The 72089-nt window shown below is 42.9% G+C and overlaps 1 protein-coding gene and 1 long non-coding RNA gene across 3 annotated transcripts; one reads left to right on the plus strand and one right to left on the minus strand.

Annotated features, from left to right (window-relative positions):
* Positions 1 to 8550: 8550 nt before the first annotated feature.
* On the plus strand, positions 8551 to 27623 carry LOC137151470 (uncharacterized). 2 transcript variants are annotated; one of them, XR_010919277.1, is made up of 3 exons: positions 8551 to 8671; positions 15881 to 16453; positions 27524 to 27623. It is a non-coding gene; the product is annotated as an uncharacterized lncRNA (long non-coding RNA). The 2 variants fall into 2 exon arrangements; XR_010919276.1 differs by lacking the exon at positions 27524 to 27623 and adding an exon at positions 21288 to 21371.
* On the minus strand, positions 13424 to 14660 carry LOC137151469 (P2Y purinoceptor 8-like). The gene has a single exon (XM_067545738.1). The coding sequence runs from the start codon at positions 14658 to 14660 to the stop codon at positions 13581 to 13583; it is 1080 nt and encodes a 359-aa protein (XP_067401839.1). The 3' UTR covers positions 13424 to 13580.
* Positions 27624 to 72089: the final 44466 nt, after the last annotated feature.

Consider the following 72089-nt stretch of genomic DNA (forward strand, 5'->3'; position numbering starts at 1 on the left):
CTTTCCTACAGAACAGTCATGTTGTAAGGATAAATACAGTAGGGACTGTGAAATGCTTAGATACTATGGTAATGGGGGCCATGGATAGGTACCTAAATATGGATTTAGGCCTAGCTTCTTGAGGACATTTAGGTGCCTAAATCCCACTGAGATCAGTGGGAGTTAAGTGCTTAAATATCTTTGAAGGTCTGGCTCTAAAAGCCTAACTTTAGCCACCCACATATGACTTTTTTTACCTAAGACTTTGTAATAGGCAAGTTTCAAAAACAGGGTTTAGAATCTCATACTACAATGGATGGGCCCATCATTCCTTTAATAGCCTAAAATCTGTTTCCCAGATAGTCAAGGAAATCATTGCATATGAACTTACAGCCTGCAGAGTTGTAGGCCCCTTCTTCTTGGATTTCCCTGCTCAGTACTCCCAAAAGGCTCTGGGTGACTCTCTGTGAATGATCTGATAGACCTAGGGAGCTGAATAGTCCACTATCAGTCATTTAACCATGCAGCTGAACTGCTGAGGTTCTGCAGCAGAATGGATCTGTTCACAAAAGGTAACATAGTCAACCTCTTTTAACGATCTTTTAAGCACTGGGTTGGCCTTTGAAGACAAATTCTATTTTGACAAGGCCATGGGCCTGGGTTGTTCAGTCTCCTTTACAGCAAAGCAACCATTTGGGGAATCTATGTACAGCTTCTGAATTCTGTTTGACATGGTAGGAGGCTCTTTATATGTATCTGTGTCAGATTGCCGACTCCATTCTGAATGAGGGGTTTCTTACCTTCTCTGTTGTCCTTTTATCTCCAAGGAGTGGTGGTACAGGTCTAACAACAGAGAGTCATTAAACCTTGATGCTGCCAATGTTGCCAACTCTCATGTTTTTTTCGCGAGTGACAGGATTTTCACCGTGACACGAGAAGGTCCAGCCCTCTAGTGAATTTGAGCACTACCTGGGGGAAAAACTCCTCTGGTTGGCTGTGTGCTCCACTTGTCCACCTCCTGGGGCAGAATAACCAATCAGAGCTGCTACAAAAAGCGCTCTCTCCCTGCCCTCAGCAACCTGAAGCCATTCTTACAGGAGGAGGAAGGAACTAAAGAGCCCAGCAGTTCAGGACAGCTCTGTTCCTGCCTTTCTCCTGCCCTCCTGTGAGCAATGGAGATGGTCCTTCTCCTCACCCCTGCAGCACTCAGCCTGGGAAGGGTTAGATGAAGCTTGGGCAGGAGAAGGGCATTGACTGCAGAGGTCAGAGTGAGAGAGACACTCTATGATTCAGAGGAGAAGCCCCATACAGGAGGGGCAGCCAGACTCCTCAAAGGACTCTACCCTAAGTCCAAAGAAGATGAGGAATCTGAGGCAGAAAAATGTGTACAGGTGTGTTTATTATGTGGTCTAGATCAGAGGTCCTCAACCTTTTTCTTTCTGAGGCCCACCCAGCATGTTATAAAAACTCCATGACCCACCTGTGCCACAACAACTGTTTTTCTACATATCCAGTAGATTAAGAACTGTATTCAGTTGATAGTTATACAGTTAAACGCCCACATATATATAATAGAAAAAAGAAAAGGATAATATAGGTACAAAAATATTTTTGTTTTACTCAGTGTGAAACTTGTTGCTGGTGCTGATGGACAATTCTCTGAAGATGTGAAGGTATATTCGACAAGCACACACATGTCATGGTCATGTTCACTCTGGCTCGGCTTCAGCCCCGGGCGGTGGGGCTCAGGCTTGGGCTTCATTCCTGGGCCGCAGGGCTTGGGTTCTGATGTTCTCCCAACATCTCTTTGATAGTCACACTCAGAACTTGCCTTCACTATCTTGTTAGCTTGAATTATATACTAACTCATCGTTACCCCAACCTGATGCCTGTGCACACACAAAATCTCTAGCTTGTGTTAAGTGACCCTTTAAACTCGAACTAACTGGCTCATCATTTAACCCATTTGTATGAGTTAAAGCTTGAAGGGTGTTGATATTGGCGCTAGTATTGCAGTGATGATGAAGCTATTCTGTGCTGCTAATCCAGTCACTCTGTGTAGTGCAAGTGCTTTGCAGTGTGACTGCTCTCACTCAAGCTAGGCTACGTTAACTCAAAGGTTGCTCATGCAGTTAATTCTGCAGTGAAGATAAGCCCTCACTCTCATACTAGTTCCTACAGTGTTTCAATCATGTTATGGTTCTAGTGTGAGACAGACCAAATACATTTTATTTGAAGGACCAGTTAATATTTTGGCTAGCCATAGAAATACAGTAATGTAAGGAGAAAATAGCATCGTGAGTGGCAGCTAAGCTAATGGATCTACACTTGCTGTTTGCCCTGTTAATGTTATAAAATGTACTCAGAAGTGCTTCAGATGGTCATTTTGCATTGTGCCTGAGAATGTAAACTGCGAACAAAAAGAATGTTAAAAATGGGGGTATTTTTAGCGCTGGAGGGTTTTTTTATGAAACTACAAAGCAGTTTGTTTGTGACATTTGTAACCACAAATGTTGTAATACTCTTACTGTACTTGCAGAGTTTCACTGATTTCTGTAAACAAAAAACCCCCAAACCAGAAAACCAAACCAAAAACAACCACCTTTTAATTCCGCAAACATTAGGAAAATAAGCCAAATACTTTTTCTCCGCAACCACACTGAAGTTAATGGGGTTACACAGATAAAAGTAAGAGCAGAAACTAGACCAAAGTTTTAAAATATATTTCTTGTTTTAGTGACTCATCCTTCTAGACTTCAAGGACAAAGAAATGCAGAATTAGTCACTAAAATATTGTAAACATTAAAACAAAATGACTCATTTTTTAAAATTCTAATCACATTAATTGTTATAAATGTAATTGTCTTTTCCAGAAAAAAAACCCCATGACCTGTGAGAAAAAAATACAGCTTCTACTCAGAAACATAAGTTAATAATTCATAAGTTCATAATTTGGCAAAATCAAACTATTGTTTGTCTGTACGACCAATGAAACAAACTTTTACGTTTTACATTTGCACAGAGTTCATAAAATGATTAAGATTTGGTATTTTGTAAAACAAATAAATTATTTAACTTTTAAAAGTCTCTGATCCACAAAGACTTTTACTTTGTGCACTGTGATGGTGTAATGGGGTCTATAAACCCCATTCAGGACTTAGGCAAGAGGTAAGGAAGGGAGCTTTCCCTACCTGCAAACAAACAGACCTGCCACACCCAAGCACAGCTTCAAGAGCTGCCAATCGTGGAGGCAGACACCCACAGCTGAACCTCATGAAGGAGGAAAACCCAGTATAAATGAGGGAGAACAACAAAGGAGGAGGAAGCAGAGAAGCCTAAGACAGCAGAGCAGCAACAGCTCTGTGTCAGGCAGCCGCCACAAGTCCCTTGAAAGGCAGCAATATGCCAACAAACTCAAGGGAAACAACAACACAAACTGCCCTGATCAGGGAGGGCACAAACAGGGCACCCAAGGGACCCAGCAAGGGGCCCAACACAGACCCTGACAGGAGCCTGTAAACGAGGGTCATAGGGAAAAAAAATAGTGTAATTCCAGTAAAGGTCTTCTACAAAGGATATTGGTGATGAAACATTTGTCAGTTTAGTCAAAATATTAGCTCTACTGTAAAATGAGGTATTAGCCCTAGCTAAGTCTCCTACACTTGTGCACACCAACAATATGTACTTTTGGTTTTCCTAAATATCTGCTTATCAATTAGCCACAGGATGGCAGTATATTACTTCAGTTTTCTCTATATCCCCCAAGCTGCTTCTCTTTCAAATACAATGGTAACATAACTATAATTTTTCTTGTTTATTTCTGCATGAAGTTTAAGGCCACAGTCTTGTAAACATTTATACATATGCTTGGCTTTGAGTTGTGAAAAGTTAAACATGTAAGTCTTTGAAGGACAAAAAACATAAGGAGGCATAGTTAATAGCTTCAGAGTTAGGCTGTGTTGAGATTTGTAGTTGTAACAAGGATTAAGGACCTGATAAAGCAAAGTACTTAAGCATGTGCATAACTTTAAATATCTGAGTAGTCCCATATCAAGGCCTAAATCCCTTTGTTAGATATGAAGATTAAAGTGTATCTTCACAAAACTTAACACCAAGTACTCTTAGTGCACTTAAGACTTAATCTTCTGGAAAGGTGGTAGTAAATCTGTTCAGTATTTTATGGATGTGAAGAAGGTAAAAATTCCTTTTTTTAAAAACTGTCACCTGCTGTCCAACATTTTATTTCTGTAGCCCTCTAGTATACAAATGGCTTGGTTTTGACATTGGAAACTTTATCATTTATCTCCCCCACAAAACCTCATGCATACTGTTATTCAAGGTGAAAATATACACAAATTGCATTATTCATCAATAATGTTTAACTCTCTGTTTATGCAAAGGAAGCCAATGCATAAAGCACTGAAACATCAAAATATAAGTGCTTCACTATCTGCATTATAAACAAGTCCCAGCAACTCCATCTAGCTCCTCAACCCCAGGCAGCCTCCACTGTCCATGTCCAGCTCCTCAGCTGATCCCAGCTCCCTGCCTCCACCACTCCACAACCTGCCCCATTCACGGCTCCAGCCAATCACCTTGGATCCCTTCATACCTCCCTCAAGTGCATTGCCTGTGTCTTCTCCTTCCACAATCCTGCTAATGGGCACTGGAGGAGAATGCCAGGCTGATCAGGCCTCCCAAATAGTTTTATGACATCCACTAACCATGGCCTGCCTCTTTTCCTACCTCCTCATTCATCCATGATCCAGCAATAGCAATTAGGGACCAGGAAAAAACCTTGAGGCAAAATTTACCTTGGCAGTGGAACTCCAAGCATCACTGAGCAGTCAACTTCTGCAACAGGCAAAGCTGGAAGGCTGGAGACCTTGTCTGGCAGTGGCAGTGGGAAGTGGCAGTGGACTGAGGCACTTATTCAGAAATTGGGATGATGTGCTGACTGAAGGCTGGCTGGGAATCAGGGATGGAGACTGACAGAGTGGCTGGAGTGCCAGGGAGACGGGACAGGAGTAGGTATAAAGGAAACTAGGATGATTGAAATAAGACACAGCACTTCCACAATGTGTCCCTCTTTTCACTGAAAACTTCAAAGTCTGACATTCTGAACCAGCTGCAAAAACCAGAAAACTTGTCTAGTTCTTTTTGTGAAAAGCACATTCCCTTGTTTAGCTGAAGAACTTTGAAGTTCAAAATTTTTGGACCAGATTTACTCATCATACTTTGTATTTTAGATGGGTGTAAGAGACAAAGTCTTTTCAGCAGTGTAACGGGGATGCTTAGAGGGCAGTCAGCCTAGTGGTTGGAGTACCTGGCTTCCTGCCCCTGCTTCTGTGGTTGAGGTGCCTCAGTCTTTAAGGCAGAGGGGTAGGGGGATCCAGGCCCTTCCACTCCACCAGGCATAGTTTGGAGGGGGGCCAGAGGGGCATTGCCCCACCAAACTGCAAGCATCAGGCAGGCATGGAATTTGCCCCCCATACAGTTGGCTTGACTGGAGCTGCCCCTCCAAATATAGAAGTCAAACTACACCTATCATCCCAGCCCAGGACCTTGTGTAAGGCAGCCCTGAATAGGGAATCACCCAGCAGGGAGTCTACATTCACTTCCCAAGGCTATTTCCTACTATTGCCCCAGTAGTTTGGGGCATGTCCCCTATGGTCCAAGTTCCTGTGATGGCTTGTCTCTTAGTAGTGCCCCTTCATAGACCCTGGATGGCATCCTGCTGCGGTGCCAGGTTCCTCCAGGCAGGGCCGCAATAAATTTTGTGGGGTCAGAACCCCCACAAGGTCTCCACACTTCTGTCACCCAGGTTCCTCTCAGGCCAGGTGCTCCTAGGCCTCTTTCTCCATGTCTTTTGGCCAGGAAGACAGTGTTTTATCCCAGGCCTGGCACTGGCTGCAGGTATAATAGGGTGGGGCTAGCTGGGCCCAAAAGCTCTCCTTAATCCCTTCTGTGCTGGTGGGTGGTTCCTCTGCTCCACCACAAATGGTTTGTTTCTAGCTATGATGTGACAACCAAACACAATTGCCAGCAGCTCCTTATGAACCTGTGTGTAATTTTCTTTCCCCAAATTTAGAAATACAATCTTAATACTAATGGCTGGCCAGGCAAACTTTGAACAGTTTTAACTAGATGAGCCAAAGGGAAGATTTCTTTGGCTCACCTATGGGAACTACTTGTGGACCGTGAAGGTCCCATTTTGAGTCCCAGCTATGGTAATGTACAGGCCTTACCGATAAGAGCCGCCAACCCAAAATGTTCAAAAATCATGAGATTGTTTGAAATAATAAATGCTGGGCTCTTTTTCTTTGCCTTCTGATTTTTCATCCTTTGCATTGCACTTACTTCACATATTCAAGGTTTTCTCTTCAACTAGAATTGCTCAAAACAACTTTTTAAAATGAAGGTGTAAGATTTTCATATACTAACATAATTCCTGCATAATTCTGGGGCTTTAAGAAAAGCACTACAAATAAAAAATAAATCACAAAATTTGGCAACGTTATGTGAAGGATACCAGATAGGGGATTCTGCTAATAATTAAGTCTGCTTTAGTGTTTGCTCACTTGAGGTCAGCCACAATACAAAGTGAAGCTATATTTACTCCTCAAGTATTCACTGAATTGATGTATAGCTTAAAGACTTGTTCGTTAGGTTTGACAACAGAGTTTGACAGCATTTGGGAAGGCGAAGTTCAAAATCCACTTTGTCACTTTGTGAGTACATGGAAGTGTACAGTATGGGTCACTTTCTGCTCTTGGTTATATTGGCATAAATCCAGACCCACTTAAAATATTAACCCATATCTCTGCTTTCTAAGGTGCCAAGTTAAACAAATGGGAACTTTGTGGCCATATTCATTGTGACAAGTTAACATTAAATCTGATTTCAGAAAACTTTCTGAGTGTTGCATAAGCTTAGCTTTCCTGACTGTTATAAAGATGACATCATATTTAATATATGGTCACAAAGTTACTGCATGGGGCTATCATCGGTTTTGATTTGGTTTTTGTGAGGGATTTTTTTGGGGTTGGGATGGGTTTTGGACAAAGTTGTTTAGCAAGTATGAGAACCTAAAAATGCTTGGTCTATCTTTTGACATCAGTTATCAAAGGCTTTCTGTAACTGTTTGGGGGCTATGTGTGTCCAGCTATGAATGCCATTTGGTTTCATGAACACTAGCTGTAGTTGTGACAGCCACTGTGGATTAGAACTTCTATTTGAGGGCAGAACACAGATTATGGAATTGTTTACACTTGAAAGAGTTTGCCAACAAATCTTCCTTGTGGAGATTTAATTTATACTGGCTAAAAAGTTATTTTATACCAGTTCCCCAGACAGAATGAGCAATACCAGCAAAATAACTTTTTTGATGGTATGCCTGCATCTACAATAAGGCTTTTGCTGGCATTAGTATGTCAGTCAGAGGTGGGAAAAACCACACCCCTGACCAACATAGTGACGCTAGCAAAGAGTATGTGTAGACCAGGCTGATATCTGAGAAGCTGAAAGAGGGCCATTTATCTTGAATAGCTTTATCAGAGGGACAATGAGAGCTACCAGCAGAACCATTAATGGTTAGCAATCTTTATGCCCAGCAGCCCAGATGGAGAAGGGGTTGGAGAATGGAAACTCCCAGCAGACCAAGAGAAGCAGAAAAAGGTGCCAGAAATTGCTTTTAAAAGTGAAGCAAAGGGAGCCACTGCTGTATGTGACAAAAAGGAGTCTCCCCTAGCTAGAATATGGACAGATCTTTGACTAAGCGGAGGGATGAGATCAATCTGGTGGGGAATTGCATCCAGGTGTTTGTTGTTTTGCCTAGATCTATAATGCTCTTTGTGCTGTCTAAGAGTAAGAGGTGTGTTTCAGAAGTTATTTTGCTAAACCTGTGTTCCTTACTTTGCCTGCCATGTGGTCCCTGAACAGAGTAACTTGAGAAACTAGAGATCACCCAGCTAAGTGAACTCCAGGGGGCACATGTCTAAGTAACTGAAGAAAGAGGAATAGGTAGGCTGTAGCACTGGTTTCATGGTCTAAGTGGCTGAGTCAGCAGGGTCCTACTACCAAGAGGGGTCAGACATGGAGTCTGCACTGGGGTGTGCACCTGTGTGACCCAGAGCTAGGAAGAGTGGCCAATCATTTCCCAGACCCGGAGGTCTTAGGGATTGAATGGTTCCACTCACAAGATTGGTGTTGGTTCAGAGGATGGAACTAGAACAGGTTGCAATAGTGTCATCTATAAAGCCTTTTTGCATCTGATACATTGAACAATGTACACAATATAAGTCAATACATATAGCTGAATGTATTATTTATGGCTATTTACCACTAAGGAACACCAAACACTGACAGATACTGAGAATTAATATTTATTAGCAAACTGTAATGATATGAAGCAAAAATATACTTCCATGAGTAGCTTCCATTCAGGTGAGGAAAATGTGAACATAGGTTTGTGAAGCAGAGTGTCCTTTAAGGAACATAGCTGGGGTAGCCTGGGGTGTAATCAAGGAAGCCTGAGCTACATAAATAGGCAGAGGAAGCCAAGCTAAGGAGGAGAGAGTATAAGTTATGCAGGCTGTAAAGTATGGTGGTGTATCTCAGGCTCTAGGAAAGCAGATGCAGAGATTTGGTGTTGTGGATGTTAAGTTTGGGAGTTCTGAATCACAGTCCTGAGGTGAGAACCTTATGAATTGTTTAATAGCTCCTGTCCTGAAGTCTTATTTAAAAGGGGATGTGCTAATTGTTAGTGTGCATTGATTCCTCCTTGCCCCAATCTGTTAAAGTGAATGCATTATTGCCAATAGGGGAAATTAAGGTGGGGCACCCCTGTAGGACCACACTGAGAGTGTGCAGGGATTGCCTGTGCTTTTACAAAGCTAAAGTCTTGTTTTGTGGTATTTTAAAATTTGCTTTTCAAATTTGATTGAGGAAAGTGTGTATGTTAATTCTGGCCCTGGTTTGTATAAGGAAATAACAAGTGAACAGAAATGCAAATACTCAGCCTCCAAGGTGCTTAGGAAAACAGAGGAGGCTTTAAAAGACAAAATAACCAGAAGACATAATAGAAATGGAAAACAAACACCAGTTTCTTCATACTTAGCTACCTTGCCCTGGCCTGTTACAAGTTTGGGAGTAACTCATACACTGTAAAAACACACAAAGGAAACACTCTTAAAATGTCTTTTTATGTTTATTTTATTAACTACACACAAAAAATTGCTCCAGCCATCTTCACAGCAATCATATCACAGCAAAAATATCACAGCAATCATAGCAAAACCAAGCAGAAGCATATACAATCATCCCAAAATTGAACCAACCACCCAAACTGCTGAGAAACAAAAGTTTCAACTTGCTCAGAAGTGTACATTTCCCCAGAGTGAAGGCACTGTATACAAAGGCTGCATCTACATTTCAAGTGGCAGGGGTCATTTTGAGCTTGTGTAGTACACACACTAGCCGTGATTGAGCTAGCATGCTAAAAAATATCAGTGTTGCTAAGGTGGGATGGCTAGTCTCCAAGAGTACATAGCTGGGGTCTCAGGTGGGATGGTACTTAGCATGGCTAACGTATCTTGCTGCCCTTACCACCACAGCTATGCTTAAAGCTAGCATGTGCACGTCTACCTGAGCTGGAAATTACACCTCTAGCTCAAACTGTAGATGTATCCCAGAGCTCCTCACGAACCTTCTAACATGAAGGGTGACAAGATAAAATTTTGAGGCATCCTACAAGAGAATGTTTTCAATGGTTCAAAGAACAACTCCCTAGACTGCTCTTTATGAAAACAGGAATACATTTCATAGCAAAATTACCTTCACAACACTCACTTCTGAATCCTAAAGACTATGTACATAGGGCCAGATGCTATGTTCTTCACTCAGGCAACAGCCCCATTGCCTTTAATGGGAGTTTTGCCTGAGTAAGGACTCCAAGATCTAGCCCATAGTGGTTATTTAATAGATAATGTGGTGAACAATCAACTTTCCTGGCACCTGAGTGAGACATCCTTCTGATTTATTGTCCGGTGACAGTAGAAGAAGGATGGAATGGTTTGAAGGGCTGCATGGGGACGAGGGAAACGCCATTTCCAGTCACTTGGGACGGACTTTTCTTTATTACAGAAAGACCATTTCAGCATTTCTGAAACCATAAATCTCTAAGGGTCTAATCCTGCAAAGTGTCTGCATCTTCAGACTCCCTTTGAAGTCAGTGACGGTTGAGAGCATTCAGTCCCTGGCAAGATTGGGCCCTAACTAAAGCACATCAAAAATCTGCACTAGAACTGGGAGAAATTACCAATTTTTAATTAATCAATATTTGCATGTTAAAACCCCCCTGTATATTTAAGTATGTCATCCAGTGCACAATTGTTGCCATACTGAAGTGTAGAACACAGGTTTGGTAGGAAGAATGCTGGAATTCTTGAAAGCTGATGGCTGAATGGCTCAAATAGCAAAGTGAAACCATGCGCTGCTAAACCTACAAGAATGTTTGCAAGAAATAAATAAACTCACTGAATTTCTAGTTGATGAATGTGGGATGGGTTAAAAAGAATATGCTCTGTGTCTTCTTAGACGCTGTAAGTAAATTTAAGTATATATCCATATGCTTCAAGTTGATATGTGTCTTCCCCTCTTTTGAGTATTTTTTTTTTTTTTTTTTTTTTTTTAAGTATTGTGCTTTCAGTGTGAAAATTAGTACTTTTTCTTTTCTTTTCTTTTTTCTTGTGGTGGGTGACATACCAGATAATTTCCCATATGCTTAAAGAAAGTCAATGTGCAATGTATTATTTAAAGATAAGGAGAGTTTCCATGGACTGCTTAAAAATATCACTGAGAAGTGACATAAAACACTTCAGGTGATTTTAGAACTATAGTAAATTACTAATACACATTGCTTTTCATCTTGGTTGTAATCTCTACCAGTACTTGATTATTTGACAGGGGAGGACAATAGATCAACAAAGAAAAGTGCAGAGTCCTCCACTTAGGAAGAAAGAATCCCATGCACAGCTATAGACTGGGGACCGACGAGCTGGGCAGCAGCTCTGCAGAAAAGGACCTGGGGGTAACAGTGGATAAAAAGCTGGATATGAGTCAGCAGTGTGCCCTGGTTGGCAAGAAGGCCAATGGCATATTGGGCTGCATTAGGAGGGGCATTGCTAGCAGGTCACGGGAAGTGATTATTCCCCTCTATTCGGCATTGGTGAGGCCGCATTTAGAATATTGTGTCCAGTTTTGGGCCCCCCAATACAAAAAGGATGTGGACAAGTTGGAGAGAGTCCAGCGGAGGGCAACAAAAATGATTAGGGGGCTGGAGCACAGGACTTATGAGGAGAGGCTGAGGGAACTGGGCTTGTTTAGTCTGCAAAAGAGAAGAGTGAGGGGGATTTGATAGCGGCCTTTAACTACCTGAAAGGGGGTTCTAGGGAGGATGGGGCTAGGCTGTTCTCGGTGGTGGCAGATGACAGAACAAGGAGCAACGGTCTCAAGTTGCAGGGAGGGAGGTCTAGGTTGGACATTAGGAAAAAGTTTTTTACTAGGAGGGTGGTGAAGCACTGGAATGGGTTACCTAGGGAGGTGGTGGAATCTCCATCCTTAGAGGTTTTTAAGCTGCGGCTTGACAAAGCCCTGGTTGGGATGATATAGCAGAGGTTAGTCCTGCTTTGAGCAGGGGGTTGGACTAGATGACCTCCTGAGGTCCCTTCCAACTCTAATATTCTATGATTCTATGATAGGAAAAAAACCTTATAAACACTAAAACAAGTTTTTTGGTTATCCAGTGACTATAAAAAATACAGGCTTTAGAGGACAGGTGATGCATAAGGCTAATGTATAGAACTCTTAACATTTGGATTGCTGAGTTTGAATCACACCTTAGATGAAAACGCAGATACATTTTAGTGGTCTAATTTATTACCTTTTAAATATTTTTGTCCATGTTACAAAACTACCACACAGTTCAGCATAACTGACAGTCACTGCTCAAGCCTGGCCAAATACTTGAGGCCTGATCCGATGTTCATCAATGTCAATGGTAAATTACCCGCTGAACTCACTGAGAGTTAGATCAAGACCTAGGAGATTAGCAGTGTAGCTGAGTTGGCCCCATGGTGAAGGAAAGCCTGCTTGGCTCTAACAAATGGCATTAGTGCCTCATTTTCATCAGTGTTGGAATTATGCACAATTTCAAATTTAAAAAGTAGGAAAAAAGTCTTTTGAGATTAAAAAGAAAAACTTAGATGCTGTTTTATTGTATTTCTAAGCAAGCATTCAATTACTGAGATATGAGGAGAAGCATGGTATGATGTGATATATTGGAATAGGATACTGAGAGTCTGAGCATGCCACTGCATTAATAATACATGAGTTAGCTCCAGGAAGATTGGTAAATTTCAACTATCCAGTGTCTTTCTTTCTATCTGTCTGTAAAACTTACAGTCCAGACATGTAAACTATCAAAAGCAAATGAGGTAATGCCAAGATTTAGGAGACAAATACTCAGCTTATTTATGTTGGTGTAATGCAATTGAGATCAATGGGATTACTCCTATTTACACCAGATGAGAATCTGGACCATCATCTGTACTACTTTTTCGAGGAAAGTAAATATATTGTCCATAAACTACATAAAGCAATACTCCCACTGACTGCAATGGGAGTTCTATTCAATAGAGGACCATAGAATTTGGCCCATTGTAAAACAAACAAATAAACTAAGGTAAGTGGCTGCTAGCTCAGCAATATTAGTGTAGTGGGTCATTGTGAGAAAATTGCTATGTAAGCCATTTGCACTTCACTTCCCACCTTAGAAATGTCTAGCTTTAACAATGATGCAACCCGCTCAGCAGATGGAACATTGATGTGGTTTAGGGTACTGATGTTGGTCTTTCTTTTTTACTTCATTTTATGAGATATTTTGATATATGAAATTGAAATAAATAACTATTAACCAAGCTAACCTCTTTGAAGGTTAATGTGGTTAGGTTAGGAGGTGTATAAATCAAGCGAGTGATACATAAGTATTGTGATGAGTTCACAGAGGCTACACATAAAATGGCAAGATATTGTTCACTCTTTTTCTGCAACAACACAAGAAAGAAACTGATAGCTCTGTAAACAAGTAACATATTATTTACAAAGCCAGCTTCCTGCTCCCAAGCCCACTTTAACATGATTTTCCTTTAGTCTAATAAGTGAGAGTCACTAGTATATGATTAAGCATTGAGATCTCAGAATCTGAAAGTACTTTTGGTTTGTCCTTGTTTTCCAATCACATTCAGAAGTGTTCAATGAAATTAATTCTGTCTGTGTCCTTGTTTGTCAGTTTTGTCTTGGATCACTGGACTTTTACAGGATCACTTTCTTCCTTTGATAATTTTGGTTCATGTTACTCCTCCTCTATTCCTTTCCAGCAAGAGGTTATTTTAGACATGTGTGAGATATTTGTTATTTAATGTGGTTGGACTATTGTTGCTATAGGTATAGATGTTTATCAGAACATTATTTACAAAAGATCCCTTTCTTTCTCCACTTGGGAACTTGCTACTGCCTTTCAACATCTGAGTTGAAGTCTGTAGTTAAAAAACACTTTCTTGCCTTTGCAAACATACCTTAGCTTCATCTAACCCTTCCGCATGCCCACTTGACATTGACCTGGCTGACATTGTCCTGCCAGAGAATAAGCTTTCCCTTCTGTTCTCCAGACTGTCACTGAGCAATACCTTATGACCTACCACCTGCATGAATTGCTGATAAAATTCTTTGGATGCAAAATAGTAAATGAATGGATCTATGCAGTTGTTCAGGCAACTGAGGCACAGGGTGAGCTTGTAAGCAGGGTAGAAACTCTTGTTGAAAAAGAGACGGCTGACCATGTGCACAAGTAGAATAAAGTTATTAGGGGCAAAGCACGTGATGAATACCAAGAGGACAATTCCAGCCAGGTAAATAGATCTAGTCTTCTGCCTGCTACTGTTTCTGTTAGAGGTCTGAATGAGCTTCCGAATAGTGCAAACGTAGCAGACAACAGTCACTATGAATGGGATCAGGAAGAGAAGAACAAACAGGGTGAGAAGAAAGGTTGCCCATGCTAAAGTATTGGGCAGCATGTCCCATTTGAGCACATCAAAACAAGTTATGATCCCGAGTGCTTTCACTTCATAGGTCAGATCGGTGCTTGCCAGTGGGTATAGGGCTAATAGCAAAAAGGCCCACATTCCCAAGCAGGCAGCTAGTGCATATCTCTTTCTTCTCCACTTGATTAACTTCATGGGATACACCACTCCCAAGTATCGTTCTATGCTGATACAGGTCATTGTGAGTATGGAAGAATACATGTTTGTGTAGAACATCACTGTGACTAAGCTGCAAAGGCTCTTACCAAAGATCCAGTTGTTGTTGTTGATGTGGTAGATAATCTGGAAGGGAAAGCAGCAAGCCAGCATGAGGTCTGTGACACTAAGGTTAATCATGAAGATGACTGAGGGTGTCTTGGGTTTGATGTGGCAGCAGAGCACCCAAAGTGAGAACACATTGCCCGGGAGGCTGATGAAGGCCACCAAGGAGTACACAGCTGGGAGGGTGATTGCAATAGCTCTGTTCTGAAGCATGGCCAGTGTTTCATTGTCCAGTGAGGTTTGGGACATATTTTTAACCATTATGCCAAGGAAGTTTTTGATTCTTAAAAGCCTGCTTGAGCGTATCATGAGAGTTCAGTTAAAATCTAAAGGGTAAATATAAAGAGAAGAGATATGTTAAAACAATAGTTCAGAACACATTTTTCCTGTCAATTAAATGTAAAAAATAGCATTATTTATGCTCACATTTCAATTTAGTTTTCACTAGAACTATGTCATTACATCAAAGTTTTATCTAGATTTCAGCCAAAAAAGAGAAAGGGAAATGACAGATTAAAAGTTAGCTCTGTGGTGGGGCAAGGTGGGTAAAGTAAAATCTTTTATTAGACCAACTTCTGTTAGTGAGAGAAACAAGTTTTTGAGCCACACAGAGCTCTTTCTCAAGTCTGGAAAACACTTTGAATACATTTCCCAGATCTGAAGAAGAGTGCAGTCACTGTGTAAGCTCAAAACCTTGTCTCTCTCACCAACAGAAATTGGTCCAATAAAAGATATTACCTCACTCACCTTGTCTCTTTTATATCCTGGAACTGACACAGCTATAACTGCACTGCACACAACAATGGAAGAGCTTTATGACAGACGTAATGGGCCCAGAATGAGGCCAAAGCTAATGCAGCTGACAGCGTTGAGGCCTGGGGGTTTTTCTCCTTCCTCTGCAACGTGGGGCACAGGTCACTTGCTGGTGGAGTCTCTGTACCTTGAAGTCTTTAAATCATTATTTGAGGACTTCAGTAACTCAGTCTTAGGTCAGAGGTCTATTACGGGAGTGGATGGGTGAAATTCTGTGGCCTGCATTGTGCAGAAGGTCAGACTAGATGATCATGATCCCTTCTGACCTTATAGTCTATGAGTCTATGAATCTATAATAGCATAGAGATGCCTTTAGGACCTGCTGCATCCAGCTGGTGGCAACTGTTGATGAATGTTTTATTAATTATTAGTTACTTCTCAGAGTGCCCAAAAACTTACTAGCCTTCTGCCAAAACACACTAAAATATATGACTGTTGCCCCAGAGACTTGATAAGCTAAGATCAAACAAGGGGTTACGAGGGGCTGCAAAGTCAGAAGGGAGGGGGCTGAGAGAGAACATAAGCCCTGTATGAGCCTTAAATGTCACAAATAAAAAAGTTAGCAGCTTTGTAATATTTTAACATACAATAATTCAAATATACTAAACAAAGATTTGATACTAATAAAGGTCTGTATCAAACAGATAACAGATATTATTGTCTTTCAGGTGTTTCTAGCCACAGTCTTTTTGTCATGCTAAGCAATTTGAGACACAGAACAAGGCACATGAAGATGAGGCAGAATCTACAAGAACTCAGAGAGAAGTTCCAATATGCTAATCACATGAAAAGAAATTAACACGTGTCAAGAAATAACTGCATCCCATGATCACAATTGCACAAAACCCTTTGGAACAAATTCATCGGAGCTGTAATTTTATTTGTGACAGTAGAGTTACACCAGGAATGAAACTGGCTCTCTATTTTTAAGAAGGAATTGCCAAGTCACTTCCTGACACAAAGCTGTTGAAGAAATAAAGCACGTGCAGAAGCCTCTCTCTCCACTCAGTCTGTCTATGGCTTTACAGAAAAACATTTATTATTGGCTCTGATCCAGCAAATCATTTAAATGGGTGTATAACTGAAAGCATGTGAATATAAGTTAATGTCACTGTGCTTAAATGCCTTACTGGATCAGGGCCACAGTGACTTAATACGTAAGTAGGCACTGGAAGAACAGATGACAAGAATGACTGAAATCAGAAAAGAATGTGCTTTCTCATACACTTTAAAGCTAAAAGGTAGCATTATGACCATCTCCTTTGACCTCTGCATAACACAATCAGCATTACTATCCCCATCTTAGAGAAAGGGAATTGAGGCACAAAGAAACTAAATGGCTTGCCCAAGGTCACACCAGAAATCTTTGTTAAAGCAGGGAACTGACCCCATGTCTCTTGAGGCTGAGATGATTACCCTAACCAGCAGACTATCCTTCCTCTTTGATTACTTTTCTTAAATGGATAAATTAAATGTTCTAATTACCAAAAGGCAATTGCCTGAAGTGGGTCGATCTATGTTAGTTGTCCCTTTATTGTGTCTGTGTTTGTTTAGTGTGCATATTTTCATGATTTTCTGTGCAATTTTTATGACTTCCTACCAACAACTGTCTTTTCTGTCACCTATTTAACTCTAAATTTGAGTACATGAAGTTGAAATTTAAAGTAATTGTAGTAATTTTTATGTTTAAAACCATATTAGGGTTAGAGCTAGAGTTGGATTTGTCACTGCATATTTTTCTTACCGTTGAAGACTTTTTCTTCAGTGACATCCTTCCAAAACAATTGAAATTAGTGGAATTGCATGGGTTGAATGGGGAGCATTTGTCCCAGAACTATTTTAAATTTTCAACTTTATACATAGTTTTGCCACAAAAATATTCATGTTAAAATGTCACAGTTGTGCTTGTACCTTGGTGACAGGTGCATTAGAAGAATGACTAATTAGGCAGATCAAATGACTAAGGGTTCAAATGTGGAACAGAAAAGGGAGCAAAAGTCTCATTGTCACCTCAATCTGGGTTGTAAGATATTGAAAGACAGATGTTTTAAGCAGTTAAGCTTCTTGTTTCACTATGGAGTGTTATATGGGTTGATTTATTTCAGTTAACTTCTGATGGTAAGATGGATTGAGTCTTCAGAAGCACCCTGAAGTTGTAGCATAGGAGGGCTTTCTTTCTGGTCATACTTGTCTCCAGCCAGGCACATCCAAATACCATAGCTCTCTGTAGCTTAAGAAAAGTCAGATTTTTCTTCTGAGTTGTGGCATTAAGTAAAGATGACCTCTTGCATGTTAGTTCCAGTGACAGGAGCTGTGCTTTCCCCCCCGCCCCCTCCAAGCGGCAGCCAAATGTAAAACACACAATAAAAGTAATACCCCACCCAAATGACTAAAAATAGAACAAAGATGGGACTGTGGGGCTTTTTGTCATAGAAGGGTAACACTAAGTCTACTTTCCTTATATGAAAGTGCTAAATAAAACAGATGGCTTTCCTCTCACACATTTGCTCTCTTCCTCTTAATACAATCACCAAGTACACATGTGAAAATTATAACTGACACAACAAATACTCAGTCTTTGGTGAATCTACCACATTTTTGAGTTCAGGTTTGGATTGGATTCTGTCTAAGCCTATTTAAACCTAATAAGATTTCACACTGACAAGATCTAGCACCATCTCTCCCTCACTCCCAAGGAATCCACAGCTCCTCGGTAATGGGACCTGGACACTTGCTGCTAGGTATCCTTATAGGTCTGTCTCACCTCCTATACCTCTGAGATGGAAATCATCTGAGAGGAGTGGAGTATTAGAGACATCCTGTTTTTCTATAACAAGATAGCACAAGATATTATTTACTTTTCCGGTAATATCGCTGATTCTGATCATCAAAGGAAAGTGAAAGCTTGAGATCAGGTAGTAGAATGCCTTTCAATTTACTTTTATTCTATAAGACATTTATTACAACCTGATAAAATAAATACATTGAACTAAATAGAAAAGCGTATACTTTAAGCAACAGAGCAGACTTTTCATTAGTTGGTTATGTATTGAGGACATTGTTCCATCCCTGGAAAACAGGGTGATTGGTTAAAAATAAGCAAGCAAGGACAAAACATAAGGAAAATCACACAGATGGTAAATATTCAGATGAGGATTTAATTCTACATGGACCCTCTGGATCACTAGGTTGGTGACGTGGCATTTGGCCATCAATAAGGCACAGTATTCCAGCTGAATGAATTTGCTTTTCTGATTGTGTGTGTGAGGAAGATGGAGAAGCTGCGAGGAGAGGTACTGGGCTGTAAGGAGAGTTAGAAATGCTCGGTAGATAACTAGGTAGAGCAAGGGTTTTTCAAAGGAGAAAAAAAGAAGAAAGGAGCCTCATTATCATGTCTCAGTTTCTGTTCCTGAAATATTGTATTGTGTGCTTAAAACATTTAAATACATGCTTAAGTCCCATTGAACTAAAGAATGTGTTTATGTGCTTTGTTGAATAAGGATAAACATACACATGTGCTTTACTGAAACAGGGCCTTAATAACTGGCAAGTGCTCCTTCATTGTAATAATCTGATTCTGCTAAATTTAAGTTCTGGGGTGAAGACTGAGATATTAATTGCAAATAAACTCAAAGGAAGAGGTGTTTGTTAGCTCAGGGTTTGGCTATTGCAAAGTTACTAAGGCTCCATCTCCACTGGGAAAAAAAAAAAAAGATGTGTTTTCACATGGAGATAGCTATCTTGATGTAAAATACTAGGGAGAAAAGGCATTATATTTTTTACATTGATTATTCACATGACTATACAGAGCTATACCCCCTAAATGAGGGATATAGGGTTGACCTAGTCTACCTATAGAAATAGAAATGACCTGTGCCTTGTTTACACTAGCGTTTTACATTGATAGTTATCTCAATGTGAAAATACACTATTTCTGCAGCAAAGACATAGCCGTAGCCAGAGAAAGCTGCCATAGGGATCTTGAATCTAAGCTTTTTCTTCCATAATCTGGGATAGCCACAAGCTGCAGTGATTGCTTTTCCTACTTAATATGTCTGTGGTTTTGCATTATTGCAATGTGCTTTTTTTCCTAAAATCTCATCTTCTGTTTTGTCTGCCAGGACTTCTGCGGTAGCTCTCAAATTATGGAGCTGATCTGAGAGAGAGGGCTGAACATATGATTATTGTTTCCTTTTCTGTTTTCTCATCCTTTTAATTTGTCACTGAGTTTTTCCTGTTTAAATTTAAACAAGTAAGAAGAAAGCAGGATTGTAAATGGTTTCTTGTTTTACAAATTTATTACTGTTTTCATGTGTTAAAGTTTTCTTTTCCAATTTCTGAGTCCTCTGTATGTCCCCATATGTTCCAACAGCAGAGAGAACACAGGCCCAGTTAAGGCAGCTCTCAGAGGCAGGAGATGGGAGTTTCTTTCATGTTTATTTCTTTGTGCTGTGGTTATAGAAAAGGAGGAATCCTCTGAAAGAATCACTTCCCTCATTGCCTTCTTCACAGCATAGTCACTAAGGCCCTGATCCAAAAAGGTAGGAAGTTGTTGGGGAAAGATAGGCATTCATTTACCTAACTCTCATGCAGGGCCTGATCTGGTAGTTGTGCTCAGAGGCCCCCTACTGCATTGGGTTCCAGGCAAAATCTGATAGCAGCAGAAGATGGTGCCCATCTTATATCTTTTAGCCCAGTGGTTAGAGCATTCACCTGCGCTGCAGGAGACTGTTCCACTGTGGATAAATATTTAAATAGTTTTTGGGCCAGAAAGAGAGAGGAAGAGTGAGAATAATGCTCTAGGCTGGTGATTTGGGCACCCACATGGGAGACCTAGGGGCCAGTGCCCCTCCTCCAATGACCCTTTCGTTATTTATCCACACTGGAACAGCTTCAACAGGAGGGACTGACTTCATGTCCAACTATCTCATTGGTCAGTGGTTGGCACCCTCTTCTGAGACCCTGTACAATTCCTTTCTTCCCATTAGCCATAGAGGGAATTGAACCTGGGTATCCCACATCCCAGATGAGTGCTCTGACCCCAGGGCTAAAAGTTAGTAGGTGGGCACCACCTCCAGGTACTTTGTGTGGAGTGAGACAGGCACCTAACTCACTTCTACAAGAAACTACTTGAGTCCAGGAAGTGGGTTCCCGTTCATGGATCACTAACCAGAGAGAGATGCCTCTCTGGAGTTAGGCACCGTTCTTGGAGAGAGAGAGAGAGCCACAGGGCTTAGTGCACACTCCTGTCATTGGCGTTTCCCACTGGCTAGCTTAGCTGGTTCCCTGCCTAGCATGCTGGATTTTGTGGATCACATTCTAAAGCTCCTATCTCTCCCTGTTCATTGTATACAAATGTGTTCCTGTGATTTTCTAGGCATCTAAAAGTTATGCACTGTTATACTCAGTGTCACAATGCCTCGGTCCCTTTTGTGGATCTGGGCCCAAGCCTTCTCTGAACTAATCATGCTGTTTTATACTGGGGCATCTCCTGCCATCTGCTTTCCACTGTTTCCTAATGCCTGAGGTACTTTTGAAAGTGCCTCTGCAGCAATCAAGGCACAATTTTTGCTCACCGAGCATGTGGTTGTATTATCATAGGGGCATACCTCTTAATTTTCATCAATTCTTGCCTCGCTTCCCTTTTAAAAAATACCCCCAAATTATGCACAGTTGCCAATTCTGCCTTCTGTGCGCATGCCTGTGGATTCAGATTTGCACTTCTGAAAATGTAATCCTGAATCGTTACATCATTTCTGATCTACTATGTTTTGGCCTTTGAAGAATGAAAACAAAATCATAGTTCTTATTTTTCATTACATTCTCAATGTAAAATCCTAGTGAAGATGGACAAGACACTATAGTTTTTACTTCAAGGTAGGCACTTAGGGTAAGATCCTGCTGTGGCTCTAGGGTTGACCTCAATTAGCTAAGCCAAGATAAAACTACCTGTGCCTTGTCTCCACTAGGATTCTACACTGAGTTAGCTATCTCAAATGATCCTGAGGTGAAAACACACTTGTTTCTTTCAATGAAAACATATGTATAAATGTCATCAATTCCCTTGTATTACAGACTTCAGACATGTAAAAGACTGAGCTCACTGAATACACCAGTTCAAGAACAATCACCCACATTTGCAAGAGAACTATATGTCCATCAAATAAAGAGCATTTCACTTATCACAAAGTGCTGATTTATCTTATTTTCTCCAATGTGAGAAACTGTAAAAGGACAGATTTGCAAGAGCCAGTCAAAAAGGTCGTCTTAGGTGTGAAATCTACTCGCATCTAAAAGGAAAAAAATACCACAAGACAATTCTGTGTTAATCTGTGAGACTAGCTAAGGAGTTTTATTAACTGTAAACAGATAGCTTTTTGCTTCCTGTGTCTTTTCTGGATTTCTTAACATGCTTCATGAGTCTGTGTTCACAGAACACTATCACACAGAGTTCTTCTCAATAGAATCATAGAAAATTAGAGTTGGAAGGGACCTCAGGAGGTCATTTAGTCCAACCCCCTGCTCAAAGCAGGACTAACCTCAGCTATATCATCCCAGCCAGGGCTTTGTCAAGCCGCATCTTAAAAATCTCTAAAGATGAAGATTCCACCACCTCCCTAGGTAACCCACTCTAGTGCTTCACCACCCTCCTAGTGAAAGACTTTTTCCTAATGTCCAACCTAGATCTCCCCCACTTGAGACCATTGCTCCTTGTTCTGTCACCTAAGGAAATATTTTTTTTTTAATTTCTACCTTTGCTAACGTCGGAGCAGGTCTACACTAGAGGCACTACATCAGCACAGTTGCCTCAGTGCAGCTGCGCCGCAGTAGCGTGTCTGGTGATAATGCTGTATGCCAACAGGGGAGCGCTCTCCCGTCAGCATAATTACTCCACCTCCATGAGAGGCAGAAGTTACATTGGCAGGAAAGCGTTTCCCACTGAAATAGCGTCAGTGTGGACAACACTTAGGTTGCTGTAATTTATGTTGCTGTGGGGCAGTGGTGTCTTTTTCACACCTCTGAGCGACGTAAGTTAGATTGACTTAAGCGGTAGTGTAAACCTGCCATGAGTCAGCAATGCTGGGAGCTCCGCTGGTGTTAGCAACATTGAGAGCCCTAATCTAGAAAAGGATCCCCTGGCCACAGCCATCGTATACATCATGTCAATTAAATCTGCTCAGAACCAGTCCACCAAAATGGTCTTAAAAATGAGCCTTGTGTTCATTAAGGGCCAGAACCTCAGCTGGTGTCAGTAGACAAAGCTCTAATTTAAATGTCGCCACTTGAGCTAGGTTGATTTACACCTGCTGAGGATCTGGCTCAAGGACTCCAAATGTTTCTGGGAGACATTTTTAGAAAATTGTCTTAGACCTTGATAATATTTAAAGGTTCACCAGTTTGATTTTTGGAGTAAACACTCAATTAGTTAAACTAATGCAAAATTTTGTGTGCACACCCTCAATCTGATTGAAACCTGACTCATAAAGCTAAAATGATATTGGTTTCAGTCAAATTAAAGGTCCACACAAGATTTTGCATCAGTTCCAGTGAATCAGTTGCACATTTTGGCCTTGTCTACATGCACAGAAGCTGCAACTTTGTCGCTTAGGACTTGTCTACACACTGCAGCAATATGCACTATGGGGGCATGATTTCTAAAGCACACTAATAGACTGCACACTAACTATTCCATGTAGACCCTGCTGGTGCACTCTAAAAGTTCCCTAGTGTTTTCAAACACTACGTTAAAGCGCACTAGGGAACTTTTAGTGAACACTAGTAAGGTCTTCCTGGACTGATTAATGCTCAACACATTAGTGCACTTTAGAAATCACACTCCCGCAGTGTGCATTGCACTGTGCAAACAAGTCCTACAATGGATTTTAAATGGATTTAACTAAACCAGTGCAAAAACTGCAGTGTGGATGGTCTTATTTCAGGAATGGCTTATTTCAGTTTATCTTAAACTGATGATTTAAACTAAACTGAAAATAGCCACCCAAGCCCAAATAATAATGTCCACAGAGTAGTTTGCACCTGTTTAACTAAAGTGGTTTCAGTTCACCTCCAAGGTGAAACGGGTACAACTTTCTCATGTGGTCAAGTCCTTAGTTAAACTGGCGCAACTTTAAATATAGACAAGTATAGTCATTGTTGCTTTAGTGTAGTCAAAACTTGTGTAGTGATTTACATCTGTGAAAAGTGGGTGTAAAACACTACCAAGAAGAGTGGCAGAATTTTATACCTACTTTACACTCAGGTCTAAATACTAAAATCTAACTTTTATATTGTGTTTTTCATCTGTAGATCCCATTTAACGGAGGGGGAAATGAGGCACCTAGAGTGCAAGTAACTTGCCCCAGGTCAGCCCACAGGCCAGCATCTTCTGAGTCCCCATTGAGTGCTCCCAAATGATCACACAGAGTGCATGGTAGTGGAGAACCAGTCCCCAAGGGCTCATTTGTGCCCTATAAAGTGGCTAGGGGAAATGCAGAACTATCCTGCTCCAGGGGGAACTCCAGTAGAGATTTAGAATGATACTGAATTAACTACACCCAAAGAGGTGTTATAAGAATAAATCTGATAATGATTAGACAGTACTTTGACAATGCAGAGTACTATATCAGTGCTAAGTTTAATGTATTAATGGGTTTCCGTTAGTATTAAATCTTTTGAGTACTATACCCAAGATCAACAGACTATGGCTTCCTGTCTGTGATCACTCCCAAGCACTAGTGATTGCATCAGCTGATTGTGGTGAAATCAAGAGGAAGATGTACAGTTTTTCATTTCCCTTATGACCTGACTTGCCTCGGACAGGAAATTAGTGACGGTTTGTTTGCTGAGGGTGCCTGTCGCTAATATAAGAAGACACTTCTATGAACTCCTCAAAATTCAGGAAAAATTCCACCCACAATTTTATATTTACTCTGTAGACTTATGATTAGTATTCAGATGTGTACATTTCCCAATTTAAATGTACAGATTCTTTTTTCTCTCACATAGTTCTGTGAAACTCTTGCCAAGCACTTCCTCGCCTATTCAGCCCACTGAAGAATCCAGCCAGACCCACAAACAACTTTAAAAGTTTATCTTCACAAATAGAAAACTCACATATAAAAGACATTTGCTTTCTTTTTCTCTTTTCTGTGAATTAAGGATATGGCAGGACGTTACTCGTGCTGTTCAGTTTAAGATAACGATGGAGTGTTGTCAGCATTTTTAGTGCTGAAGGTTCCAGGTTCAGTCTGCACTGATGACTTTGGTGCCACCGGAGGTAGAACTTGAACTCCTGTGAACCTTAGCTGCTTGGGAGAATATATACAATACAGTAGCCTAGTGTGTATAAATTAGGTCTCCCCCTAGTTGCTTATACATCCCAGTGCCTATACAACTTCCTACTATCTCACCTATGAAAGAGAGCTTTTTTTTTAGACCTAGTGGTAGATACCTGTGAGCGGAAGGGCCTGTGTATGATCGATCCCCACTGAGTGGACACACATTGTTTCATTATAATTTTTATTCCAGTGAAATCTATACATTAGATTTCTCAGGACAAGGACCATCTTTTTATGATGTGTTTATACAGTGCCCAACACAGTGGGGTTGTGACCGTTAAGTGATACAAGGATAACAATAACAAAGAGACTATCTTTATTAGGGAAGATACCACCTAACATATCCCTAAACACGAGTACAATACTACTCTATAATTATTAGAGGACTGATATGGTTTTTTGTGTCCTGTCTAGCTAACAGAGCTAGAATATTATGGGATATCTCAGCCAGTTCTGTCTGGTCTTGAGTTGGAAAATAAACCCAGTCTAGGTGTGTTTACATCTCCCTGTGTCCCTGTCTGCTGGTTTCTCTCTGAGTGCAAGTAACTTCCAAGTATCCAAACATGACAAGAACTATCTCAGTTAAATAGCCAATTGTTGTTAATTCCTGGAGGGAGCTTTTCAGACAGGTTTCACTTTATTAATAATACAAAAATCTTTAAGGTTTTGTTTCTGACTAATAGTAAGCATTGGCAGACCTGTGTTTCATACTCACCACCTATATTTAACCATGGATCCTAGTGAAGGCTGATACTTATCTGTTCAGTAATAGTGTTGCTATAATTGTAGAAGTGAGCACTGTATCAATTTGTATAGAACTATTCTTGATTTATAACTATGTATAAATCCTCCTTAAAGGCTGGAATGTATTTGTCTTAACAAATTTCTGCTTTATTTTGTGCGTGACAATTTTCTGTACTACAACTACATGGTTTTGCCTTTGTTTTTTTAAAACACAGCTGTTGTCAGCTGACTGAGAAACAAGGCTTTTATGTATGTGGTGTTGTTGTAGCTGTGTTGCTTCCAGGATATTAGAGAGACAGGGTAGGTGAGAGACTAGTGTTCGAGGTTACACAGAGGACAGTCTGAGTTAGTTTCCCAGACCTGAAGAAGAGCTCTATGTAAGCTGCAAAGCTTGTCTCTCTAACCAACAGAATTTGGTCCAATAAAAGGTATTACCTCACCTAGTTTTTCTCCCTAAGGTTTTTTTATGTGGCACTTTAGCAAGGAGGCCCTGATCCTGGAAAGATGTTCACATGTGCTAAACTTAGGCATGTGAATAATCCCAACAGAGTTAATGGGGCAGATCCTCAGCTGGTGTAAATAGTCATACCTCCATTGAAGTTATGAGTCTATGACAGTTTATACCAGCTGAGGATCTGCTCCAGTGGATTACCCATGTGCATAAAGGTAAGTATGCACGTAAGGGCCTTTCATTACCTTTCATTATTCATTCATTCTGTGTTTAGATCTTTCACAGACTTTCCTTTCTTCTTTGTGTAAGCAAGATCTGAGTGGCCCTCCCCTACTTAGCCAGCTGAAAAGGGGGGGGGGGGCACTTTATTTGCATGGACTCTGTATTTGCATGTGTACAATTAAGTTTTCAGCATGACTGCACTGTATCTGTGTAAGCACACCTAGGTGCTGAGCATGATGGAAAATAGTCTGGTATTGGGTTACAAATCACTTTTGTGTTAACTGCAGGGGTAATGAAATGTTGTCCTCCGATTGTATGTACAACAGGCAGCAGAACTGTCCTTAGTCTGTTCTGATGAAAGATTCACTCTCATCCTCACAGAACTTAAGGAAAGTTGCATACAGATGCTAAAGCATTGTAAGAGCAGGGGGGGAGGTCACTATTCTGAGGCTGCATGAGCCCTGACAAAGGGCTACCCTCAGGCATGGATTGACTGTCTCCTCCCACAGTTAAGAGGTAGAACTAATGATTCCTCTTCTAGTCTTTTTGTTTTGTTAAAAAGCAGGGATTGCTTGCAGCTAGATTTGTCTGTCTGAGAGGAACCCCGGGACTCAGAGCAGTGACAGAGCTCCCTTGTCAGCAGGGGGGACCTTTCCTCTCCTATTGCCTCTCCTATTCCTGTGGATTGAGAGCTGAAATCAGTGGAAGCTGAAATTCACTTGAACAGCAATTGCTGGGAAACCCCAAAAAACTGACAGCAGCAGAGGGGGTCCGCAGGCAGCAGGAGCCAGCAGTTGGTGCCCGCAAGTGGTGGGAGTCAGCAGCAGTCGGGGCCCACAGGCAGCAGGTACAGCAAGCCTGCGTTCAGCAGGAGCCAGCAGAAGGGACTGGCTGAGCCCCACAACTGAGAGGTGGACATTGCAACTACGATGGTCAGTAGGGCAGGAGAAAACAAGAAGGGAAAGGCATGTACTCTGGGGTGGGGTGGGTTCAGCTCATTAGGTTCATGAATTCTGTTTGCACTGTTTTCCCAACCCAGTACTGTTACAGCCTTCCTGTTATTAAAAGGTTTACTTTCTACACTCAGACTCCGTGCTTGTGAGAGAGGAAGTATTGCCCCTTTGGGGCGCCCAGGGGATACTGTGTGATGTCCTAGGTGACTGGGTAGAGGCTTGAACCTGGCCCTTTGCTGCTGCCAGCTCTGTCTGGCAGAAAGGTTACATGTGTATTTGCTAGAGTATTTCACAAGTTGCTTCAGACACTTGAAGAACTATATCTGGGTCATGCCTTTAGCCCAGAACAGTTGCCTTTAGCTCAGAATTTATTCTGACATCAAAACAAGAGAAAATTAAGCATCAGGAAAAAATGGTTTGCAGTTATACACCACAATCTGTGTATAAAATCAAAGGATGGCATCTGTCTGACTTCTAAATATAGATCCGATTGAGCTCTGCCCGAAGCCCATAACTGTTTTTCCACTGCCTGCAATGGGGGAAACACTGAGCCTCCTATTTGAATATAAATCAATCTAATTAAACATTGTTTGTTTCTTGCAGATCAAAGGCACTCTCAAATAGTTGTGTGTGAAAAAACAATCGACACAAAATTGGAGCCTCAAAAAGGGTTTTGTCTACCTAACATTGATCACTTTTATGCGTTCTCTCCATATTTTTAACCGATTTAAGATGTATCTCTTAATCCTGTAATGAAAACTCAAAAGAAAATATAACAAGACATGCTTTTTACATGCTGGCTGTTAGTAATTGTCCAACACATGTTTCTTACCATTCATTCACAGTTTACCTGTGACTACTTTACAGAATCCAAAAATGCCTCCTCTTTATTTTCCTCAAGGTAAACTCCTGGCATATAGGCCAAATGTACCCAGTCAGTGTATGCCTCAGGCTAACACATGAATTAAAAATTATTCTACCGTCTCGTCAACCATCAAGGTAAGCCAAAAAACACCAGAACTAGCTACAAAGTGCTATTACTATAGTCCATGTGCAGGAGCCTGTGAGCCTGGTGAGATGTGAAGTGAGCTGAACTAGTCAATTTTCTTTTGTATCTAATGCTGTTGCTGGAGAGGAAAATTGCCCAGGCTCCTTCCGTAGAAGCTTTGCTGCATGCAGAAGGAATCTGTCTATTCCTAATCAGATTCCCGATGGATGAGAAAGAGAAAGACCAGCTAAGAGAAATCTATTAGCACGCTCATCTTCTGCACTCTCTGACATGTGGAGCACTTCTGAGGCAATGTTCTGCCCAATTATGGACAAAGCAGGGGGCACAAAAATGGGGAGTAAGTGATGAAAAACGCAGCAGCAGCAGAAGAAAATAAAAAAAGAGAGCGGATCAAAAAGAGGAAAAAATGACAAAATTAAGAGGACAGAAAAAAATGAGTGGATACCTAAAAAGAGAAAAAGAAGATAAATGTGCAGAAAGGAAGAGGCAAGACCTAAACAATAGGGACACGTTAGGGAGAAGAAACACAGGTCAGGCAGAGAAATATAGACTAAACAGTGTTCATCCTAACTCTGGTGAACATTTGTTCTTTCCGCTGAATGTGTCAAAGTCTCTCAGTGACATGTGTACAACCCCACTGAAGTCATTTCCCCATTGGGAATGGGTAAAAATGTATATTGGAGAAGTGTTTCAGTGACAGCTAGACCCACACTGGGGTTTAGCAGTGATACTATTCCAGGCACTTGGAAGAGTGTTTGCTCTGTGATGCTAACATCCCTCACTATTATTTTGGACAATGCCCCCTTAGACCTTTCCAATAGACCAGTGGTATCTTCTCACGCTGCTTGTCTTATGATCCTCCTGGGCTATATAATTGCTATTTTCCATAAGGGATCTTTCACTGTTATAGCCCTCATCATCCCATGATCTCTCCTTTGGTTTGTCATCCCTCAAAATGTGAAGGCTAGGTTTGGATCATGTTATAGGCCCTGTATATTTTCTTTGAATGTTGATTAATTACCAGTGCATGTGTCATATCTGGTTAAAGTCCTATTACTAGGGGAGGTTGCTATGTTGGACCATTCATGTTGCAGTTTTTTTAATAGGAAAGTCAATAGGATACAGACTGTGGTCATGGGACACAATGACTGACTATCCTCTGGTCATGGCCCTTCCCGGTGTTTGGTGCACAGATCTCTAGCACAGCCATGTGATACTTGCATCTTTCTACATCTGAGCAGTTTAGGGCACATGCAGTCCCACTGAACACTCTAAAGTATCCCAGGGGCTGACCAGGACTCAGTAATCTTAGGGCCCAGGCCTGCAACTCTTACATTTATGTAACTCCCACTGAAGTCAATGGCATTTTTGTGTGTACTACCAGCGGTGGATTAACGCCTGGGCCATGGCCAATCTGGGGGCTACCTACAGGAGCACCGGAATCTGTGTAGAAGCGGGGAGGCCACCAGATCTGTGGCCCTGCCCTCTATTTACTCCTCTTCCACCTGAGGCTCCGCTCCCTGGTCAGGCCGGAAGCTGGAGCCGGGCTGTGGTAAGAGCTGCTCAGGAGCCCTGGCTGGTGTGGAGAGCCTGGGACCCTCCACCTGCTCTGGGCAGAGCCTTAGAGGGAAAACGAAGAGCAGGGGGCAGGGCCCCATGGCAGGGGCGGGCTAAGGCCCACCTCAGCCTCCTGCTGGGAAGAGGCTGGCACCTCTAGCAGAGATCACCTTATCAGATCCCCCACCACAAAGTGCAGCTCCTGCCACCATGGCTCTGCACCTGCCTGGCGCTTTAAAAGTGGAGGGGCCCTGGCATCACGGAACCAGTACACCTGGGCCCCCCACGTGTGGGGGGCCCAAATGTTCTTTGTGCCCAGGGCCCCAATAAATCTTAATCCACCTCTGACAACTACTCATGTAAAGTGCAAAGGTGATAGGCACCTTAGAAACAGTTAGATTGCAATATCTAGCCCTGAGAGTGGCATCTATACCAACAGAGAAAAAAAAGTGAGTTCTTCCACCCCCTTCATAATTTCTGTTGCTCTTCTCTGAATTCCCTCAAGTGTGTTAATTTTTTACCTTTCAGGGTATGTCTACACAGTTGGCAAAAGGCTCTGAGCATGCATCCAAGGCTTCAGAGCCCAAGCTCCAGCCCAAGTCACAACTTCAAAGTGCTGCCTACACAGCTATTTTTAGAGCATGAGCTCTGTTAACCCAGGCTGAGAGGCTTGCTTCTGTGGACCATGTAGATATTCCCCTAGAAGAACAAGCAATATAACATGGGAGGCAGAGAATGTAGAAAGGGAGAAGGAAAAAAGAGGTTTTAACAAAAGCTTGTCTTGCTTTTTGGCCTTTTGTGCCTGCTTGTTCTAGCCCACCAATACGTGGATCTCCTCCAGTGCGAGGAGACACAAACATAACAGTGCTAATGTGCTGAAACCACAACAAACCTCTCAATATTAATTGTTCCATTCCCTTGGAAATGTGTTTTAGATAGCTTGCAGAGTTATAGAGACCAAAACTGGCTTCTATTGAAAGCTAACAAGAGGGCATAAAGTTTCCTTATATTAGCATGCAAACTGTTTCTCAGTATTCTCCATCATGCACAGATAAATTATGCATACAAATCCCCTACAGATCAACAAGTGATTGTCACCCTTTTAAAATTTTCCCATTTCTTCTCATATTGAAAAATTACATATTTTAACTATAATATTATTCATGCAATAGTCCCAGGCAGAGAGACCGCAATAGTGTTTTGTGGTTAATTGAATTAATGGGGCTGATTGTGCTCTCACTGACTTCAGTATTACCCCAATATTATAGCATTAACTTTAATAGAGTTAATATTGATGTCTGTAATGTGCCCTGAGTTTCTTGGATGACAGGTACTATATAAAACCTGGACTCACAAAGTGACTTAGGTGTTGTGATGAGTGTCAGAGCACCTAATTTTTAGGTGCCTAGAAAATCACAGAAACACACTGGAATCCACAGTGCCTGAGTTAGGCACCTAGGCTCCCTAAACAATGAATGGGGAGGAGAGACTGGAACCTTAGAATGGGACCCACAAAGCCTGTATGCTAAGCAGGAAGTCATCTAAGCTAGCTGATGGGAGACTGACGGGAGGGAGGTGTGAAAAGCCCTGTGCCTTCTCAGTGGTAGCGATCTAACTGTAGGCTGCTGGGAGGCGCCTATCTCTGCTTGTGATTCACAGGCTAGGGGAAGACAGGCATTTGGCAGCCTAAGTCACATTTGGAGCCCAGTCCCGTTGGTGTGCTCAGAAGGTGCCTAAATCCCCACTAAACAGCCGGGGGGGGAGGCAGAGAAACTCCCTTATAAACTTTAACCCAGTTGTCAGGGTTCTCCCCTCAGATGTGGGAGACAAAATGATTTAAGTCCCCCCTTCTGCCTGGTGAGAGAAGGGCTATGAACAGGGACCTGCTACCTCTCACCAAGCTATAGAGTCATTCTAACATTTTCTCTCTCTCAATTAATATATAATTATTTAATTAAAGTGGAACAACTTGAATAGGCATGATTGAGGGCACCTCCCTCCATCAGAATATTCCATACACCAGCAGAGAGAGCACTTTCCCAAGAGGTGGTGGTAGATTGCTGTTCAAATCCCTTCTACTCATCAGGTAGAGGGTAGACTTGAACTGGGGTGAATGACTTGGCCACTAAGCTAAAAAGCTATAATAGAGTCCCTCTTCCACCTCACCCTTTCCAACTATTTTGTGTAGAGTTAGGTGGGCCTTTGGCCGTGCCTACTGGATCAGGCATCCCATGTGATTTAGGTGGAGGAGTACCTAATATGTGGATCCCTGGTACATGGATTGCTCTGAGGCTGAGGTGGGCGATAGACACCCAGATGCCTAGAGTTAGACAGAACTTTACATTTTCATAGGCAGAAACATAGGTGCCTAAGGAACTTTTACTGTAAAAACTTAGGTGCTGAGTGAGTTTAGGCAGCAGCCAAATGGGAGTTTTGTGGGTCACATTATGACTAAAAATAGGAGTACAGCATTTAAGTAATTACTAATCCTTTCTTCTTCTTTCGTGGGTTTGTTTGCAAGACTGTGCTTTATTTGCATAAATCCCACCTTTCATACATGCACATAAGTCAGAACAAATGGGAATTATTTGCAGACATTTTCAGCAAAATAGACCCTCTGATCTGTACAGTTAACTAAAAAACCTTACACAGCCAAGAGAATCATAATGTGTAGCCATCTAGCACTATACTGTGAGTGCATATGCCCAGGTTACAACACTCAATGTAAAATCAAGTGTGTGCATTTATAAGTATTAAATTAGAAGAGTAAAAACAGATCCCTTAAATTCAATGAACCAAATGCAAAGGTCCAACATGCTTGCTAAGTGTTTAGTCAAGCAAACTTCCATTGACTTTGAGGGTAGTTTTCCTGATCAAGGTCTGAGTAAAAACTGAGCATAAACCTCAGGATCTGGCCTTGCACAATTTGTTTGCAATCCTGGGAAAGTTAAAAAGAGGGGCTTTAAATGTTAGATGCTGTGACTCGAAGAGTGTTATTAATTTATCTCTTTATTTAAAAAATAGTTAGTTTTCTCACTTTTTTTATTTTTTGTTGCAGCTGACAAGGTAGCAAACAAAAGAATTCTCCGGCATTAATCTGGTTATGAAGAGCAAACCCAAATTTTTAGTTTGCTACAGTATACCCAGCTGCTCACAGATACAATCTGTGGTCCCCACCCTCCTTTCCCAGGTTGAATTCTGCTGTAGCGGTCGACTACTTTTATTTTAAAGTGACAATTAACTTAAAGAAACACAAAATGAGTCTTTAAAAATGCGTCCAATTTTCTAATTACAGACATCAACACAAGGCCACAGAGACCTCAGAATGACTTCTGTGGGAGTGGAAAATGTGTTAGATGTATCTGATACTGAATCAGGTCCTGAGAAAGTACTGAAAGGGTCATAATGATGATGGTGCAGGTTCCAATATCCTTCGGAGAATTCTTTTCTTTTTAAAATGTCCTCTCCCCTGCTCTCCAAAGAGGAGTTGCAATGATTGTTGTATCCCAGTTTAAAGGGAGCCTTTAATTAATACTCTAATAAGATGATTCACTGTTGCCCTGAACCTTGTGCAAAGTAAGAAGAAGTCGATGTAAAATAATACACTGAAGATCTCTAAGAACATCAAAAGGTTGAATTCTAGTTCTTCCTGAGGCCTCCTCTACATAAATGGTTTGAGTTCTTCTCTCTCCCTGCCTCCTAGAGTTTACTGAAGACTTTGCTGTGGAAGTCTCTTCATTGTCAGGGGCTTGTTTCAAAGACAATGGTTACCTTGCAACCAGGAATCTGATGCAACCATCTAGCCATTTTTCAAAAGCTAGCATCTGTCCTTGGCTTCAATGGGAACAGAGCGTAGCCCAGTGCTTAGCACTTTTGAAAATCCTACTCTTGTGTCTAGCTACTGCGAATGGATTCAGAAAATCAGCAGTGTTCAGTGAGTCTCTATTTTCTTTCTTTGGGGGTTTTATCTTTCCTATTATGTAATTCTCTTTTCTATTTTACGGCCCACTCTTACTTCATTTATAGCCAATGGAAATTTTGATGAGACCAGAGCTAGATCATATTTCTATCATACAGTAGGTGAAGCATAAGGAAAAGAGTGTTCTTTCTGAAAACATTGTTTTTTCAATTTTAAACTCTTGAACTAGTCTTTATTTAGTAAAAGTATTCGCTACTAGAATGAAGCAGACAGTTTATCTGCTATCTAAAGTTTGTGTGTGTTTGAATCAGAAGAGATTTTTGCTATTTAATCTGACAACCAAAAGGAATTCTGCATTGAAGGGAGTAAGAAGGTTCAAGATTTACTATCCTGTGTGGTAAAGAATTGACAGAACCCTTCTTTGGTGGCAAGTTATTGAAAAAGCAAATAGCTCCTAGGGTTAGCAAAAGAAGAATCAATAATCATGACATCAGATACAAACAAATGTGAGAGACCACTCATATTAGGATTTTGCTAATGGAGAGGAAGGAATGAGGCAGCATTTTGAAATTTTCACAGCTATCCTAGTGTCATTATTTGTGACTGCTAAAATAACAAAGATATGGGCTAACCAGTCTGTCCAGTGCTAGAAATTATATAATTCCTACATCCCCAAAGTAAGAAAATAGTTATAATGGTTGACTTTATCGAAGCAATGCAGGGGATTAAGTTTAATGGAAAATATGGCTAAATCCACTGCACTGCTTTGATAATCTCAACCAATCATAGTCTCTAAAAGAAAACAAATAGTCAATGTGAGTTTCAGGAAAGCAAATTTAGAATATTCTTCTCTCTCTCTTTCAATCTCTCTCTCTCAAACACACATCCCCTGCTCATAGAAAAGAAGAATTTCAGGCTTAAAAAATCTTTTTTTTAAGATAATGTTATAAATTCTATTTTTGTGGAAGTATCTAGGATGGACATGTTGTTTGTTAAAATCTTTTCTAGAACCCTCTTGCCAGCAGTGCAGGTGAGCAAAGACAGAATATTCAGACATCTTAGATACTAAAGATAAAGTGCAATGATAAAAAGCTTCTCCTCATACGATAAGGGGAAAGATTGTTTTTACATGTTAGTACTTGTTGCTTAGTCCTGGTCCCTCTTTCTTCCTCTTTCACTTCTGCGAAACTCTTTAAAAAAATATCAAAAACAAAATGCAAATGTGGTTTGCTCACTTCAACTTCTCCACCACTCCCATACCTTCTCTACAGATGTTACCGCTATACTACACCATAACCTATCATACATGCATTGCTTACTTTGACACTAAAATTGATTATAATAAATTTATTCTATTATACCAATATATGGATGATGACACCACACAAAAATATGCTTATTTACCAGTTGCACTATAATGCAGTCTCAAATTATTCTCCTCTATCAATGATCACTGGAAAAAAGAAGACACATAGAAACTCATCAGCCAAAATGTATTTTTTTTAAAAAAGAACGTATACCATCACAACAGGAAATATTTTTTAATGGCCACGTGAATCACAAGACAACCCAACCACTCTTTGCTCTGTGAACTTGTGTTTATTCTAGTCTTCTATTTTTAGGTCACATCATGTGCAAACTGGCTGCCTTCACTGTTAGTAAATTATTAAGAGCAAAATAATAAACGAACACTAGCACCATTGAGAGCAGGATCTTATCCCATGTCTGTCTAACTCTTGATTTGCCATACTAAATTTAATCATTTGAGGGAAGCGGAAGGTAAAAACTGGTTAGCTAATTATGATTAGAGCTTTCTTTGAATTGGCACCCTCAACAACTACATTTAATTGAGGACAGCGGCTTCCATCCCCTGTGCAAAGGCAAAACAAAAACAAATAAAAAAACCCACCATGTTTCCCTCCTTTTTTCCTCATGTATATCCAGGAGAGTAGCAGTGATGTTAGCAGACAACTTTGTGCATGCAAGCAGTTGCTGTGGAGGCTGAATAATTCATGTATGATGACTAAGCATTAAACAAACTAGCCATCTTGTTGAACATGCCTACAGCGCATGGGCATCTATGAAGCACTAATCAAAACTTTCCATGTCCTGTCCCAGCATGCACTGGGCCCAGGCGAACACCCTGGCTGGATCTCTTCATTATTGTTTGTTCTAAAGACATGGTCAGGAATGAGGTGAAATCATTGCAGGCCTTCCCACAGCTTTCTGTGGAAATATCCCTCACCAAAACCATATCATACCAGCAGTGTCGGTCAATTGGAAGAGCCAGGAATCAGTTGAGAGCTAGTATGGTCTCGATGGATGTCAAGGACACAGCTGGGATGAGGGTGGTCATGCCTAAAGGTTAGAGCCACAGGGTTGGCCATGCCCAAAGGTTAGTGCAGAGCCAACTTGGATTCAAGAGTCAGGACCATGGGACTTGCAGGGGCATAGTAAAGAGGAAAGCCAAGGATCAGTCAGGGATCAAACACCAAATGCCATTGCCAGTAAGTGAGCCAGAAATACAATCAAAACAGGGATCAGGGGAATTAAGGATGGAGAATAGTCACCCTAAGCACACTGCAGTCTTGAAACTCATTAAGTAGCATCAAGCTCCGGCCGCTGCAGAGTTTATCCCTCCACCAATCAGGAAATGCAATCAATTAGCCAGCCCCTTCTAGAATCAGTTTTTTCCTGTGTGTTGGTAGAAGACTGACCCTGCAGCAGCTGGCTCCCTGGCACTGTAGGACTGTGTATGCCATTGGCACTCTGATAATCCTCACTTTTAATACTGGCTCTGCCACGGTCTTGCTGTGTGATTTTTGGCAAGTCACTTCTCTCTGATTCAGTTTCCATATCTAAAACCTGGGGACGACAACATTTGTTTTCTTACCTTGCAGAGGTATGTGAGGATTAATTAGTCAATGCTTGTCTTTTGCTTTGGATGTGTACATCACTATAGAAGTGTTAAGTATTATTATTATAAAAAGAACAGTAAGAGTTTGGAAATTGCCAACAGCTGCCTGGATAAGAAGCCTGTATTACTAATCTGATTTGGCCCAGGAGCATTTATTGCTTATCAGAAGATGAAGCCTTTCGCTGTAACACATTAGCTCCTTAGCTTCAGAAGCTGATTCTGTTCTGTGAGTTCTGGGCAATCCACTAGTCATTTAAATTTGTCCTCGGTAGAGAGACAATTATGTATCCAGGGTTTAAAACCCACTCTTAAATTGTAAAAATAATTGACTAGTTTCACTTTTGTTTATGCCATCTTCTTCCAGGAGTGCTAGGAGCACCACCAACTCCCAAAGTAGGCAACAGTGGGCTGGGGAAGTATGGTGGACAATACAGCAGGGGAATGTGCTCTTGTAAAGCCCTCTGGAGAACCAAAACCTCATGCTTCAAACCCTAACATATATGCATAACTTTAAGCATTTCAATAGTCCTGCTGTCTTCAGTGGGGCTGCTAACTTGTCTAACTGAGCATGTGTGATGGTTTTGCAGGACAGAGCCTAAGGCTACTCTCCGGCAACATAACTTTTGCAGGCCCGGGAAATACATTTAGTAACTCCATGAGACAACCAGGATGAAACAAGGCCAAGGAAATAATTCAAAAGTTAGGGGCAAGGTTTTCCAACATGACTAGTGATTTTGGGTGCCATGTTTTCTGGATGCCCTACTTGAGACACATTAAGGGGACTGCTTTTCAGGTATTTTCTGAAAATTAGGCCTCTTCAAGGCAACTCAAGTTGGCAACCCAAAAACCGAGATACCCAAGCTCACAAGTCACTTTAGAAAATCTTGCTTTCCATGTGGCATTGGAAAGGGGTTCTCAACTGCCCAGATTGTAATAAATCACTTCGGAAGAGAAAGAAAAGGGGTAATCTTTGCAATCATTTCCCAAAATATTTTCCTCTCAGGTTTGTTTGTATTCAAGAAACTTCATGATACAGTGAGATTTTCTGGCAGCATTTCTGTAGGCTTGCATCAAGTGCTTAATGTTACACAACATAAAGCAACCCAGTTTCTGTTCTCGTTGTACACTGGGTGGGGATTTTTGATTTAATAGATTAATTTACAACTCATCACAGCAATTTCAAAAAGCCACATAACCTCACATCACACAAGTTCAACTGAAAAGAGCAGGTTTTGGTTATTTGAAAGAGGTTCTTTGGAAACTTGGGTGTATAAAGTGATTGTGGGCAGGGTTCGCTCAATCACAGAAGTAGCACAGAAAGCCACCAACATTTTTCGAGACTGTTAGTTTGGTTAGAATGCACCTTCCTACAGAAAGCCCATGCTAAACACCCACTTGGAGACAAATCTTGGAATACTTCTTTAACCCACGGGGTTATCTTTGTCCCCTCTGTGTATGAGTCTGTCACAGCTCCCACCTACAGTTGTTGAATCTTTATCTCAAGCTGCCAAGACTTACACTTTTTGTTCTGGAGATCTCCAGTTCTGTCCTTGATGTCAGCCAAGATAGCAGCTATTACATCTACACATGCCTGCAATCATAAATAATAGTTATAGGCTTGATTAACATATCTCAAGATTTGAATACTTCAGTAACTCAGCCAGAGGTTATGGAGTGGGTGGGTGAGGTTCTGTGGCCTGTGATTTGCAGGAGGTCAGACTAGATGACCACAATGGTCTCTTCTGGCCTTAAAGTCTATGAGTCATGGTAAAACCTTGTGTACAGGGTTGAAGAGAGGGAAAACTCCACCAGGAGTTCATAGAGTTTCACTCCAAACATTTCTAGGAGGGAACATCCAAGGAATCAGCTGTCAGGTTTGCCTCCAAGCACGAAGGACCCTGGGGGATGTACAAGAGGCGAAGGCCATTGGATAGAGGCCCTGTGCCTCTGCACTGGCTCTGGGGCCCAGAAATTTCCTTCTGGCAGTATGACTTCATTAGAACTGTGCTATGAGGCTTCCCCAGAAGGAGATGCCACCACATCCCATTAAAGCAGAGGCAACATTATGTGTAGTGGAGCCGTGGAAAAGACTTGGACCGCATTACCGTTTCCTGGGCAACTCTGTGTGGTTGTGCCCCCTTCCATGGACTGCCCCCCCCCACAACTCCTGTGTGAACCTCAGGGGTCCCAGGAAGGCGAGGTTGGGGCCCTGGAAGCAGCTGTGCCTCACCCTTCCACATGAGGTGAGGTAGATCTACACATAAAGGTCCCTCTTGGCAGCTGGATCTTGGAGGCACAATAGGAGCCAATGAGCCTGTCTTTGCAAGGGCACTGCACCTTTAGGACTCCCGCCCTTTGTGCTGAAGAAACACTTTATATTTTCTTTGCAGCACATGCAGTCAGAATGGCACTTGTTGAGCTGTTTCCTGTTTCACTCACTGACCCCTTCATGGGTTGTTTGCCCAGTTTTATTCATTGTAACTTAATCTGTTAAATTGACTGGCCTTCTCTGTAACTGCTTTGTCTCAGTCTCTTCTCCTGAAGCCCGCTGACCAATCCTTCCAGACAATGGTGCCTCAAGCATTTTGGCTGCATCCGCTGCCAAACGCTCACGGCTGGCTAGCCGGCCTGACAGGTACACGGAGGAGGTGGACTGGGGAGGAACTCTGCCTGATTCCTCTCTTTCTCCTCATCCCTACTGCACTTCTGCAAGACTGAACAGAGTTTTGCCCATAATGGGAGAAGTCACAGAAGAGCAGGATAGTGCTCTTTACTGAGAATCAGAGGTCTCAGTTCTCCTGACCCTAAGCTTTGGAGGAAGGAAGGGAGGTGGAGAAGGTGATTTGCATTTCTCATATTTTTAGGCCTGTAGAGACTTGCCCAGCCTATCATGTAATTTAGAGCAGCCAGATGGGGAGTGGAGAATAACGGTAGTACAGTGCATTGTGATAATGTCCCTGCTCCATCCCTGATTTGCCCCAGTGCTTAATTTGTGCCAGGGCTGAGCTTAGGCACCTCTAGGTTTGGCAGTTATAACCCTGGCACCTCTGGGCTTGATGCATCAGTTATAAACGTTAAAAAAATTACTTGAGCCCAGCACCTAATTGCTTGAGCCCCAGCAGCTTTTTCATTACAAATGAAACACTGCCTACCCTCTCCCTACCCTGACATATTCCCTATGCCTATGGGATCAGGGCAAGTATAAAGCCCTTACACGAGCTAGGGAGACAACCTGCACCAGGAGTATTCCCAGGGGGCTCTTTCTATCTTTTTAGGGCCTATTTATGCTGCTGGATGAGCATAAAGGGGCCGTGCTAAAAATGAAAATCAGACCCATAGAATCATAATGTAGGATGGATCAGTAAGACAACTGTGAGCCTTAGGCATCATCTGCTAAACAGAATTAGATGTACAGAAGGCAAACAGAGCAAGAGCTGTGCACATCCACCAGCCCCAACATAACACTTCTGCTGTCTCTTGCAACTTCCTGTCATTACCCACACCATAAATTCATATAGGAACAAAACTGTATGTGGCTGCACAAGGAATAAGTGGAGAATCAAGTCACCGTTAAAGGCATGTGGTGATAAATCTGTAATACTTCCTCTGATATGGGGTTATTGTCCAATATTAAAAAAGGAAAGATCAGCAAAAGGTCCCCTCCTGAAGGAGAATGTAAGGTGACTTCTGGATAAAAGCTAGACAAACTCCCTTTCCCACCAAACTATTTTTATCAAGTTTTCACACTCCTACTTCCTGTCTGCTATTAAACCAGCTGAAAAAAGTAGCACAGTCCCCACGCACCCATTAATTGTGGAGAAGTACAAATAATCTATTCATAGACCAAAGCCAGGGAAGAAAAATGAGAGTCAAAGTCCTAATCCCAGAGCCTGTGAAACTGCATACCAAAGAGTTAAACAGAAGGGATGAGAAATAAGGAAGTAGTGGTTAAAAGAATATGCAAGTCAGAGGAGGGGTCAGTCCCATTTAAACAAAGTCCACAAACAACAGGGGAAAGCACACAAAAAAAGTAAGTTGATTTTGTCATACTAGTGAAAGCTATGATGGCCACTTTGGAAACTGAAGCCTTCTTATTTATCAGAAGAACAGGTGCCAGCCTTCCCACTAACCCTTTGCCCTTAACTGAAGGGACCATTTCTACTAGCAAAGGGATAGTTCAGTTTGTACGGTCTTTTAGTACTGGTTATGAAAATTATTCATATTTTTATTTGCATGTATTCATTTTGATATTAGATATAATAAGGAACCAGTTAGGATTTTAAGATGCTGTATAACTGACCTAAGCACTAGTCATCTAAGACAGATGGGCATTGTCGAAGAGACCAATGTGAAGTGCTTTTAAAGGTGTCTTTGTATGTTGCTATTATGAAGAAGTCATACGTTCTCTTCAGCAAAACTATACAATACATGGCCTTGTCTCTGCTAGAGAGATTACCTAGTAAATTCTCACTGGTGGTGATAGTGGTTCAACAGCCGCGGTGTTAGTAATATCTGGAACCCTAATATAGACTAGTTGGTTTTAACACTATGTTAAGGGTATTAGACTTTTTCAAAGCAAAGCTAATCACCACATTGTTCATTTGTGCCTTGTCTGTAGCTACCAAAATTGCTAATTACAATACAGCCATATCAGTATCAGCAGCAATGGGAAAGCTGTAGGAAATTTGCCTTGGTTAGACAAGGCTCTAAGAACAATAAAGATAAACATGGCAAATGGACAACAGAAGGCACTTACTTAACTTATGCACATGTTCAATCCCATTGAGTTATTTATGTGCATAACTCTAACCTAAGTTTTTGCAGGATCATGGTGTAGAAGGGGACAGACAGTGGTTGAAGTAAGTCCTCATTCTTTGTGTTTGATAGAGACAAGGCAAAAGAAAAATACTGAGACTGGAAGCTCTTCGAGACAGGGACTGTTATTTATTATGTATTAGTGCAACACCTAGCACAATGGAGCTTGACCTGGTGAAGGCCTCTGGGTGCTATTGCAATGAATATTAAATGATAATGATAACTTGTATTATCAAGGGAAAATGTCTTTTTATCAAAATTCACTCTGCCTCGTGTGCTACATTATAGCTTTACATTCTGACCACTTCAAAAGGAGAGTTAATGGTAAGTGGTTTAGCTAAAATGAGAGGAAATGCATTCACGGAGGAGGATGTCATACAGCAGCACAACACGAAGGGTACATTTACACTTCACTCAGAGGTAGGGTTGCCATTCGGGTAGGAATTCCTGCACTAGCTTTAGTCTAGCTAGCTCACTAAAAATTGCCATGAAGACACTTGAAGGGGGGGACTGCAATGTGAGCTAACAATGCGAGTATGCAGTCAGCGTTCCAAATGGGTTTCTACAGCTCTCGCTGAAGCCTGTGCTGCTGAATCTGCTCTGCTATTCTTAGCCACGCTAGCGACATTAACGTTAGCCGTGGTATGCCTAGCCAAGCTGCAGTCACATGTCTGATTGCAAAGTAGACAGACCCTAGGAGGCCATGGTGATGGTACAGAGTGAGAGAGAGTAACGAGGGCTGAATATTTTCCCCTTGGACTCAGTGGAAGCTTTGCCACTGACTTTGATGGAACAGGGTTGTGCCCTTAAATGCAAGATTCTAATTTCTTACCTAATATTTCTTTTCTATTATCCAGATTTTTGTTATTACACAACTAATTAGCCAAGCTAGTTGGGTAGTTAGACAGTTTTTATTTGCTGTAGGTTTCTCTATTGTTGCTGAAATCTGTTGTTATATTTTATTGATCTGACGCTTATGCTTTACGTTTATTATTTAACATTTATATTGCAATGGTGCCTAGGGGCCGACCAGGTGGGGGCTCCTTCATGCTAGGTGCTGCACAAACATATAGTAAATGAGAGACTCAGCTCTGAAGCACTTATAATCTAAAAGACAAGACAGAGCAGGTGGGAGAGACAGACAAGTGGATTGGGGTGGGTGAGAAGGGTAACCAAAATAATAGCATGTGGGTTGTTCTTAACCGGTCAGGGGTAATAATCACATAGAGTCTATTTCAGAGAAAGTTTTGCTGTTTGTCTTCATCTCAGAGAGAGGTAAAAGTGGAGTGGACGTGATGACTGGGTTGCTGGACTAAAACACAGGGAGCTGTGGATCACCACAGTCTAAGGGTATGTCTACACTGCAATTAGACACCCGCGGCAGGCCCAGGCCAGCTGATTTGGGCTCAGGGAGCTCGGGCTGCAGGGCTGTTTAATTGCAATATAGAGACCCAGGCTTGGGCTAGAGCCAAAACTCTAGAACCCTATGAGGTGGGAGCGTTCCAGAGCTCAGGCTGCTGCCCTACCCTGGATGTCTATCCTGCCATTAAACAGCCCTGCTGCCTGAGCCCCATGAACCAGAATCAGCTGTCAGGGGCCTGCCGCGGCTGTCTAATTGCGGTGTAGACATCCTGTAAAGGGCCCACTGGGCACCTAACAGGCAAAGACCAAGGAGTAAAGGACAGTCATAGAATACTTACCCTCACTACTAAGGCTGAAATTAAAAATGCTAATTGAGATGCTAGTTTTTATGATGCTTCACATAAGCCATCAAACACTGTCCGGTGACAACATTTCTTCTCTGGCAACCTGGACTGGACTTAGAGGGGAAAGGCTATTGCTCATTATAACCATCTTGGCCATTTAGAATTATTTTGGGGTATTATTCTGAGGTTTGGGGGTGGGCCCTATGATCTATTTTGCATGGGGTAGGTCCAACATAGGGGAATCTCCACAGGATAACATTCGAGGAGATGACCTTCCCCCGAGCTATAGGTTTGCAGTACTGGGTCCTACTTGATGTCCTGAAGAACTAAAGCTGTGAGTTTATCATTAGAGTAGTTTGGATATTTTACTGTCAATTTTTAAATAAACAATAATATCAACAAAGGGCAATTAACCAACCACCCAGCAAGTTGCTCCCCCTCCCCCCCCGGCCCCCATCTGAGCATTTCACTGAAAGCCAGTTTGTTGACTGCCAACAAGTTCATCAGGTCACAGAACTGTAAAAATGTGGGCCTGGAAGTCTTTTCAGCCTGGGTGCAAAGGGCTGCAAAATAGAGTCAGAATTAATGAGAGAGTGTTTGATGCCACATTATAAAACCCCATCTGCAAATGCTGAGTCAGATGCAGTTTGACAGAGAGCATTCCCTGCACAGGAAAGCTCCATTTTGTGAATGGGCCCACTGGTGAGCATGACTAGCTCTTATCAAAGTTAATAGGAAGTGAGGGTACAACACGTTGCACAATCAGGCCCAGCACTGGTTGCAAAAATATCCTTGCTGTAGACCCCTGAACTCTGTTTCTAGCACATGTCTAGCTTGTATATTTCTGGCCTATTCTACGTGAGAAAATGTCACATTTATTTATGACTTCTGTCATATTTACAAGGCAAAGTTGAAGCTGACAAAATACTGGTAGTAAACTGATTTGGTTGTAGGGGGAGGAAGGCTCTACATGGTGTCTAGCCTTTCTGCTAGTCTAATCCATAGATATAGCGGTTGGTAATGGCAGGCAGGTGCCACATTGGTAGCACTGTTAAGCGTAGGCCAGAGGGATATGGAATATTGATTCTGACGTGGGTCTCCCTCAGTCTCACCTATTAAAGTTGTTCCACTTTACTTAAATAATATTCACTGGGCCAGTGAAAAGGGTCGAATGATTCTATAGCCTCGTTGTTAGGGTACTCACTTGAGAAGTAGCAAATCCCGGCCCAATTCATTTCTCTTCATCAATTGCAGGGGGTACTTGAAGTGGGGATCTCTCACATCCCGGTGAGCACCCTAACCACAGGGCTAATGATTATAAGGGGGACTTAAGTGGTCTCTGAACAAACCTGCAGGATTGGCCTCCACAGATGATTTAGGCAGCGGAGCACCTAACTTCCCCCAGGTTTGTAGCTTGGCCTGGGGCTTAGGTGGGAATAGGTGCCTGGATATTTAGAGTGAATCAGCAGTGCACCTGCCCAGAGACAGAACCATAGGTGCCTAGGGAACTGTTACTGCAAAAACTTAAGTGCTTGAGTAGGTTTAGGCGCCTATAGGGTTAGGCGGCAGCCAAATGGGAGTTTGTAGATCACAGTTGTGCCTAAAAACAGGGCTTAGGCTCCTAAGTACCTTTATGGATCCCACCTTTACTCACACAGGTAATCCCCCTGACACTGATAGAAATAATCATGTGAGTAATGAAAGCAGGTATTGGGCCAATACAGTACAATACAATTGCACTGGCTACTCCTTGTTCTCTAGAAAATATTTTAGTGACCACAGGATACATTTGACTTAATTTAATGAAGTGAAAATGCTTTTAAAAAAATACGCAGTTTGAGATCCCGAATCTCTCACCCTGAAATGTGATCCATTTCCACTGGGAATTTGTCAGGCTTTTTTACTTCCCAAACCTGAGTTCAGGGTCTGTGCTTCTAATGCAAAAGCTGATGAGATCCCTAACGGCCATTGTGGAGCAGGAAGTTGCTGGCTTATCCTGCTCAAGGTGTTAGGTGATGCCTTTAGCTCCTGAAGGAAAAACACATGACCCAGAAGTCAGGTCTTTAAGTGGAAGTAAAAGAGGAACTGGGTTTCAACTATTTTGTTTGAAAGTGTATTTAATTGCATTTTCTTAAGACTAGATATGTATTCAGTTAATGATTTTGCCTCACCAAGGTTTTTTTTTTTTGTCTAATGAGTATATATATAAAGAACAGTTTAGTTCACTTAATGGCCCTAATCTTGCTTCCATTGAAGTCAATGGGAATTTTGCTTTGTTGTACCACCCATCTGCTTTTGTCCACTCAAACAGTGCATGATCTGCAAAAGGATTTTGAGGAGCTGGGTGTTTCTACGAACTGTAAAATTGTACCAACTACTCATTTGTGGTCATCAACACTGAAGTGACCTTTAGGGAGGTTGCTTCTAAAAATATAGGTTCTTTATTTCCTTTCCTTCTGTGTTGCTAAAAGGCCTCAGTGAGATACACTGGTGGGCACTAAAGAACCTAGGTTATATTAAGCACTGGAATAAATTGCCTAGGGAGGTTGTGGAATCTTCATCATTGGAGATTTTTAAGAGCATGTTAGACAAACACCTGTTGAGGATGGTCTAGATAATACTTAGCCCTGCTAGGAGTACAGGGGGCTAGACTAGATGAACTCTTGAGGTCCCTTCCAGTTCTACGATTCTATGATTCTATGTTCAAGGTCACTTTTGAAGCACAGATACTGCCTATCCACTTGTCTTAATGCTTAATGAAAACTGAATTTGCAGAGTCAAGCACTCAGAAGTTAGGAAATGCCAGGTTTAGGGTTGCCCAGAAAAGCTGTAATGCACATACACAAGGGAGCCAAATTATGATCACATACTATTATGATCACACACTATTTTTCCAGACTATTTTCTTCTGCTGCCTCATTCAATGCATATTTATGGATGGTATTAGGGAATAAATTAGGGCTGTGCTATGAACTGGGAAATTTTCTGTAGGACCCTTGAAACTTGAGTTCTATCCATATTCAGTATTTCTTTTTATTAGTGCCGAGAAAGGACAGGACTTTTCCATTCCATAAAAGAATCCAAGGTTTGGGGAAAAAGTATTGTTCCATAATCGAATGGTAAAAAAAATCTTGAAATTTGTCATGGAATAGCTGCCTAGCTACCTGGCAGCTCACTTCCCCACCCACCCTCCAGGAGGGTAACCCAGGGAGCTGGCTATATGGGGAATCTTTACTTTCTTTTAACATAGTTTATTTGTGTGTAATTTCCTAGGTTTCTTAAAAAACAAACTGAACAAACAGAATTTCTATTATATGAATTCATGCTGACCCCTCCGCCCTCATGGGACACCAGCAACATTGCATGCTTTAGATCCATAGTGGAGCTCCTACTCCACGAGCTAAAGGAATAACTGATAGCTGTAGCAGACTGTTGTCCTCTATGTGAACCAGTTATTAGTAGGAGAAGTGGCACCTGTTTGCCAGTGGCATGCACAGCTATTTTTCAGATAGCAAAGGAATTGTAAGTCTTCAGAATCCTGAGTTCTAGACCAGGTTCTGGAAAGGATGTACTATAGTGGGTACAGACCCTTCTTTGCATCTCCACTCCATCTGCCCTGCTTGTAGCATGTACCCCCAAAACCTGTCTATGCCCCCTCTACCCAAAGCCCTCTTCAGCTTGTTCTCCTATCTGCCGCTTATCTTCACCTCCACAGCCTATGTCTGTATTCCCCTCTGCCTGCAACCTGTCTCTTCCTCTCCCCAGCCCCTCAGTCTTTCTTTGCCTCCCCTCTGACCGTATCTCCTCCACAACCTGTTTTTGCCCCCTCTCAGTCCCTATCCCCCCATAGCCTGTCTCTGCCCACTCTGCAGTTTCTCTCTCTCTCTCCCCTCCCGTGCTCATCATCCCACTGCATTCCAGCTTCTTCTTTCTTCTCCTCCACTGCTTGAACACCAGCAGTGGGTACACTGAAGGTAAGTCCACATTGAAGTAAAATACCCATGGCTGGCCCATTTCAGCTGACCCGTGGGTTCCAGAATCTGGGCTCCAGCATGAGCCCGAATATCTACACTGAGATTTTATAGCCCTGCAGCCTGAGCCCCGCAAACCCAAGTCAGCTGATGTGGGTGTTTTATTGCAGTGTAGACATACCCTGAGAGCACAGGAGAGAGAATCTCCCAGCTGTCAGGGTAGGTCTACATTGCAACACAAGCCCAGGGTTAGTGGAACTCAAGTCAATGGACCCTGGGTTAGAGAACACAGGGCTTGAGCGTCTACACTGATTGCTTCCCATAGGCTGAGAATTTTTGAACCTGGGCCACAACCTTGGGCTTCAACATCTACACTGCAGAATGCAGACCCTGTCACATCAACAAACCACGTCTTAGACTTCCTAGTGCCCTCCCTAAATTTGTCTGTGCTTAGTGCCACAGTGGTCCCCTGAGGCCTGGAATGGACCATGCTCAACGTAGACAGAATCTTCGGAGAATTTAGCAGCTAAACTTCTACTGAGCTTGTGTGAAATGTGATTTTTGGAGGCACATAACTTGGCCAGATTTGGGCAGATTTTCATGGGACTGGCAAAAGGTGATGCTACGGTGAACCTCTTTTCAAATTTCATACCCCTGCTCCAAAGCACAGAAGTGCTAGAGTATCTCAGCAAAACAGCTGTAAACATTTTCTAACATGTAAAACTACGTATTTTCTCTTAACCTTGCTCTGAGATATGTCTGAAACATTTCTGCTGAAATTTCCAAAAAAATATTCACCAAAAAGCATACACCTGGCATGGAAGATTTCAGCCTGAATGGTTGGTGTCTGGCAAAGTTATAAACAACTGAGTACTGCGTCTTATAATGGAAAATGATAGGCAACCTTAACTATAGGTGCTACTACTATTGAAGACTATAATTATGAGAATGAGAATTGGCAGGTTTTTCTGCATCTCTTGGCGAGGATTAGTGCAGGTTCGTTTGAGTACTGTAGGCTCAGGGAGAACAGGATTGTATACAGTTGAGTGCTAAATGTTTACTTTCAAACAATGGAGCTTCCTCCTTTGTCTCTGGAAGATTATTCCTCAGTTTTATTGAACTAATTATTTAGAAATTATTTCTAACATTCAACCTAAATGAGTCCTTTCTTAATGTCATCCCCATATACCTATCTTGAACATTCTTTCACTCTGTCTGTCTCTGGGTCTGCCCGCTATAGGTAACAACAGACTGCTACAAGATGCAACACTTTTCATCTTAGAACACAACTGTCTGAGTGCAAAACATTGGTCAGATCTCTAGGGAGATCTACAGGCAGATCTCTAGGGAGTTTTTCATCTGATCAATGCTGATGCTTCCACACCGTAACAGATTTTACATTCTGTATGTGTGTGAGCTGCAAAGAAGCGCCAAATCAAAAAAACAAAACCAACTTTAAGAATGGTTTAGGATGGAGAAACGTATTTCAAAATGATAAACTCTCAAGATATTTCTAATCTCACACAAGCACAGACAACACAGTCATAGTTTTAAAATGGCGCTAACTAGGTCTAAAGCATTGATAGGCTGGATTTCCAAAAGTGCTTATTCAGCACCCAACACTGAGGCTAGATTTTTAAAAGAGCTCCCCCTCTCTTGTCCTTTCACACATACCCCTTTTGCAGATTATTTCCCCCCAATTCTGGTAGCTATGGATTTATCATTGTAGTGGCTGGTTGTGTTGGAAGTGTTTAGTCAAGGGTTGTGTGCAGGAGGAGAGCTGAAGAGGGTGATGCAAGGCTGATATCCCAAGGAGGGCAGAAGTAAGGTTGTGGTGTGTGGTCTGCAGTGCATAGTAGTTGTGGCAAGGGTAAAGTGTGTGTCATATCCTCTACTCAGAAACATTCTGGGAATCTGTCTCTACAATATATGAATTTTGTGTGAGATTATGAACTCTCTATGTATCATAACCAAACTGCAAATTACGTTTTGAAGGTGCAGCCTTTTGCCTTCTCTGTTGTCTCTTTTGCCTCCATATTGGACAGAAATTGCAAAGGCTGGTAGCAAAAGAATAACAATAAAGGCTAGTTGACTTAAAATGCTTGAGCTCTGAAATGTCTCTAGACAATAAAATAGCGCCTTCCCAGGAGAACTGGTTTGTCTGGGGAGAGGTCAGCGACTGTATTTGGGATCCTTGGCCATTTTTCAACAGCTCAAGCTGATGGGAGCTGTATAGCTTTATGAGGCAGGGAAAACCCTGCTTGCCTGCCTTCCTGAGCCAATATGGCTCCCCAAGGACTCCCAAGGGAATGGTGAACTAATGAGGGGCATTATAAATTATTACTAAATGATATTACTCTCTTGTGCTTAATTTGTTAAGTAAAAAAGCAATAATGTGTTAAACTCTGGCCGAAGTGCCTGTGTGTTTATATTCCTCACAACTGCCAGGTGCCTCCTGAGAGAGGGAACTGTAAATGAGAAGACTCACACCTTGGAGAGAGTTCTGGGAGAGGATGTTTTTAAGTATGGGGGAGCCTGAAGGACCAGCAATGTACCCGGGGGTACGCAGCTGGACAGCAAGTTCCAGCTCTCAGAAGGGAATGTTAGACACTGGGTCTGCACTCTGAGGGTGTGCCTACGGACCCCAAAATTGAGGTAGTGGCTGGGCTCCATTCTGGCACTAGAGGCTTAAAACAACCCAGGGTCCTAAGGGCTGAGTCCTTCGTAGCAATCTGGTGGGTGGCCAGGAGAGGGTACCTGATCAGATACGTGACAGAGGCATACAGGGTATGTATTATTAGGTGGCTTAACATTTCACTTGCCTGCTTTTGTGGGTTCGTGCATGTAATAATTCTAAATGCTTCACAATGAAGATTTTTCTGTATGAATTTTCTAATTATTTTAATGCTTAATTGGGGGCTCTGATGAGGGGACCTGTGGTGGTAGAAGTCTACCAGCAGTGGAACGTGATACCCATTGCTGTTGCAGGATAAAAACTGATAGAAAAATGTATCTTTTAAAGCAAAGGGTTTGTGTGCCTAGCCCCCATTCATCAGGCTTCTGGGCACTCTACCCTCATCAATCAGGTTTGTATGCATAGGACATAAGCGTCCAGTTATAACATAAACGATGGCTGACCCAACATTTTTTTTAATGAACTGTTGTACCAGAACTACTCATGCTCCACCTCATAACCAAGTTTTGAGGAGGCAGATGATGGTTTTTTCAGAAATATTCATCAACAATGAAAAGTAGGCTTTTCAGCCAAAGCCCTCCAAAGCTTTCCATTAAATATTTATGAGAAACCAGACAAAAACTACACAAAAAATTCAGAGGGCACCAAATCTAACCCTATGAGAAATTTCTCCCCAAGTGGCACTAACTTTTAGAGAAAAACTGGAGTGTATTGCTCATTTTATGTCCAATTTTAGAACACAGTCCTAATTATGGAGTTACTACCAAGCTTCCTTTATGTAGTACATGACCCAAAGAAAACCAGCCTGACTTTCCAGACAGTTTTCAGAGCTGCCACTAAGAACAAGCAAATAAACTTATTTTTACTTGTAAATCAGGCACGTCTGATCTGGAACTCCTTGAAACACCATAATGGAACCCCACAATGGCATTTTTACAAAGTCGCTTCTCAGAGCTGAACAGCATTTTAAAACTGTACTTAAATAGAATAAAACATTTTTGGACAAAGGCAAAAGAACACGGGACACAAAATATGGCAGCATATCTCAAAGCTAGAAAATTGAATCTTAATGCTGTAGTACTAGAAAACTGTCAGTGGTCTCTTCCCTAAACTTCAGTTTAAAACCATCCTTTTATTTATAAGCAAAGCAAATGACATGGAATTACTGAGAGATAATAGCCATGAAAATCCACTAAGCAATTTTAACAGATCTTTTCCCCTGCTACAGGGGTGCTAATCCTCGGAGAGAGGCCATAGGAGCCCGGCTCCCCATGTTCCCATAGAAGAACTCTCCAGTGAGAGATCATGGGAGGCCTGCTTCACCACCCTAACAACAGAGTTTCTTAAAGAGTGGTTGCTGGAGGCCTGGTGGCTGGGTATGTTTGGTTTGCAGAAAAGGAGATTAAGGGGGGACATGACAGCGGTCTTCAAATATTTAAAAGACAGCCATAAAAAAGATGGATAAAAGTTGTTCTCTCTTGCCACAGGGGCAGCACAAAAGGCAATGGGTTCAAATTACAGCACTGCAGCTGTAGATTAAATCTCAGGAAAAACTTTCTAACTGTAACAACAATGGGACAATGGAACAAATTGCCAAGGGAAGTCGTGGAAGCTCTTTCACTGGAGGTTTTCAAAAAGAGGCTGGATAGCCATCTGTCATGATTGGTTTAGACACAACAAATCCTGCATCTTGGCAGGTGGTTAGACTAGATGACCCTTGCAGTGCCTTCTAACCCTATGGTTCTATGTTTGTATGTCTCCCCGCCCTTCTGCCCACACATGGTTTGTTGGTGGGGGAAGACCACATTTACCACACTGGCAATTTCTCTTGTAAATCTTTCCAGTTTTATCACTACTATTAACCTACCCCTTTCTCCTCTGTGATACTCCTTCTATTCTGTCTTCCTACACCAAAACAAAAATACTCATCCTGGCCAAGAATATACTGGGCACAATTTTTAAAGAGCCTCAACTTGACGTCTCATTTTTGCATTTACAATCTTTGGTGAAAACAAAATTTCCTGCACTGTTAACTGCAGGTGTAGATGATACCATGTAAAATTTTCAAAAATACCTGAAGGTATCCTGAAAAAGGATGCAGAAAGGGGAAGAGGTTAGGGTGCTAGCTGGTGACGTGGGTTCAGTTCCATGCTCCCCATCAACTTCCTGTGTGACCATGAGCAAGTCACCTAGCTTCTCTGGGTACGTCTACCCTGCAGCTGAGAGTGAGCTTCCCAGAGCAGCTAGATAGATTTGAGTTGCCAGGGCTTGCACTAGCACCTTAAAAATAACAGGGTGGATGTTGTGGCAATGGTGGAGGCTTAGGCTAGCCACCCAAACTCAGACCCAGGGTGAGCTTGGGTGGCTAACCTGAACCTCCACTGGTGTTGCAATATCTACACAGCTATTTTTAGTGTACTAGTGTCAGCCCCACTAACACAGGTCTGTCTACGTGGGCTGGGCAGTTCGCTTCGAGATGCAGTGTACACGTACCTTCTGTCCCCCATCTGTAGGATGAGGATAATAGCACTTCCCTTTCTCACTGGGATGTTGTGAGGTAAATACATGAAAGAATGCGAAGTGCTCAGATTCTACAGTAATGGGGGTTGTATAAGTACCTAAGACAGAAGTGACTTAGGAACTCCATTGAAAGTTGATGGCACTTATGCTCCTAAGTCACATGGGGGCTTTTGAAAATTTTATTTAGAATCTATGTTGGTATTTTTTCCATTTATAAAATCATTTGAAAAGGCAGCTGCAGTCAGTCACAAACTGAAAGAGAAGGTCTTTTTAAAAAATTGGCCTACAATATCTGAACATTTCCAGGGATCACTGAATAGTGATGGGCTGGTGACATCATGTTATTATTATAACTGCCCTACAAATGACTTTTTTGAAATATGGAACGTCTTTCACATAGCAATAGTCTCTCTGCCTCTGTATTATGAAAAGCAACGGATGAAACATGCAAAAGTGCACTGTGCTACAAGAAGACTTCCGTTGGGTGCCTGTCAGTCAGAGTTCTGCTTTTATGCTACACCAAAAGTCCTTGTGGAATTATATCTTTTTTATGATCTGACTGACTATTTGTGCTTCTTATTGTGTGCATGTGGTGTTCGCATGCTTTAAACTTCACTGCACATGTTTTGCTGGAGCAATCTCAGAATGACTATAAATCGCAACTCTGCAAAGGTTAAAGATATATATCTACAAAGAAATTGAGTACTCTGTTTATTCATTTGGGTTACTATCATAATCTAGAAGCTGATTCTCTTCCCCTTTTACTTGAAGTTATTTACATCTTTTACTGTTCTTCTTACTAAAAGCAAAATCTACACCTGATACCCCTTTATTCTAATAGACGATTTGAACATCTTAAACTGAGGTAAGCTGTCTGTCCTACTATGGTATCTGATGTAATAATTTAGACTGATTGCAAAGTTATCTTTTTTGTAATATGCGGTCACTTTAACCTATAAAATAATCATGCTAAATTGCCCAGTCATCAGTGATGCAGAGATATATAGCTCATTGCTTTGCAATGAACATTTTGGGCTCTTTCCATGAGAAAAGAATATGGGGGGGGAAGAAGGGGAGGATGAACCAATCTTTATTTCAGCTACCGAAAAACTACTCTAAAAAACATGAAAAAGAAGTGAAAAGTTGTCCTTACCTGCTCCGGTGTACTGTGTAGCATGAAAAGCGCGTAAATGACAGACCGAGTGTCAAAATATTTCTTATGTTGGCTCAGGAAATGACCAACAACGGTTAACTGTTTCCTCATGCTGTAAGTTGGCTGTTTTGATATACCCCTCTTTTTTTTTTAAGAATAGAAAAAATCTTTCTTCATTTCCAGTAAATCTGTTTGATGTTGGATGGCTGCGTGTTCCAGCTGATTTGTTTCACAATGATAATGTGAATCTTGCAAGAGACTTGGGGTACTTAGGAGACAAAATCCCTTCCCACTTGGGAGGTGGGATGCCCAGATTCCAGTCCCTGCTCCAATGAATATTCAGTTATTTATACCAAATAGAACAGCTCCAACAGGAGAAGTCGAGAGCTTGACCTATGCTAGAATTACCCAGTAGCTTTCTGGTTACCTGGCATATAGAAGTTCTCAGTGCAAGTCTTTTCTCCCTAAGCGGAGGATTCAAATGTGGGTCTCCCACAGCTGAAGGTGAGTGCCCTCACTATGGCGTATAAGGGGACCGTCTCCTTCCTGTCCATTTTGTTAATCTAACCTGCCATTTCCAAAATACATACATACATATATATATATATATATATATATATATATATATATATATATATATATATATATACACACACATACATACACATATATATATAAAACCAAAACAATTCACAGAAATCGACACAAATATGTTAAATGTTTTGGTCAACCCAAATCTGCATTTTAGTGAAAATAAGTTTTGGATGAAAAATTTCACACAGGTCTAGACTCAGCTTCCTCATTTGAGGCGATACGCAATGCACATTGAAATCAGGAGAAAGATCCCCATGACTTCAATGAGTTTGGAGCAGACCCTGACTGTCGCAAGCTTTGGGCCTGGGCCTGGGAGATGCCAAGTATTTCCAGCATAATGTTAAATGCCCTCAGCGCCCACTGTGCTGTAAGTCATTGGCATCTCCCAGGATCACGCCCTGTGTCTTTATAAACAAGACATAAATAATAAAAATAATAAATGCAGAGCAAATTTGGTTTCTAGAAGAGTTGTTAAAACTTACACCTGCCACTTAGTGAGCAAGTTCCCTTTGTTATGCATTCGGTTGGATTTTTAATATAGAAAGCCATGATTAATGGCTAGAGGTAGAATCCTGACCCTACTGACGTGAATAGGAGTTTTGACACTGATTTCAGTGAGGCCAAGGTTTCAGCCCAGGGATACATTTCCAAAAATAAACAAAAAGCAAATGCAGTAAGGGCTCGATCCAACAAGGCACTGAGCACTCAGGCCTCCCTCCACAAAAACACTTAAGCATGTGCTTAACTTTAACACATGCCTAATTCTATTGTCTTCAGTGAAATCACTAGGAATACTCATAGGCTTAAAGTTAAGCACATATGTAGCTGGATGGAGGTTGGTATGCTCAAAACTTTGCAGGATCAAACCAAAAGTCAGTTATTTTTATCCACTGTTCTTACAGGGCCACATGCTACATTGTTTCACATGCAGAAAACTTAAGGGAGTGTCGTCTAAAGCAGGATGGCTGTATATGGCCTCAAGTGTTTTCTCTCTGCTTGGCTGCTCTCACTTTCACATACAAAAACTGAATCAACTGTCAGTACTGTCAGTTGCCAGACTGGCTCTTCATGGTGAGCCTGAAGGTAAAGAGAAGAGAGTGTCAATACTGCCAACTCCAAGCACTCAAAAATCATAAGATTGGCTTAAAATCATGAGATTTTTATTAAAAAGATACTTTTTTCCCTCCTTTGCCATCTGGTTTCTGAGCCTTCACGGTGCACTCCTTGCATGTGTTCAAGCTTTTCTCTGCAGCAATGAGAGCTAGATTGTCTTATATTTGTCTCTCTTCTGTAGTTGGGGCTTTAAGAAAACGCCAAATATTGCAAGACTCATGGTAAAATTGCGAGAGTTGGCAACAGCTCCAAGGGAATCCATCTGGTGGCATTCATTCTACAGAATACAAATCCTTGGGTGAACACTTCGGTGCTGCTCTTGTGCAGAAATATTATTTTAGGAGTGCTATTGATCTTCATGCTATGGCTAACGCTTTGACTTTATCGAAACCCCTTCAGCACGTGTGAAATCCTGGCTCTATTCTAGCCAATAGCTAAACTCCCACTCACTTCAGTGAGTCTTGCTGTGGAGTCAGATTGAAACAAGCAGCCAGTTAGTGCTTTTTAAAAATTAATTTGCATTTAAAAATTGACTCCCTCTTAAGGAACTTTGGCCTGATAGTCTGTTACACTAATGCTCTTTCAAACTGCTGTGGCAATTGAAATGGCATTAAAATGGACAGAAAAGTCCCCCTGATTCTACCTTTTGTGAATAGGGCTTCTCTGGATAGTGTAGAGCTAATGTAATGGGGTCTGCACCAGCCCGATTCCTGGCTCCCTTTATAGCAGGTGCAATAGATGTGCAGAGCCCTGCATGGTTACAAAATGTGGTCCGCAGCTATCTGCAGATTTGCAGGGCTCTATAGATGTGTGGCCACAGTGCACTTTATCTCTGTTCTTTGCTTCTCACTGCCAAAAGGAAGCAGACCATGGAGGCTGCATTAACTTAAACCCGGGGATGGGCAAACCTCTGCATGGACCCAAAAATGTAGGGTGCACAAAGGTGGCCCCTTTGCCCCATGCCATTGCACTGCACAAGAATGGACAAACTGAAAATCAGGCTTTTGCCTTAAAGGGCTACACTAAAGATACAATTGTTTAGGGATCGCGCTAATTATGAGGGTGACCCTCCAGCTAAAATGACCTGTCTGGAGGATGTTTATGAGGTTACTGAATTTTCATTCATTAACTATGATTTGGATTTGGCTGATTGGTCAAATAATAAAGGGGTTTGTGTGTGTGGAGAGGTCGATTTTAAGACCTGCTTATTTATGGAGGGACAAATCCAGTCCCCTTGCCTGCAGCTGTGCAGGACCCCCTGTCAAGGAACTATTACAGTTTCACTGCACGAGGGGAAAGCTGAGTATGGGGCCATGCAGAAGGCTTGCACTCCCTTCCCACCTTGGATCCCAGCTCCAGGAGGGCTCCTGCATGGCCATGGATGAAGTCAGAGCCAGGGCAGTCTAGTGGAGGGTGGAGTCTGCTCTTCTTTCTCCCCCTGTGTGTAGCTGGGAAGGGAAGCCCTGAGCTACTTCAACCACTGTGCTGAAGTAGCCTCCTAGGAGCAGCTCTGTAGCCACTTTGCAGGCCTGAGTGGAGAAATTTCTTCCCTTTATTTCACCTGTGCAGCTATCCAGGATGCATTCCAGCTACTCTGGGAGCGGGGCTAAGGATCTGGCCCTAGATTACTACTAATCCTCTGTAGATTTTACTGGGCACATATAAGATATATTTATAATGTGATGCTTTTGTTTCTGTGAGACATTTTGGTAAATTCACAGATCTCACTGATGTAGACTGACCCAGTCTGTTGCTTAGCTCCCTTTACTTTAATTGCTGCTGTACCAGAATCAGTGGGATAGTCCTCAAGAACAGCTAAACTCTCCCAAAATGAATCCAGGTCAGATCATTGCCTTGATTCATAGATTCGTAGATTCCAAGGCCAGAAGGGACCTATCCTGACCTCCTATAACACAGGCCACAGAACTTCCTCTAAATAATTTCCAGGGCAGATCTTTTACAAAAAACATCCCATCTTGATTTAAAAGGTTGCAATTAAGGAAGAATCCATCACCATCACCATCCTTGGTAAATGGCAGGGATGCAAAAGTGGGGGAAGAGGAGTACACAGAAGGCCAAAACCCAACCCCTTCTCCCCCACAGCCATAGATGGCAGAGGCAGCAGCTGCAAGTCGTGATCCCTCAGCACATCTGAGCCTGGCAATGCACAAGGAGTGGGTTTGGCCACTGGGTTATAGGTAGGGGGTCTCCTCCAGGGTCCCAAGTTCAGCTGCAGCCACTGCAGGGCCTATCAGTCCCCACCCCACTCAGACAACCAGGGTCTGAACAACCCAGCTCCTGGAACTATGGCATTAGTGCTTCCTCTCCTGGGGAGCTTCCTTAGCTGTGAGGGGCAAGCCCACCTGGCCCCTGTTCAGCCTCCCCCAGGGGAGGGGTAGCCTCAAGGCTGTCATTCCTGGAGCTAGAGGAGACTGAGGGGGGCCCAGGCCAGCTCCTCCTGCCCTGAGCTGCTCAGGAGTTCCTGGGCCATTTCCGGTGGTGGCAGAACTGGGTGTGGCTCTCTGACAATGGTAATATTACTATGCTTCCAGCCCCAGGGCCCTGCATGTCATCCCCTGTAAACTGCATATGGAGAGGGAAGAGAGGTGAAAACAGAACCCTCAGAGACTGGAGCAACTGCTGTGGCACCTGGGCTCTCACTGGAACATTCGACGGGGGCCTGTCCTTAGTGTAATTCTGGTTGTGCCCTGGTAAATTGTTCCAGTGCTAATTACCCTCACTGTTAAAAATGTATTCCTTATTTCCAGTCTGAATTTGTCCAGCTTCAATTTCCAGCCATTGGATCATGTTATACTTTTCTCCACTAGCTTCAGGAGCGCATTATTAAATATTTCTTCCCCAAGGGGGTATTATAGACTGTAATCACTCCTTAACCTTCTCTTTGGTAAGATTGAACTCCTTCAGTCTATCACTATAAGGCATGTTTTCTAATCCTTTAATCATTCTCCGGGCTCTTCTCTGAACTCTCTCCAGTTTATCAACATCCTTCTTGAATTGAGGGCACCAATACCGGACACCTTATTCCAGCAGCTGTCACACCATTGCCAAATAAAGAGGTGATATAACCTCTCTACTCCTACTCGAGATTCCCCTGTTTGTGCATCTAAGGATTGCACTAGCCCTTTTGTCCACAAGGTTACACTAGGAGCTCGTGTTCAGCTGATTATCCACCACAAACCCAAAATCTTTCCAGAGTCACTGCTTCCCAGGATAGTGTTCCCCATTCTATAAGAATGGCCTACATTCTTTGTTCCTAGATGAATACATGTACATTTAAAATGCATATTGTTTGCTTGCAGCCAGCCTACCATGTGATCCAGATCGCTCTGTATCAGTAACCTATCATCTTAGTTATTTTCCACTCCCCCAATTTTTGTGTCTTCTGTAAACATTATGAGTGATGCATTTATATTTTCTTCTAGGTCATTGATAAAAATGTAAAACAGCATAGAGCCATGAACCAGTCCCTGCAGGACCCCACCCTGCAGGACACCTGTTTAATGATGAGTCCCCGTTTACATTTTGAGACCTATCAGTTAGCCAGCTTTTAATCCATTTAATACGTGTTATGTTCATTTTATATCAGCCTAGCTTTTTAATCAAAATGTTCTGTGGTACCAAGTCATGTGCCTTACAGAAGTCTAAGTATATATTATTTCAGCAATATTACCTTTGTCAAACAAACCTGTCATATCAGAAAAAAAAATATCAAATTAGTTTGATAGGATCTATTTTTCATAAACCCATGTTGATTGGCATTAATTATATTATTCTCCTTTAATTCTTTAATAATTGAGTCCCATATTAAGTGCTCCATTATTTTACCCAGGATTTATGTCAGACTGACAGGCCTATAATTACCCATGTGTGACCAGCCATTCAATGTGTATTCAGCCATTGCAGCTCCCTGCTAGGGACCAACAGTACTACGACAACTCACCCCAAGAAGTTGCGAGTCAACAGGAAAAGAGAAACAAGGTAGGTCCTCCAAGCTTGCCTAGAAAAGACTTTCTGGAGCAGCCATTTTGAAAACCACCAAGAACTGGTCCTCCAAGGCTAGAAGGACTAGCAACAGCCAATCATGGCCTTGCTGGCCCTATGAATGGAGTTGCAGGGGCCTAGCAGTGTAGTTCCTGGCTGGAACCAGAGAGGATGGACTTCTCTAGCGGAAGGAGCCTGACAATCAGATGGAGTTTATGGCTGGTTGAATTTACACAGCTGGGATTGCAGAGATGTTGACTCTGAGATGGACTTAAAAGGTCCCAATAGAAAGAGCCCAGGAAAATAGTAGTGAAGGACTGAGGTAAGCGGGAAATGGCAGCGGTGTATAGGGTGCCTGGTTTGGAACCTGGAGTAGTGGGAAGACCTGGTTTCCCCCATCTCCATAGGTAAAGTGGCATAAACCCCAAGAAGGGAACAGGACTTATTTGGGAGTGAGAACAAAGGGCTGAATTTAAAGGGACCAGAGCCAAGGCTGAAGACCCTAGAAATAGGAAAAAACCCGCTTATTGGCTGGACTCTTTAATACCCCAGAAGAGGATCATTTAGCCCTGGTCTACACTTACCTGGCAATTCTGCGGCAGTCGACAGAAGTTACGCAAGATACACAAGGTAGCTTGCGTAACCCTGTAGACTGCTGTGCTTCCCTTCTGCACGGTGTCTTCACTGCACTGTGCCGATGGGAACCACATTCCCGTTGATGCAGCGCTATTCCACTTGAGGGGGTGGTTTACCAGCGTCGACTTCTGGATCCATTGAGTGGGTCTTCACTGACTGCTCAATCAATCCAGATAGGCCGATCTAACGGCAGCAATTTTGCCGCCATCAGTATAGACATACCCTTAGTCTTTCTGAGTTGACCAGAGGGCCAAGCCACTGAAGAACTGTCAACAACCTGTTGATAGCCTACAGGAATGCCAAGAGCAGGAAAAGGACTGCAGTGCTACACCCAGTTGCAAGGAGATACTCAAGAGGTGAGTGTCCCCCTTACACTGGGTCATCCTGTTTACCCTTTTAAAATATTGGAACAGCATTAGCTTTCTTCTTGAACTTTGCCAGCGTTCTAAGACTTATTGAAAAGCAACATTAATGGTTCAGTGAGCTCCTCGGCCAACTCTTTTAAAACTCTTGTATTCAATTTCCCTGAACTGCTGATTTTAAAATGTGTAACTTTAGTTGTTTCTTTTTAACATCCTTCTGAGTACTAGTGGAATGGAAAAAATATTATCATAATATGGTATACCTAAATCATCTTTTTTTTCCCAAATACAGAACAGAAATATTTGTTGAACACTTCTGCCTTTTCTGCATTATTATTGAGAATTCTTCCATTTTCATCTAGTAATGGACCAATACCAGGATTCTTTTTGTTCCTAATATACTTTAAAAATTCCTTATTGTCCTTAACGCTGCTGGCCGTAGTTTTGTCTTATGTCCCCATGCTTCCCTTATCAATTTTCTACAATTCCTAGATTTTTATTTATATGCATTGTTGTTGACACCTCCTTTTTTCCATTGATTATATTTTATTTTTATAGCTGCCTTCCCTTTCCCTCCAAACCATGTTGTTTTTTTTAACCAATGCAGCCTTCTTTCTCAATTGTGTGATTGTGACTTTTTTGGGCATCCCACGAAGTGTTCTGAAAATTCCCAATTATCATTCACATTTTTTTTTCTGATTAAATTCTTCCTCCCAGATGATCTGGCACATAACTGTTTTCAACTTTGTAAAATTGGATCTTTTTAAAGGGGGGTGTGTGTGTGTGTGTGTGTGTGTGTGTGTGTGTGTACACACCAGTAACTTTTAGTTTTGTGCCGAGTTCTTTTTATCTGTCAAGACAAGGTGTAATATAGAATTCCCCCATGTTAGATGAAACACTTTTTCAGTTAAGAAACTGTCATCTATAATGTTTAGAAATTCCAAGGATGTTTTAGTTCTGGCAGCATGAGACCTCCAGCATGTATCACTCAGACTGAAGTCTCCCTTGATCACACAGATTTTTTTCCTACCATTATAAGTAGGTGCTTAAGGAACTGGTCATCCTATTCCCTAGTAGGATTTGGTGGTCTGTAGAAGACATCAACTAATACCCCATCTTGTGCTTTCTCTGTTAGGGCATCGCTCCATCAGCATTCAAGATCATTTTCTTCCAAGTTATCAGTGACTTTGAAACATTTTTGACACAGAGTGCCATACCCGCTCCCCTTTTGCACATTCAGTCCTTCGTAAATAAGTTATAACCATTGATTTTAACATTCCAATCATGGGAATAATCTCACCAGGTTTCAGTAATACCAGCTAGATCAAACGTATGCTCATAAATTAACAATTCCAATTCCTTTTGTTTGTTGACCAAGCAACAAAGAGGCAATTAAAGAATTAAAGAAATGCATGTCCTTTGCTTCCTTGATTAATTATATTCTCCACATCTTGATTCTGTGATAAATGAGTCTTCATATCTTCTCTCTTTTTAACCTCCCTTTTTGTTATTAGGCTGATTAGAGTAGCCAGGAGGGCATTAAATTATCTGTGGGGAGATTGGTTCCCTTCTGCTGAGGTAGAGGTAATCCAAACTATACAGCCCTCTCTCCCCATAGAAGGCAGATTAAAATTACATTAAACCAACCTCCCTCCACCTATATCACTTACCTAACCAGTGATTCACTTCCAGAATCCTCTACCTTCTGACCTCCTTCACTTGCAGGACAGGAAGGATCTCAGAGAAGATCACTGGTATATTCTTCTTCTTCAGATCACTTCCAAGTTCCCTGAACTAATCTGTTATCTGTGAAATATTCTGCAACGCTGTGCCATTAGTGCTGATATGAGCAATACCAATGGATCTTCCCTCTTTGACTTCAGAAGTTATCCAATTTTGGAGTGGCCTCTTGTGTCTTGACTCTGGAAAGACAGCACACCAGCCTGTTGTCTGTCTGTCCATTGCAATATTTTCTTTTGATGCTTCTGAGTGTTCAGTCCTCAGCAAGAATTCTCTGTATTCCTTGGATGGTCAAAGAACACTTTCTGGGCAAGCTTGATTTTCTTACAGGTTGCGCTGAGCTGCTAGCCATGTGTCTGTCCCATACATCTCTCTTTTCCCTTGGTTCAGCTAGATCTTGAGTGCAATCTCCCACAGTTTTCACACTGAGGAATTTGTTATCGATTGGAAAATTCTAGGTTTTGTGGAATTCTTCCTGGTCCTCTTCTCCCTGGTCTGTCCATTCTTGTCTGTCTCCAGCCACGTAGAATGCCACCATGACCTCCCTCTTGCCTCTGGTGGTTATAAGCTGCCAAGCCTCTGACTTCCTCTCTCTGATTCCTTGGTGACCAGCTCTTTTCTTCCTTGAATCCAAGATACTGATGATTTCCAAATCTGGCTGTTTAGGAACTCCTTAGCTTCTCTGATTCTCTATAGCATATCTACTTGCCCCTCCAATCCAAGAATCTTTTCCTCCAACACAGCCATTAACTTGCATTTAATGCACAGGAAGTCCTTTCTGGCTTCAGGCAGGAAAGAAAACATGGCACATCCATTGAAGGTCACCCCCACTATTCCATCACCGGCCATTGTAGAATTGCACTTAGAGCTTAAGCTAGAAGAAAAGCATTTCACACACTTTCTCTAAACACCCTCTGAAACTCTTCTCTTAGCTGCCTCTGTTTGCAGTTTTTGAGTTCGTCTAGCAAGTCATTTTTTTTTATAGAAAGTCCTTCTACTTAGCTCAGCTCAGCTCTACCCCTCACCACCAGTGAGCAATTAACCACTCAGACTTTAATAGCAGGGCTGATCAAAGTTCCAAAGGTCAGTACCACCTGGCCCTTACCAAGACACCAACAAACAGACCTGTCTCAGGTACTTACTCAGGGGCCCGAGACCCAGCTATGCAGCCCATAAACAGAGAACAACCAACCAACCCACGGATGGACCAAATGCATCACTCACCAAGTCCAAGCAGAGAGTCTGCCAATTGTGTGTAGAACTATAAAGGTGATGTTTGGGGAATAGGGTGCTAATTAGGTTAAATTCCTTGATACCTTGGTAGTTTTATTGGCTGGAATGGTGAGCTCTGGCTGCAAGATAGAAGCAGCACTAAGACTCTAGGTTGTGCAGAAAGCAGTGGCCATCTTCTCAAGCGAGTCAAGCATCTAGGACAAGATCACACCTGCACTCCTCTCTATTCACTGGTTCTCCGTTTGCTTCAGATGCAAATGCAAAGCCTTGGTGCTGGTTTCCAAAGTCATCAGTAGATCAGGAGTTAAATCTCGGCTCTGCTGAAGTCAATGGAAAAACTTCCATCAACTTCCGTGGGGCCATGGTTTCACCTCACGTTGCCACCTGCCAAGACAGCTGTGCACCTGTGGGACAAAGCTGCTAATGAAGCTAAGAACGAAGCACACAAGAGCTGAAGACAAGGTATTCTTCACTGGAGAGATTGATTTGTGGAATGACATACCAGATTAAAATCTCACCAATTTTAGAGTGAGTGCAAGACCAATTTAGTGTAGTTTGATTTAGCTGAGAGCCTTCACACAATAACCCAAGTGTAAAAAGCAAAACAAAAAATCCACCATCGACAAAACAAATTAAAAAAGGACTCCTACCCAAATCCAAACAATCCAAAAATCTTATAGTAGTTCCTAGAGTCATGGAAGAATGAAGAACAGATCTCTTGGATCTGAATGCCAAGTGAACTTTGTCCATTTATGTGGACAGCTCTTAAATACTATGGTGATGGATACTATAAAGAGACCTAAGATGGGTATTTTCAAACGGTTCTGAAGATTTGCCAGCAATCATAGTGCTCTGTTTCCCAAATAATTACTCTAGCACCAGAATTTGACGTCCTTAGAGGAATGGCTTCTTATTCCATGAGTGGTCCCACTGACATCAGAGAGTAAGGTATTCTTTGATATCCTTACTTGCGTTGAAATCTCGCTGTAGGAAGGCGCTGTGGCCTCCCCTGGAGCCAGAGCCCGAGAGAGGGCGCGAGCAGCCAGAATGGACCCAGTCAGGCCCAGCAGCTAGGTCTGCCCGGCAACAAGGAAACCGGGCCGCGATAGGAACACCCGGCCAGCCCAATCAGTGGCCGCGGGGCGGAGCCTCCACAGGAAGGGGTGGTATAAAAGCACGGCCCCAGAGCTCAGTCTGGGAGAGACTGCTGCCGGAGACAGATGTGCTGCCCCACTGGCAGAGGCCTAGGCCAGAGCACAGCCGCCGACCAACCCCAGCCCCACCCGGGCCTGGAGACTGGGTAGGGCCTTTCCAGAGCTGGACCAGACAACCCAGCCAGAGAGACTGAGCCGAGGTACCCGGAGCCCCGGGACTGGACCGAGTCACCGGAGCCCCGGGACTGTGCAGAGGCCCCGGAGCAACCCAGGTGGAGAATACCCTGCGAGGCTGGACGGGACCTGGAGGAGCTGCCGGCCGCTGAACCCCCGGAGCTGGGAGAGGACCTGGAGGATCTACCGGAATTCGGACTCCTGCCCGTACCAAACGACCTAAAGGAGCTGCCCCTCGAAGAGGAGCTCCCTGCCTTGTTGCCCGTGGACGAGGAGGGACTGACGGGCCTACCCCGGACAGAGTACGCCAGCGACACTGAGGAGGCAGATACTGGGGGATACTGGGAGGAAGTAGCCCAGGGGCAGCCAGAGCCTGTGGCTGAATCGGAGGCCTAGTCGGTGTGTTGTGGCGGGAGCCCCGCCGACACAGTGGCAAACGCCTTCACCACTGCTAGGGCCCTGGACTGGGATGCAGTGGAGTCGGGTGGGCCTGCATCCCCCTGCTCCCCCCCTTTTCCTAGCCACCCCGAAGAGAGCCTCCTGCTCCCTTCCGCTCCCCAGAGCGCCACTGCTTGCTCACCCTGCCTAAGGGTTGGAGCCATTGACTACTTGTTCACTCGCCCTGCCTGAGGGTCGAGCAATAGACTACTTGCTTGCCGAGAGTGAGCTATTTCCCCTTTGTGTAGGAAGCCGCTGTGGCCTCCCCCGGAGACAGAGCCCGAAGGAGGACCCCAGCACCCGGGCCAGAGAGGGTAGCCCGGTAACACTGGCCCTTAGAATACATTTTCAATAGTTACGTTAGGCTCTTCAGATGACAGAAAGGGAAGGGCAAAGACCAACTTGACTTCCCTAATTCAGAAAAAACCCTCAAGTTGCTGAAGGAACCTGGATATTGGGGTTCTGTCTGCAGGGAAGGAAGAATGCAGGGTCTGTGGGCAGGCCTCTGGGATGAGGTAGAGTGGTAGAGGGAGTAGTAAGTGGTAGAGGGAGGGTAAGGCATGGTTTGACCCCACTCCCAAAATTGTTACTGGGTGGGAGAGAAGAATGTAACTTCATTAATTTAACACATCCAATTTTCAACCACCCAGAAACTAGAAGCGCAAAGGCTTCATTCATACATTTCAAAGCCTCAAAGGATGTTTGCTTCCATTCAGATTTGTTTCATATGAAAGGTTAGAAAGATTCTCACTTTATCCAAATCGGTTTCCCCCTCCTTAATGCCTTTCTGATTCGCTGCTTAAATTTAGTAGAGAAAGGCCTGACCCAACCCACTGAAATCAATGTGAATCTGTCCACTGACTAGAATAGGCTTTGAAAAAGCGCTAAATTGCAATACATAGTGAAGATGCATTAATCATTATGATAATACTTAGCATTTATGCTGCAAAACACCAAGTGGTTAGACTCCTAGTTTGTATTGCCTCAACATCAGCATGCTGGTAACTGCTTTTGAAGTTGTTTTCAAGAGCTGATGTTTATTTGCTGAGTAATTGCTAGCCTGGGTAACTAGTGCTAAGTAGATTTCAGTTTGATAATTCTAACAATGTAGTCACGAGCTTTCACAGCAATTTCCCTTGCCCATATTTGGAAAGATATATGTTATGGGGCTGATTCTCATTTTCACTGAGGCCTCTTCACACCACTCTGGCAGTGTGAAGGAACCGGTGAATGGATATAAATGTAACAAAATGGGGCTCAAAATTTCTCCCTTTGTTTAATTTTATAGAGGATTTGCCCATAATAATGGTGGGTGGTGTATTTAAGCTACACCCTAGAGACACTGCACTCTGCAGAAATAGCAGCATGTCCCAAGTGACAGACATAATGAGCCTAAGCATTGTAGGAAGTTGCAAATTGCACTTCCCTGAGCAGTGGGGATTGCTGCACTCCCAGAGGAGGACAGGCAGTATTGCCATCACCTCCTCAGGGATTTATGCCAGGGGATGCTAGCTTTAAAATTTGCCAGAGGTTACAGAGGAGCCCGGTGCTTTTTGCCCAACTGGAATGACACACTTTTTTTCAGACTGAGCTGTCTGCTGTCTCTTCAATCTTAATTCGATCCCCTTGTGCATCTGTATGATGATAGTCTTTAATTACATGATCACATACCATTTTATCTCATTCAGGGAACAGAATGAACTTGCTTTGGGCATGAATTAGGGTTATATAGTAATGGAGACTGTCTGTCTGTAGGACCCCTGCCTCATTGGTTGCAGAAGTTGGAAGGTGTGTATTATTTGCGTGAGAGGGACAGGGGCACTTAAGCCTGCGCAAGAATAAAGCGTCCACTTCCTTCCTTCCTCCCCTCCACCCCCGCTCTCAGCTAAGGGGGAGGAACTACTTAGCTCAGGCCACAATTAAGTATGTGGGACAATGAAGGAGAAAACAGGAAGGGGAGTGAGGTGAAAGGTTAAAAATGAGGGAGCCAGAAAGGGACACTAAGCAGAAAACCCTGAACAGTGCCCACTGCTCATCAAAGGCATCCAGGGAGGCAATGGACACTGCCTAGAGGCACGATTGGACAAGGAACCAGAAACAGGTCCCACAGCCACGAACAACTCACTTCCCATCCAACTTCCTCCTCCTCCATCTGGGCCAGTACCAGGAGGAGGTCCCATGGCTTTGTGGGGCCAGTGATGGGACGTGCATGGATTAGGAGGTGCGGGGAGACGTGCAGCCAGAACCTCTAATTGAGGTTCTGGAGGAATTAGAAGAGCAGCTGCAACCTGGTGCACATCCATGCAGGTGCAGCAGGGTCTTCCTCTCACGGCAGAAGGGACAGGTGTTGGTGGGTTTCATGAACCACACCAGGTACACGCCTGTGCTCATGGCTCCATGGAGGAACTATCAACTAATATCCATGGTGGTCCATGGAACCAGCATGGAGTACAGACTGGCCCACTGGGATTCCTCTTGCTCCTCAGGCAGCAACAGGTCCTGCCACTGGGTGTTGGGATGGGACATGAGGACAAGGAAGTGGATGGTATGAAGAATGAGTGTGTACGGATGTTCTCTGGGCATGGTGCGGCAATGGACTGGCTGCATGTCATGCAGTTGGCTCAGGTAACATGTCAGGTCGGCCAGGGAGGCTTGTGGGGAAGGGGCCTGATGATGGGGAAAGGGGTTGGGGTAGGCAGGGAGCATCCTTCCGCAGGGCCTGCTCAAGAAAAGTGACAGAAGCAGGAGGCAAGGCTGCCCTAACCTTCTGGAATGCATGACAGGGAACAGGCAGGGTGGGCAGCCTCATGGGCAGGCTAAGCGCTCCAGGGTCCACCTAATCAGTCTGACCAGGAGGTCTCCAGTTTTTGTGGTCAGCCAGGGCCATCCTCTGGTGCACCAAGAGGCACTCTGCCACCATGCACGCAAAGGTGTGGGTTGTGTAGGAGGGCCTCCCCCTTAGTGGCTGCTACACACCTGGTCACTGAAACCAACTTCCACAGGTTCTGAGGAGGTCTGGAAAAAGAACAGAAGCTCAGAAGGGTCTCAGGGAGAGACCTCTTGGGTGGAGATAAGAGCTTCTGGTTGTATTGGAGCCAGCAGAGAAAGGCATGCACCCATGTGCTCCATAACAGACTACCTGCACTGTAAAGGAGTCTCTGCAGGGCCTGAAGGTGAGGACCTGGCTCTGGATGCATACCAGGCCCTGTCCCCCCTCCCCCAGGAGGAGTCCCAGGACATCTGCAGAGATCCAGTGCAACCCTGGCCAGGAGAACTCCAGGATATTCTGCTGGAGGCTAGCAAAGGTCGCAGAGGTTGGTTCAGGGTGTTGAACTGGTGCCTGCATACAGACAGGGCCAGCTGGTTGATCATCAGCACTCTCCCCCAAAAGGAAAGGGACTGGAGGTGGAGCACTGTCCACCTCCACCACCTGTCAGACACCCTGGCCTCTAGATTGATCCGATTCCCTAGTGGGGAAGGGGGTGGAGCGCCATGGCAGATGGTGAGGGGATGACAGGCGTGTTGCAGCCACCTGGGCTTATGCTTTGGGGACAGAGGAGCAAGCAACCCTGGAGCTGGTGGAAGGGAGGGCAGAGGGAGCCATGGCCAATGGCTGGGCCATGCTACTAACAGCTGTCACTGTGGAGGGAGCCTTCTGGGGATGGCTCATGTCCTTTTTGCCAACTGAGGGGGTTCCCGTGATGGCGGTAGGAGTTTTGGCAGCAGAGTCCCTGCCTTTGCCTCCTGCCACCCACTGGGGGCGCTATTGGTGCCAGTGGTGGCATTGGTGGTGATAACCATGGGGGAGAAAACTGAAGTGGGGCAACAAAGGTGGCAAGGGGTCCCTTCCCTTGATCTCCCGTCTTCCACTCCCAGATGAAACCAACAAAGCAGAAGTCTTGTGTGGGCCAAGTCAGGGTCTGCCGTGGAGGGCAGGTGATGGGAAAGCCATGGGAGGGGAGGATAGACATAATAATGGGAAAGGTAGGGTTAGGGAAAATGGAAGCTGACTCCTCCTCCCCACTAGGGCTATCTATGGCAGGGAGGAGTAATCAAAAAAGGGGAGGGGAGGATTAAGCAGAGTGCGGGTCATAGCAGGCAGTTTGGGGGATATTGGCTCCTCCAGCTGCTCTACGAGTGAGGGGCAGACGTAGGTGTGAGAGGATGCAGGGGAGGGGGATGGAAACAAAATGGAGTGGAAGGGGGGAATCACAACTGCTGGGAGTGTGCAGGCACACGGGGTGAGTGTGGCGGTGGAGGCAGGGAACAAACAGTATGGGGAAGGGACCTAGACAGGAAACAAACAACAAAAAGGGGAGACCTGGGCTGGGCAGGGAAGGAGTGCCAGATGGTGAGGGTATCAAACAGCAGAGGGAGGGGATGTGCTCTGGGCATGTCAGAAGAGGCAGGTAACAAACTGGGGTGGGGCAGCCAAGGAGAGGGGGATCATGCCAGATGGAGTGGAGCAGGGAACTGCAAGGGAGAACCAGGCAAAAGGAGGAGGGAGTGGATAAGCAGGAGAAGGAGAAGGAGGAGGCCCCCCAGCCCAATGCAAACTGAGTTCGGGGAAGAGTCCAAGGGAGCACGTGCTCCCACAGGCACTTGTGATAAAGCATCTCTGCTGCAGAAATCCAAATACAGGTGAGGGGAGGCAGTCAGGCTAGCAGACGGTCAGCAGGATGGGGGCTACTCCACATGGCTGCTCCCGCCCCCAGCAGCAGCAGCAATGGCAAGCTCCACCCAGCGAGTGTTATTCTATAGGAAGGAATGGTGCAGCCCAGGGTTTGCAGGAAGGGAAAAGGTAGTTTCATAGGTAAGTTGAATGCTGCCCTGGGGAATTGGACGCTGTCCCTACTTTGGCCCTAGAGTTCCTGTGAAAGTCTGGGAAAGTCACTTAAACCAAACTTTTCACAGAGGGCCACTAATCATGTTCTTCACTTTCTTAAGACACCTGGGGTCTGATCTGCTGAACGGCTGAGCGCTCACAGCTGCAAATGAAGTCAATGTAAAGTGCTATATAATATGAAGTACAGCTAGTTAAACATTTTCCAGCAGAACAGTTTTCCAGTGGAAAATGCTGATGATTTGAGGGAATTGAAATAGTTCATGAGATTGTCACTTCTATCAAAACTTTTCAATGAAAACCAGGCAGGCTTCACAGACTCAATGTCTTACGACTCAAACCAGCTGCCGTGTCTCTGGCAAGCACCTGAGTGCAGCAAAGGTTGTGGTGTTTTGCTCCACAGCTTTCACACTTGCATGGAGGAGACATGGGTGTCATACCTACTCCTGGTGTATCTGACCACAACCATTCAACTGTATACAGCACTAGCTATTTTTATGTCTGTTCATTGCTGTAGTATCCGAGCACTTGTGATGGTCCACTGGCAGGTCAAACGTTGTGTCTTGAAGACATAGTTTTGATGTCAGATAGTATAAATGTTGTGTGAAAAGATTTTTGTTGTTTTGTTATCCCTTTCAATAAATGACCTACTTGTTTCTTACTACTCATTTATTGAGAAAGTGTGCCAGGAAGGAAGTACCCCACCCAGTCTGTCTATCATACGCCATCTGTTAAAGGTGTCATCAAACGTTGGATAACAGTTCTATAAAAAAATAAACGCACAGTATCTTAATACTCATTTGAGCACATACATAAATAAAACTTTTAATTTTTCAAAGTGCTGTAAAACACACTTACTAATTAACCTTCTCAACAGTGTTCCAAGGTACAGAATATTTATTCTCATTTTACTGATGGGGAAACTGAAACAGAGAGGTTAAATAATTTGCCCAATAACACCAAGGCACTCGGATTAGAGCCCTTGCTTCCAGATGTGTGCTCTAAACAGTAGGCAACACTTCCTTTTCTTATAATGATTCCCTGAGACCATAAAGTAACAACTGGATTTGAGAGCCAAATTGTCAAAGGGGCCCTTTGGTTGAATTCTGCTTTCAGTTATGCTGGTGTAAAACTAGAATAATACCATTGAAGTTTGTGGAATTATTCCAGATTTACTGAAAAGTAAATGATGGCAGAACCTGGTTCTTGGTCTCCAAACTTTTCTGAATCCGTAAGTTGTGTGCATAATTGTTACTCATGGGGAAATTCTGTGCCAAAAAATAAAAGTTCTGCACACTATTTTAAAATTCTGTGTATTTTATTTGTCAAAATAACACAATATAACCACACCAGTTTAAATTATTTTGGTAATGTATTTCAAAATACCTATCAGCAAGTATGTCAGTAACAATACAGACAAAAAAGATTAAGGAAATGTGGGGTTGTTTTTTTTTAACAAATGGATTCCTTACTAGGCATACTAATACAGAATTTTTAATCATTCCTTTAAACTGCAATACAGAGACGTATTTCTTGCATCCCTCAGAAGCAGTGCAAAGGCCCGGGGGAGTCAGGAGTAATGGAGGAGCTGAGAGAGAGGGAAGGAGTCTGAGAGTGAACCTGGAAGGTTTTAGGGTGTGGGTGGGAAAAATATGGAACAGGGTTTTTTGGGAGGGTGGAGGAGGGATTGTTAAAGAGTTGGGGATCCTTCCCCATGCAGACTCTGGCTGACCCGTAGCCTCTCCCATTCAGTCAGGCACATCTGCCTGTCTCCGTGTGTCCCTGAACTGCCCATCCCTGTATGTCCATGCACCGCTTACTCCAGTGCCCATGTGTCCCTGTAGCCCCCCTCCCCATCCTCATGTGCCCCTGCACCCTCCTACCCCCTGTTGCCATGTGGCCTTGCAGCCCCTCTCTCCCATCCCCATGTGGCCCTGCAGTCCACCTCCCATGCAGCCCCTGGCTCAATGTCACCCCCTAGCTCCTGAGCCCGTGCCCTTGTCTGGCCCCCCCTCCCCCGCTAGTCCTTCTGAACCCCAGTCTGTAATCCCCCAGCAGCCCCCTGTGTCCTGCTCTGTCCATCCCATGTCTCCTCACCTGGCCCTACTTTGAGAAATGCAATCTTTGTCAGCTGGCTGCCCTCTCTTCTGGCACCACAGCAGTCCCTGCTGGGCGAAAGGTGTAACTGTTTTACCTCTCCAGCAAAATCTACATTCTGTGGAGGAAAAAGACATTTGTGGGGGTACATGAATTCTGCGCTTGCTTGTGCAGAATTCCCCAAAAGTAAAGTGTGCGTGCAAAATCTTAAATTTGCACATACCAATCAGATAGTTAGATGTCTAATCAATGGAAGAACCTACTTCATATGGAGCTCCCAAGTATATGGCCTGTGGAGCATAATTCTGCAGGGAGCAGTTTAGGAATTAGCGTAAGGGCTGAGAGGAGTAGATAGGCTTTTGGAGAAGACACTGGATCAGGAAAAGACACAACTGATATGTTGAACTTGTGTTAAACAGCTTTATTTTTGAAGAAATAAAACCAAAGCCTAGGAGAAAAAGGACTGAAATCCTGTGAATGGAGAGTATTCTTTGGTGCATGGGCCAGTGAGTTAGCCCATG

The sequence above is a fragment of the Emydura macquarii genome, unplaced genomic scaffold (genome assembly GCF_026122565.2).
Source record: "Emydura macquarii macquarii isolate MOO-44397 ecotype Brisbane River unplaced genomic scaffold, CSIRO-AGI_Emac_v2 contig_1070, whole genome shotgun sequence".
Lineage (NCBI taxonomy): Eukaryota > Metazoa > Chordata > Testudines > Chelidae > Emydura > Emydura macquarii.

Bases quoted from the DNA above. Each gene is read 5' to 3' on its own strand.
- LOC137151469 (XM_067545738.1), bottom strand. From the start codon at position 14,660: ATGGTTAAAAATATGTCCCAAACCTCACTGGACAATGAAACACTGGCC.